Source organism: Salminus brasiliensis, chromosome 5, assembly GCF_030463535.1.
Source record: "Salminus brasiliensis chromosome 5, fSalBra1.hap2, whole genome shotgun sequence".
NCBI classification, from domain to species: domain Eukaryota; kingdom Metazoa; phylum Chordata; class Actinopteri; order Characiformes; family Bryconidae; genus Salminus; species Salminus brasiliensis.
Window position 1 is genome coordinate 24877500 of NC_132882.1, and position 58287 is coordinate 24935786.

Consider the following 58287-nt stretch of genomic DNA (forward strand, 5'->3'; position numbering starts at 1 on the left):
TACCTTTGATTAAATTTACAGACCTCTCATCTTTCTAAGTAGAGAACTTGACTACTTTTTTGCCCCACCATCTCAGAGCACAAGATTTCAGTCTCAACACAACCGATTCAGCTCATTTACAAGCAGGATCAGATGCATTTGGGGCAAGAACACTTCAGCTCCCTGGAACTAGTCAAAGACCTGCTGACCATTTACTGGCCTTATTTAAACAGTCCTACAACATTACACAACCAGTAGCGGAATCCCAGCCTAAAAACAGATGATTTGATCAGTTCAGAGGCAAGGCCCCAACAACCTTGTGACCCACTAATCATTTAGGACAGACCAATAAAACAAATCTGAAAAAGTAAAGCCTTAAAATGCAGGCCATCAACTAAAAAACCCCACAAACACCAACATCTGTCTGGAATAAACCAATTTTATTGAAAAATCTAGAAGGGATTAGACAGAACCCTCTTGACACTGGTTAAGTTCAATCCTCCTCTTCATCATCACCTCCACCAGCACCACCCTGGCCCTTCTTGGCATTCTTTCTCTTCACACGGCCTGGACGGCCACCTCCATATGGTGAGCGCAGGGAGAAGTCGATGTGCTTCTGGCTGTCCAGCCTCACCACAAATGAAGGGATGTTCACCACCTGCTTACGCACACTGCAGAACAAACGACAAAGCTTTAGAGAACATAACAGACCTGGGGGACACCCACCTGTAGATGGGTTCTGATCATTTACTGCTTTCTCTCTCAAGGCCTCATTCACGAGGAATTCGTGACATCACAGACAATCTGACATGTTTCACTTAATCATTGGCCATGAAAGAAAGCATTAAGACCATTGAAGCATGTGCCCAAACTTTACCTTTCGACCACAGTGTCGTGTGCAAATCGCGCCGTCCATGGCCAGCTTTGGGCTCTGGGCACTTTTATGGAGCAAAGGTATACGGCTTAACTGCCGAATTGACCTTGCAGAAATTTCATACACACTCCTCAGAGAAGCTAATACAGCAAACGCTAACGAAAGAGGAAGCACAACCTCAATGCAGGAAAAGTAAATCAGGTACCTACTTATGGCCATGCATTCCCTTAAGTCAGGGATCTAACTAGCCTAATTTCACCATTCCTTACCGGATGTGCCTCTGGCGGATGAGAACACGGGCATGGTGGATACTCTTGGCCAACCCAAGCTTGAACACCTGAGTCTGCAGCCTTCTTTCCAAGAAGTCTTCTACCTTCAGGCCCAAAATGTAATCAAGCTTCATCTTGCTCTCATCCAGCACACCAATACGCACCAATCGTCTCAGCAGAGCATTACCTACACAGAAACACTCATTACATTTAGTCACGCAATACAAAGTCCATACAGTAAGCCTGCAATGTACTAACCGGCCTCATTCACGAGGAATTCGTGACAACACAGACAATCAGAATATTAATTTAAATCATAGGCCACAAGACATACAATATCTTTGAAAATACCACTTAGTAGAACAGTAACATACCCTCAAAGAGACGCTTGGGGTCCTTCTCATCCAGGGTGAGCAGCTCTCGGGCAGCCTTGCGGATTTTGGCCAGAGTGAACTTGACCCTCCACACCTCACGCTTGTTTCTCAGCCCATACTCGCCTGTCAAGAGCATAACAGTCATCAATCCACCTAGATTTCTTTTTTTAAGTGACTCAAGCCCTGCATACTAAATAGCACCATTTCTTACCAATGAGTTTCAACTCCTGGTCGAGACGGGACTTCTCAAAGGGACGGCGAGGGGTCACATATGTCTTGCGACACACCCAGCTCTTGGCAACGGGCATGATGAGTTACTTGCGCCTGTAAAGGAGCACCAGAGATGGTGAAATGACGGGTCATGAAAGTTATATTAAAACACAGGACAATGGCCAGCAACTTATACTAGTGTAACAGTCATTTTATATATAAATAAGAAACAGCAGACCTGCACATTACAAAAAATTCAGACATTAAGCACATGCACACCCATTACACCTGAACCTATATTACAGGGGGTTGTCCTACAATGAAGTGCTAGGCACTCGAGAGAGAGAGAGGCGCATAACAGTAATGACTACAGTAAAAACTGAACCCAATAACAGGAAATTATACATCTGCAAAAATAACAGATTAAGAAAATAGCCTCAAAGTAACTCATCGTATCAGCTAGTTACTGAAGCTATTTAGAAAAAACGGACAGTCCAGCAGCTAGCCCATAAACCGAGAGGTCGAACACCTTAATGGATCCACTTAAACTAGAACCACAAATAACTTATCAAAAATTAATATTTGAGATAAAACATGACCAGCTTTAAGAACAAGCTGAACAAGTACATAAACCAACATGTCTGACAATGTTACACGTACAGCAGGCCGACCAGACCACGCTGCCCTACAAATGGCGCCCACATGTTAGCGTTAGCCTGCAGCGGAGAGCTGAAACGCTACATTCACGGGTTTAATAAAGCCTTAAAATCTGTAAAAACGTCACTTTCTAACCATGTTATTATTTATCCACAACAAGGACTGCGCTACATCAATAAGAACTAGCACGCTAGAAAGAGACCAGTCCGTCATTACCTGACTCTATCAGGCTTGGTAAGAAAAGAGGGAGAACGGAAGTGGAGCGGGCTTATAAAGACGCCTGCTGAACTACATTACCCACAAATCGCAGCGAGAGAATGACGCAGCTGAGACGGACTGACTACGATTGAATAGTGCCTCCTACAGGACAATGACACTGCAGGGCTTTTGTGTTGTAAAATGAGACTCACTGTGCACATTATACCTCTCTCACAAGCCCCCCTTGCGAGTCCACATTACAGGGTTAGTGTAGCCTCTATATTATCATGCACATTTGTTCACCACTCACTCATCATTGGTCAGTTTCTGACCATAGGGTCACTGTTAATGTTATTTGGGTGATGAACCATTCTCAACACAGCAGTGACTCTGACATGGTGTCAGAGGATCAGGCCCACCGGTGTTCCTAGGGTGGCTACTCACATCAGTGTCACTGCTAGTTTGAGAGAGAGAGAGAGAGAGAGAGAGAGAGAGAGAGAGAGAGAGACTATTTATATAACAGTGTAACAAGATTCTGGACATGTGTTTCTGTCTATCAAGCTTGGTCACTGACATACAGGGGCACACACACACACACACACACACACACAGCAGTGAACACATGCCACCCCCCAAAGATTTTCTCAGTGCTGGCTTTCTGTCGGTCGAGTGAGACGGACACACTGCAGTCTCTTTCTTTTTAGATTTTCATCAAAGCTAAGACTCCACGTTTTCCTACTTTCCATCTTTTCCTTCTCATTTTCAAGGACCACTTTTGGTCCCTCACAGGTTTTTGGACATTAACCTCTCCTGACCTTTCAGCTTGTTCTTCAGAGATATCTTTTTTTTTTTCGTCCCTACTTTTCTCTCCCTTGTTCCTCTTTTCCTCCTCAACCTCTCGGCCTTTGCTTCTGCTGGTCTCTTGTCTCTGGCTATGCACCATGCTGTCCTCTCCTACTGTCATTCTACAGCCTTACGGACTGCCTGTGTACCCGCAAACTGCCTCCTGCTACCCCAGCTTAGTGCAGGTAAACCCCTCTCTTACCCCTGTTTTTCTCATCTGTCTGTCTGTCTCTCTTGTCATAATGAAACTTCTTGCAGTAGGCCTTGCTCAGTTCATCTGCACAAGATGTAACAATAACAAAGCAACAAGAATATTAACAGCAATAATAATAATAATTTATTCATTCCACATTTGTAAATAAATATCATATTTCCTCATTTTTAAATTATACATTGACGCAAGGCTTCATCATTAGCTAATATAATAACCCTGCAGTAAGGGTGATTGTATGTACGACAGGCTTATTGAGGCAGAATTGAACTGCAGAAGTATTTTCATAATTTTATTTGAACATAACTATGTACAAGATGCTTTACGATAGTTAAATAGCAAACATACTCAATAATATCAGACTTTAACATAAAGCTCACTCAGAACAAAACTAGCACGGTAGCTGGTGTGAAATCAAAAGGAGTCACATGCTGTCTTGGCCGTGATAGTTGGGCAGTAGATCCTAATGATGAAAACATGACTCAAAATAATAGATGCCACGTCATCAGCTGAGGCCTTTATCTTCCTACTAACAACATGGTTCCTATTGGGGTTTGGTGAGATTATCAGTTTGTAATGAACTTTAACTGCTTACGACTATTTATTACACCCTCAGGTTTATTCCATGCAAACCAGTGCAAACTGGCAGAGGTGGCCCTAAATTATACCTTGGGGGGGGGGGGGGGGGGGTAGTAGTTCTAAGAAGTTAGGGGGTTATGGCTTATACATATTTATAATGAATCATGTCAGCTGTTTCCTTTTTAAAGCAAGGACACACTGCCCTGCCGTACCCTGCGTATGTGTGTCCCTATGTGAGTGCATGTGCCTGTGTGTGTATCACCCTGTTAGTGAAAATCAGAGTAGTTGATAAATGTTGTGTATCTGCACTCTCTCTCTCTCTCTCTCTCTCTCTCTCTCTCTCTCTCTCTCTCTCTGTATTTTTAGCCTGTTCCACTCACTCTGAAGATTAACACTGATAGAGAAATACATACACACACACACACACACACACACACACACCAGAAACACTTTGGTGTGGTATTTCAGGAGTGATGGTTAATGAGGCTAGATTAGTCATTACACGAAATCTGTCAGATCATTAAATATCTGTGGTCTGCAGTCATGACATCATAACACCGTTCACAGAGTGGTGCATGTAAATGAATTTTGAAAGTATTTAAGCCACAGTTCGTTGTGTTTGTATCTGTGTATGAAGCAGTTGACGATTGTGGATTGTGTTTTGCTTAGGATGCAAAGGTTGAGGTTAGCCTACAGCAATATACAAAATTTGTCGCTGTCACACTAAATCTCCAAAACGACGACTTTACAAGAGGAGGAAGAAACCTTCTGAACTTTTGGTGGAAGGCAATGGAAAAAGTCATTATTACAAGTCATTTTGGCATGTTTCTATTGGTCCATTCCTCATTACATTTTGTCACAACTACCAGATGCAGATTATTTACAGCAAAAATGGAGAATGTGAGTGAGTGTGTACGTGTGAGTGAGTGAGCGTGTGTGTGTGTATGTGTGTGTGATCTCAGCTGTCTCTGAAGGCACCTGGCATCCTGCCGCTGACCTGTAACCCCAACACTGACAGCTGAAGAGGGGGGTTGGGGTACAAATAGTAGTGAAGGTGTATGTGAGTGTGTGTGTGTGTGTGTGTGTGTGTGTGAGTGCGTGAACATAACATGTCTTCATCTAATGTCAATAAGCTGCATTAGAGAAGAGAGAAAAAACAGCTGAGCCAATTACAGTCCGATCTCTAGAAGCCTCTATCTCTGGAGTAACTATTGGGAATGCATTTGTGGGGTAGATAAGGAGAAAATTATCTGTGTGTGTATGTGTGTGTGTGTGTGTGTGAGTGTGCCTTGTAGCAGGACATACTATACTATGTTTAAACGCCTCATGTTTCCACTCCTCTTTGGTCATGTCAATCACACTCGTGAATGCAGTACTGTTGCCATTATTTCCAAACACATTTGCAATACAAATATTAAAAGTAATACACTTGTATATATTTAGCTGTAATATTTATTTTGACGTTCACTATAATTTATAGTGTTGCCTTCTGTATTTCATGTGAGGCAGGTAAACAGGTTTTTCACAGGTCAAATAAATCCTTTGATTCAAATGAAGCGAAGCAAAAGCAACAAGTTCTGATGAACTATTCAAATCTCACAAGTCCTTTAAATAAAATGTCATTTTTACATGTATGTACAGGGAAGGAAAGGGTTAAATCTGTGATTTAACACTAAATTAAAAGTCTAAATATAAGTGTGATTATGGTGTGACATGCACTGCCGGAGCGAAGTGCAAATTAGAAGAAATTAGAGTAAAGAAGTGGTATCTGAGAAAAGTCACGTTCTCCAAAAACAGAACCGCACAGCTTAACACAACTCCATAACTAAAGTGAGAAGCTGAGTAAAATAGTAATTTAACTAATTTTCTCATGTACACAATTCTTTCTTACTCCCAAAGTTAGGGGTCAGCTCTAACTTTGTAACCTTAAATAGACATGCCAATGTATTTTCTGCACGTGTGTTTCATACGGGTTCTCTTAAAATGGACATAAATATGTTGTATAGCTAAAGCCAGCAGTAGCAGCCATCTTTAAGCCTGAATTTGATCTGTACTTTTGTCAGATAGATGGATAACAGACAGCCACACAGCCCCAGAAACCATATAAGCAAAATCATTCAGGTTTAAAGTTAGCAACTCAAATAAGTGTGCAATGATTTAGACTGGCATGATGCATAGTGTGGATTATTTCATTACTTGTTGGCCATCACATTAGCCAGGTAGCTCATGTTTGTTTTGTTTTTTGGCTGATCGAGCTTTAACTGAAAGGGATGTTTGATTTTTTCACCCCTCATTTTCTCACCATCTTCCTCTGAGAAATGTTGAGACTATTGTGGTTATATTTGGCCCGCGCTATCTTCTGGCCACCAGGCTCCCGGGCCCCTTATCACAGCAGACTCTGTTCAGTGTCCGTTTAGCTGACGGACAGGTGGGGGGATGACTGACAGGGACAAACGAGTGCAGCTGGCATGGGGCAGCCCGAGAGCCTGGATTTGGCACGTTAGGATTGGTGGATGTGGGGGATTTATGGTGGGCTGGGCAGGCTGGAGGCAGGCATTAAAGCATGCAGCAGCTGGTGGTGGTGGTAGGGCAGAACGTGAGATGCACAGAAGGGGTAAGACGAGATATTTGCTCTTTACTTTCTCTTCCCATTTTTTTATGTGTTGAATGTTGTCTGAGCTGAACCTCAGTATGTTCACTTTTGATAGGTTTGTTACACTAAGGTTTAGGAGATGGGCATGTGAAGGCATGCACATTGAGGACTTTTTAGAAACCAGAGCCATTGAAACTGGCACGTGGGATTTGTAAACAATGCCTCAATGATGCTTGCAGTGGTCCCTAACAAGTCTGCATAGAAGCTTTAATGTACAAATATAGATGTAGGTTTTTTTTTAAATAACAGTATACTAATGTAATGTAAATTATAAACACTAACCATAATTTATTATTTAAATTATTTAGAATTCTTTACAGTTATTCCTGTGTTGGTTTGCATACAGAAAATACTGCTTAATGCCATGTTAATAAAATAAGACCCCAACTGGGCACGCATATGTTCAATAATTAGTATCAATTTCAGTATAATCACTTTATTTCTCTTTCTTCCCATAGGGTGCCCCTGCCCAGGAGGCAGGGCCAGGCACTGGTGACCCTGCCCTTCCTCAGGTATATGCCCCACCCCCTTCATATCCACCGCCTGGACAGGCCCCACCCACACCTGCCGGCAGGCTCCCACCCCTTGATTTCAGCTCAGCCCACCCAAGCTCAGAATACCAGGACCATCACCAGTTGAGAGTCTACCAGGGCACTCAGCATGAGGGGGCGGAGCCTTTAACTGCCACTAACACGGTAAGAAAGAGCCCATTGGCCACAAGACTGACAGATAAGATTAAGGTAGGGAGAATATGAAGTTGGACTAGTTTAGCTTAACAAGTGGGAAATGATAAGATAATGTATGTTTATTCAGAAGATGTTTATGTATAGTATATTTAGAGGTGGGTACAGTAGACACTCCTACTAAAAATGTATACTATAAGTAGTGATACTAAAAACCCTTAAACAGACAAAATTAGCAGAGCAATAAAACTATGTGCAACTTACAGAACTGCAGAGGAACGTCTTCTATCAGTGACTCTATTCTCCATTTTTGATGCACTCCTATTCCTAAAATTAGGAATTGAAAATACTGAGGAAAGTACAAATATTTTTACTTGAGTACATGTAACTAACTTAATTACTCTTGGATCATTTAAAAGCTCCAGCCATGCTTTACATAGTGTGACAAACTTCAGAAAGTAAATCATAAAAAATGGTCAAAATATGGAATAAAAAAAGTTGTCATGAACTTATATTAAAAGTTAAGCGTTTATAATGTAAAAAGTTATTGTTTTGGAGACACAATGTTTTGATCTGTACTGTGCTTTCAGTTATATACTGGTACTACATTTGTTAGATTATATTCTTCTTTTTGGGGATTTATTTGGTCTGTTAAATAAAATCAAATATATATAAGTATATATATTATTATATAATACAATATATAAATAGAAATGCTAAAGCTCCAGAGTAGGAGGTGAGAGCAACAACAAAGTGGTACAGGGGCTGACACAATACAACAGAATAAAACTCACCTATGAATAGAATTAGAGACTAAATGTGGAGGACATCATCAGAACTGGAGAGAAGTAGATTACGTTTCCTCAGAGTAGAAGTAAAAAACTTATTATTATTTGAAAATACTTCTTAAGAAGTATAACTTCATCCAAAACTGTACTTAAGGATAAAAAAGTGTAAACTTTCTAATGTGTTTCTTCTGTAACACCAGCATCCACATTTTCTGTGGTATTGGTCTGAACCTCTGTTTAAAAAGTTCCTATCCGGACAGGTACACATTCTGCCTGCATTAGAGTGCATAGAAAAAAACGCCAACAAAAAAAAAAACACTGCAGCAGGAAAATCTGAGCAGGGTGGATGAGGCTATGTGATGACACATAAGATGTTGTCTGGGCTCATGGGCATCTCCTGTCCTGCTATACATATCCTACCCACACTTAGCGCAACGATCTCTAACCATGTAAGGCAATCCAGCTGGCACACACAGTAAGGGTCAGGGGGGTATGAGGGGGATTGTTTATGAAACCTCTCTCTCTCCCTACCAGTCACACATTTGGACACACCTGACTGTTCTTCACAATGTTAAAGACAGGAAGGTCCATAGGCTAAAATAATAATAATAATAATAATAATAATAATAATAATAACTTCTGAAACCACAACTGTGCCAATGCCTGCTTATGAATGTCCTAATTAAGAAACCACTATCATTATTGGTATTGCTATGCATGTCATGGTAAAATGAATTGGTGGTATGTGTGTCCTCATTTATATATTTAAGCCAATCAGATATGTTGAAGTCTAGAGTATGTTCAACTGTTGGTAACAGTAATAATATTTTCATGTTTAGCAATCCAAAAGCAGTTTAAATAGTATTTTAATATCTTTTATAATATCGAAAGATATACAAGTATACTTTTGATAATAATTTACAATACACATAAAACACCCCAAAACAAAACCATTTTCTTTACCCTTTGAAGCCTCTGTTGTCACTCCAGAGTTAAATAGACTGGAACAGTATGTGTATAATATAAACACATATAAACACATAAACACATTAAATTAGTATTTTTTTCATTTACACGCTCATTACACTAATTAATCCCAGCAGAAAAGGTTTCATGCACCAAAAATGATTCAAACTAATTTTCCTCTTCAATTTTAAAACGGGTCAATTTGACCCGCAACATAACAGGAGAGTTATATGGTGGCAGAAGGCCAGAACATCAAAAGGTAGGCTACATTTCATGGTTTGGATATGTTTGCAATGATTCTAAAAATGGAAAATGAAGGAAACACGAAAAAACAAAAACAAAAAAATACACAACAGCATCATGGCTGGCGTGTCCAAATGTTAGAATGGGGCTTTACATACATGCAGGCCAACTGAGACCAGTTATGTCCTTTACATGAAGTAATAATATAAAAACCGAAGGGTAAATACTAGGGATGTGTGCAAGCTTCTGCTGTATAAAATATGTGTGCTCACTTTAGGATGTATATACTGTCGCTGTCATGCAAAAACCTTGTATCTCCATTTCTGCCATTTTTGACTATTTGACACAATTTAAATTGGACAGTTGTTCTTCACATTGTATCAGAATTCCATGACCAGTTTTCAGTCTAAATATGACCAGTGGGATAAACAGTGGAATAAAATATTTTTTACATTCACTTCCAATGAAAAAAATGGGGGAAAAGTTTTTGTCTGACAGCAATGATACACTGTATGGAATGTGTGCACAATGTCCTCGCGTTAAAGCAAAAACTTCAGTCCTGGAGGGCCTGATTGTGCTTTTCCTGCTTTAGCACTGGTTTAGTCAGTGTGTTCAACAGGGAAATCAGCAAACTGCGCAGGACTCCGGCCCTCTGTTCCTCACCCCTGCTTAAAAGGCTAATAGTGTAAGTGGTCTGTCATTCACAGCTACATTATTAGCCTGAGCATTTCAGTATCAGGTGTTAAATGATCTTTAAGAGAGTTGAAAGAAGTTGCTCAGCCAAATATGCTAACATGGCTAACTATAATTTAAAGCTAATTATAAGTATAATGCTCACTTGTAACTTGCATTGATGCATCACGTTCAACGGATGCCAGTTTAGAGGTGAATTAGTAAGAATTACTTGGAAATATTGTTAATTCTTAAATAAAAAAAGAAACCGTATATACACAATAGTTCATATTAGCATGTTATATCTGTATTAGCATGCTAATAAATGTGTCAGATCATTTGCTCTCTGTGGCTCAGCCTGAACACGGGTTATAGTGTATAATGAACAAAGTGGTGTTAGCCTCTCTCTGCAGAAACATCTCCTCACTGAAGGCCACATTACATATCCCACCACTAGAGAGCGCCAGTGTTACATGCTCCAGATATTTGGATATTCGGCCGTCGCCCATGATGGGGGGGGTCAAGGGGGGCAGGCAGACCGGATGACCCCTCCTCCGTCCCTGCAGTTTCGTCCAGGTTCAGTCAGATAAACACTTTGCATCGTGAAATGATAGCACCAACCCCACCCCATCCCATCCCCAACCCCAGCGCTACCAGTGTACCCCCGCTCCACACCCCTGCTGTGTCTGTGTGCAACGTGTGAGGGTGATGATGATGATAATGATGATGATGATAACGATAACAATGATAATGATGATAGTGATGACGATGACAGTGTTTCACCAGTGCTACCACAGCTACAACTCTGGTGCACCCAGAGTTAACTGTAACCCAGTGATTGTGTACATGTGTGTCGCTCTGGTTCTGGTCTGTGTCTGTGCGTACCTGTCCAATTATTTTCCTCCCCTGTTCCCCTCCTATTAATTTCTGCCCTTTTCCCTGGAATCTTGCATAATGAAGTTTAACCTCGTCAGCAGAAGCACAGCACCGTGGCTGGCCTGTCACACACCTTGGGAGTCCCCAAACCACCCGGCTTTGTGCTGAATATCTTCCCTTGCTGCTTACACTTCTTGTCTCTCACCTTGCTGAGCTCTCCTCTCTCGCTCTCTGTTTCTCACTCTATTTCACTCTTTCCCTCAACCTCCCCCTACTCCCCACACCTATTACTTTCTTTCCCCTTTTGTCTCACTCTTTTCACCCCACCCCTTTCACTCTCGCTCAAAGTGTGACTCTCTCTCTCTCTCTCTTCTCTCTTTCTTTCTCTCTCACCTACAGTTCAGTTCACACTTTCACTTTCTCAGACATTTGTTTCTCCCTGTATTTCTTGCCTTTTCCTCTTTTCACATGATCATTGTGTGGCCAAAGCAGTGTTTATGTATGCTGTCCCTAGTGAAAAAAACAATTCCCTAGACCCTAGTATGCTAAACTTCATTATACTACAGTGCACTGACCTGAAAGAGTGCTAAAATAGGGCAACTATTTTCGTAACTATACTTTAACTGTACAAAAATAGTACAGAAGCATTACTTTACTTGTGTTAAGTGTACTTAACTGTGTTAAAAGTAAGTACATAATATATATATATATATATATATATATATATATATATATATATATATATATATGTATATGTGTGTATTTTCATTCATATTTCACATAAACTTAAAGTGGACTTAAAACATTTAATTACAACTGCATTATTATTATACACAGAGTTAATTATATATGTAGTAAAAATATACATGACATCAATTTTCATTAAGACAGTCAATCCAGTTTCCAGTCCTGGATTTTGTTCCTGCTTGAAGTTAAGGACACAGTTAATGTAAGTGAATGGCCACACAGTATCACACTTATCAAATATTATAAGGTCCAGATTCGAAAACCTCTGTAGAACCTGACGCAGAGTGGTCACTATAGCATTTAGCCAACATGAAGCCACACTCAGCAGCAGATAAAATGGTAACTTGCTCTTACAGCTTCCAACATTAAGGTCAGGCAGCTACAACACTGTATCAATTACAAGTGCAGGGGAAGTTAGCCTGGGGGGAAATACTAGACACTGATGAGTAAAAATGAGCAAAGTCATGCCCAGTATGCAAATAGTTGATGCCAGGAGCTGATGGGAAAGTTGTGACTTTTTATGCAAATAGGTTGTACCCCCCAAACAAACCCACTGTTTATTATTGACCCAGCACAGCTGAACATCAATATAAACATCAATATGGGAGAAATGATTAAATACAACATCAGTGCAGTAGATTTTTAGTGTGTGCCGTTGTATAGGTTGATTCAACTCAAATATTTGTAAAAGGTCCACAAATATTTATGGAACTCAAAACAGTTGAATAATATGTGGGATACATAAATAAAGTATATTTTAACACAAGTATTTAAGAAGTATATTAAATTAAATGTACACATTTAGGTACATAAGTACATAAATCCAGTAGTGTATTTTTTATAGATTCACATGAAGTTTTTTTAAAGAATATAAGTAGGATATAATAAAGCATCTCTGTCTCTTTCTTTCTCTCCCTCTCTCTTTGTTTTTCTCTGTTTTCACCCCCCCCACCCCCCCACACACACTTTTGGCCACAGCTGCAGCTAATTCCTTTTACCATCTGCATAGTAGACGTGTATCTCTGACTGCTTTACTTTTCATCTCACTTGGCCAACACTGCGCTCAGTTTTGTATTCTTCACCATTTTTTATCACTTCTTACTGCCATTTTTTTCTTTTTTGCCTGAAATTCTTTTCTGCTTTTACATTTCCCTCCATTTTTTCCCTAATTCTTTTCTCATTCTGCTTTTTTGCATTTTTTTTTCTTCTTAATCTTTTTTGTTTTTGCAATGGTTGTAACAAACCTTTTAATCAACTGTACATTTTAATGATTATAACATTTTTGTGGCATTTGGTGAGGCTGATAAAGACACACACACACACATACACTGGCATCGTGATGCATTGTGGGGTGGTGGATGTTTTGGATTTGACGCACAGTTCCTTGTAGTATTGATCTGCATGGGGGCATTATATGCACAAGTGCCAGTAAAACAAAATCTGTAATCTTGGCAAAATAATGTGACACATAATCATGCATCAAGAAGCACTGTAATATTTTACCATGTTTATACACACTACTTGAGCCACAGCCCCTGGATTGTTTTTTCCTTAAGGGGCTTAAAAAATGTAATCACTGAGGTAAAGGTATGTGAAAGTATGTCAAGTTGATGGTCCATTATCAACATGCAGAACGTGTTCCTCTGATCTGTTTCTAACGGGCATGGATTTAGAAAGCTCACTAAAATGGATACTTGGTCACGGCTCCTCACATTTGCTTGAGAAGAGTCACTGGATGGAGAATGCTCATGTGCTTTTTGTGGTCACTTAGTAGAAATGGTTTCCCTCCCCAGTGGAAATGTGATGCTTTGTAATAAGTAGTTATTGCAAGGTGTTTTTGAAATGAAAGTATGATATGAGCAACTTGTGTAACTGTAAAGGCACACTAAGCAAAACACTGCATATTACTATATGACTCACTGTTAGTCACTCCACTTGTTCCAGAACTCAGTAAACTGACCACATGTAAAGACAGCCACACCCTGCTTAGTGTACCTTTACGCTTACTTTTTTGCCTAAATACTTCCTCTTACCCTCTTCTGTGTTTTTCTCCTTACACTTTCTGCTACATTGTTTTTTTTTATTTATCTCCCCCGTGTCTATCATGTCTGGCCTCTCAGGACGACGCACTTGCCCCCGTGACCTCTGACCCCCAGCCTCTGAGTGCCTCTGTGGCGAGTGGTGGATCAGGAAGTGGGGGTGAGGAGGAGGGGTCGGGTAAAGCCCAGCCCAAAAGGCTCCACGTGTCCAACATACCCTTCCGATTCCGCGACCCGGACCTAAGGCAGATGTTTGGGGTAAAAAAAAAAAACACACCATGTCAATATCTCAGGAGACAAGAATGATCACTTAGAGGCCTAAAGTTATTATTGCTGTTTTGCTATACATTGAATTTTTATTACTTATGGGCTCTGAGTGGTCCAGCAGGCTAAGATGCTGCCACTATGATCTGAGGTTTGTTGGTTCAAATCCTGGGTCATGCTGCCTGCAATCAGCAGCCGGAGCCTAAGAGAGAGCACAATTGACTTTGCTGTCTCTGGTTGGGTAGATGGCTCTTGCTCTCTTGCTACATCAGTTCAGTGTGTTGCTGAACAGCATGAATTCATTGTCAGGTAGACAAATGCAAATGCAATTTTTTATGTACATTAACATGCTAATATGAACAATGGTGTAAATGACATGGTCTTTTGTCTTCCAGCAATTTGGCAAGATTTTGGATGTGGAGATCATCTTCAACGAGAGAGGGTCAAAGGTTGGTAAATATCATATTATAGACTCATTCAGCATTCCCATCTCTTGCTCTGACCCATTGACTGAGGTCATGTTTCTGCTCAGGGTTTTGGCTTTGTGACGTTTGAGAATGCAGTGGAAGCAGATCGGGCCCGAGAGAAACTCAACGGCACAATCGTGGAAGGCAGGAAGATTGAGGTACAGGATGTGATTGGGTTTTACACAATTGACTTTGTCCATTGTCCATTTATCCCATGTGTAGTTTGGTGTTTTAGTTTTGCAGTAGAGGTCCAAACATGATTAAGCTGAGATTAATCAAATTTTATATCTCACCAACTAGCTCTTTGAAAACTGCATGCCTAAGTTATCACAAATAGGCTTCAATATTTGCTGATTTGTTATGAAATGTCATCTGTTTTACACTTGATGTCATAGGTAAATTCCCCTTGTCAGTACCTACACTGTCTGGTTTCTTTTTGCGTGGTAACTCTGTGGTTTACTCAGCAGTAAATCTAGTGCAATTGTAAAATGTAAAAATGTTAATGTCTCCTCGCTACAGGTCAACAATGCCACAGCCAGAGTGGTGACCAAGAAGCCTCAAACTCCACTTGTGAATGGTGAGCTCCCAATTACTTTTATTCAAATACAAAATGACTGATATTTCCACATAATCCGTATATATAATACTCTGTCATTTTAAAACATTCAATGCTCTCTAGGGATTTTAGAATATTATTTTTTTTGCTTCAAACTGTCATTACTAATAAAATCCTGTTTTTCTTTCTCTAGCCACAGGGTGGAAGATAAATCCAGTAATGGGAGCCATGTATGCCCCTGAACTTTATACTGGTATGTTATCAGTTTTTTACTCCTTCGTTCTTTGCTCTTTATGACATGCTGAAAGACTACAGATATTTGGAACAACAATTAGTGGTATGTTTTGCTGGTTCTTAAAGCTGTAGTTTGCTGTATTAGGTTTACTGTGGGTTATGATATAGATATGTTGTAAAGTTTTGGTCCCAGTGAACTCAATAGATAAGAATTCTAGGAAGGGAGGGTTGGGGCCAATAGCATACGCTTGTTAGATAAGCCATTAACATTTTCTGCTGTGTCTCTTTGATTGACTGCTTTTCTTTTCCTCTACGTCAGTCGCCAGCTTTCCCTACCCTGTTCCCACACCAACCTTGGCATATAGAGGCTCTGCCCTCCGGGGGCGTGGTCGCGCTGTATACAACACAATTCGCTCTGCAGCTACAGCAGCTGCACCTGCTACTGTTCCGGCCTATCCTGGGTCAGTATTGTTCTCTCTGCACTCCCTCACTCAAGAACTTCTTCAGGCTGGTGATTAATCTGCTGCTGTTAATCAGCATCAGTCAATTCCTGACCACATAAGTGTAGTTATGAACCATTTTAATAAAGGAGACGTGTGAAGAATAGGTTAAAGAAGTGAATGTAAAGATCCTTTGCAATTTAAAGGTTTTTCATACTTACATCTAAAGAGTGTTTTTTTAATAGCATCGCACAAAGAACCCTTAGTATAGTAAACTAGACTATATTATACAGTCCAGATTAGTGAGCATCCAGTATGTAGAAGTACAGTCTACTAAAATGAATGGGGAGTGTATATCCTCTCAGATTCTCTGAGTGCTTGATGGTATGTTCTCTTTACTTTTCACAGGGTGGTCTATCAAGATGGACTCTATGGGGCAGAAGTCTATGTGAGTTTCCTAGTCGCATTATACCTTATTTTCTACAACTATATAATTGCTTTTCCATCTAAATAGTACTGAACATTAAGTTGATTTGACTCTCTTTCTTTAGGGAGGATATCCTGCCGCATACCGGGTCGCTCAGTCACCCTCAGCTGCAGCCACAGCCGCTTACAGTGATGGGTGAGATATGCCTCATTTTGTTACCTCTTTTCACACCAAGTGTTTGAACTTGCCCACCCCTTCACTGGCCACCATGCACTCATATCTCCTTGACTGCTTTTGCCAGCTTTAACGTAAACATCTCTGTCGCTGCAGGTATGGGCGAGTGTATGCCACTGCAACCGACCCTTACCATCACTCTGTCGGGCCGACCACCACCTATGGAGTTGGTACTATGGTGAGGCATTCAGCAGTATTCTTCCTTTTACGCAACACCCTTCCTTACCCAGAATAAGAAATAATCCTTTTAGCAAATCAACAGAAGAAGCTTTTTTGCTTCCACAAAGAACCATGTTTGTAACAATGACTGTGAGTGACAAGAACTAACTTTCTAAAGTCTAAAGTCTTTGGTACATACACAAGTTTTAAATTCATAGCAGAATAACTAGGGACCATACACTACATGACCTCAACTTGAATCGAACCAAACACGGCCCAACACTGGAGTTCAGTGGCGTCCTATAGAAAACACTCAGATTAAACATGAGAGTACATGAATGTGTCACTGTTTGAGCCACCATTTGCGCTGACTCAAAATGTAAGTAATGCGAAAAACACCTTTGGGTGAGGTTGAGGGTGTGAAGAGAGGGCCTGTGCAAAAATTTGAATCCTTCACACACTACTCGATTCTCTCTCCAACTGTTCACTCCAAACAAAACAAAAAAAAAGCTTGCAGACTAGAGCCAACCAGCACAGACTGAGAATCAGGGCTAAAAACAGGGTTAAGTACCTTCACTTGATGTAAAGGTTCGTTAGCAAATTTAAAACATGTGCAAACATGGGGCCTCAATCTTTAACAGTTCTTAAGTAAGAATTTCTTACTTGCCCATTTTTCACAAAGATTCTGACACTGACCAACGCTTTCTTATTTGGGATTTGTATATTTTAACAAAACAATGATGGGCTCCATGGTTGTCAGATCATAGCTATGAACAATTCTGTGGTATAAAAACACATCACGGATATGATGTTTGGACTTTTCTTAAGAACAACTTTAAGAAAAATCTAAATGAGGCCCATGGCTCTTCAGTCAGCATTGCTGGAATAATCATTTGCAGCATCTTTATTTTTTAGTAGCGTAGATTAAGATGCTCTTTTTTTGAACATGTTTTAATTTCATTAGGACTATTTCCGTATTCATCATACACACATTCATTATTCGCGGCTGCTATATATTATTAATCATTACTCTGTCATTATGATCAATATTAGCATGCTGATGCATTCATTTGTTACAGTTTGATAAGTTAACAGCCTTGCTGTGCAAAAAGCTGCACAGTCTGTGTGAAACAATTAGGCACATCTGCAGTGTGTCTGACTCACTGCATTTTTACTCACACATTATTTAACACAAAGTGTAAATACATCTGAAATAATAACATCTTCCTCTTTTTTTGACTGCAGGCAAGTTTGTATCGTGGAGGCTACAATCGCTTTACCCCTTACTGAACCCAGCCCCTCTGCCACACCTCTGTCTCCCCATGGGACTCAGGGGTCACTTCCATCACAGCTCAGGATGGCAGCTGACCTCGAAAAGTGCCTTAGGAAGTTATTGTGTCTGCACGGTGTAAACCGAGACCTGATTGGCCTTCTGCGACCGAACTGAACGTATTTATTTAAGTCTGAAAGTGCTGAAAGTATTTATCAAAGCTTAGGAACTGTGCCAACACTAAAGTTCAGAGTCTGAGAAGATCCGAGCCATTGGAATTTATGTGATTTTTTTCAATGTGGTGCTCAAAACATAGGCATAAACACTGTTTAATATTCGCCAGGGGAACATTTTTTCAAACCCAGTACTGCCTATTAAGTCAGGGAGAACGGTTTGAGATAGTGGCCTTATCTACATTACATTTAATGACTAGCAAGACCCCATGTGAGATTCACATATACTGATATAGGCCCACATTTCCAAAAGCATCTCAGTGTAAAGATCATTTTAACTGGAAAAGGGAGTGTTCAGTGTGATGCTCGCTCCATCATTTAAGAATCATCTTTGTGCTTAGAAGCTTTTGGGAAATCTAGTCCCGATGAATGAAATGGCTATTGCAGCCAAAGCTAAACCATGGTCTCTTGATTTTGTCTGAACGCTTTAGCTGTGTGCTCACTGAGAAGTTCAAGTGTGTTCATGGCTTTCAGAAAAAACGTTCTTCAGACGGACTTTTACTACCCAGCTTTGTCCAGAGTCTGGGGTCTTTGTTTTCAAAGATTACACTGTATAACAAGGTGACACCTTCAAGCTGATTTTGAGTGCAGTATGTCACTTGCTTAGCTATGTATGTGTGTGTGTGTGGGTGTGTATGTGTGGTTGTGATTTTATAATGGTCAAATGTGAAACAGTGAGGTACAGTGATGGCGCTGGTGGAGATGACACGTTTTTCAAACATTCATCATCGTCATATTCACACGTTCTCTATGATCTACCTCTCATCTACCTGTTTTTGCTCTGTTTGCTCTGTTTGCTTCATCTTTAACAAACTGTCTGTGTTTGAATCTACAGTCCAGCTCTACCGCTGTCTTCAGCATGCTGCTTTATTCCCATTTATTTTTCTGAAACAATCTCTAAAGGTGCCTTTTCCCATTATTTCACCTGTTGCTTAACCCCTTAAATTCTTGAAAACCTGTAAGTAGGCCCGTATTTCATTGCTATTATCATTGACATCACTTTTATAGATCCTAGCAGTGAACTCTGAGAAATGTCGCTGTAGGGTTGTACGTGGATCCTTAAATCAGCCGATTTAAGACTTGCACATATCACACCTTGCAGTGCATCTCACGTCACTCTCTACAGGACTGCACTGATTTCTCACTTTTACGCTACAGCTGACGTGTTGACGGTAACCCCACACTGCTGGTTTTAGGTTAGAACACTGCTGTGTATTTTTTAGTTCAATTAATTTTAGTTCAATTAGAGATGCATTTTATGACCCTGAGCACCTACCCTTCATTTCCGCTTCTCCTTTTGTATCTTTCTTTGAAGTTTCTCACACATCTGCTGTAAATAAACCACCTCTTACTATGTTCATCTTTCTGCTGCTGTACTTTCTTCTGTTCTCTCCTCGCTTCTGTTTGGCTGTTTCCTTCCTGTTCTTTTTATTTTTCTTTGTACTGTTATTAAGTGTTGCTTTCATGTAAGGACTATTAGAGAGTGTGCAAAATAATCCACCCCTCTAATATTTCAGTGCCACTGTACTCTAAAAATGTATATTTAGTAGCTTTTGGTGTTTATTTATTTACTAGTTAAATGTTAGCATTAACATCATGACAAAAATAAAAAATATTTAAATATATTATTTAAGTAAAATAAATTTTTTAAGAAATGCAATTTTTAAATCTTTAAATATATTTTGTACAGCAAAATATAAAAAAAACTTATTTTTAATAACAGGCAAAATAACCTACAGATGTTATATATTTTGTAATCAAAATAACCTGTGACATAATATATAATATATACAAAAGGTCTTGGTGTTTAAAAATTATGCAAATTCTAATTTTTAAGTAATAATATGAATTTGAATATGTTTTATAATATGAAGAATTTTGTAGTTGGCCTTCCAGCATGGGCTGCATGTTGGTCTCCTGCGCTGCTGTATAAACAGTTCAAGAGATATCAATATTAGAAAATGATCGATAAAAAGTGAAAACATTAATATTAAAGGCACACAGTATTCATACAGTCTTTGTTAATATACTGGTAGAAATGTTAAAGGGGGGTGAAAAGGTTGAATAATCACATCTGTGGTGACTTTGCTCTTTGCTCCATCCTCTTTCACTTCCCTTTTGTGTGTTCACTCACCCACTTACCATGTTTAGCACTGCCCAACTGAGCGTGAGACTCTGATTACCAACTGAACTAATGTTCATGTTCATCTCGGTGGTCTCTTGCTATGTCAGTGCTGTCTGTTTCTTACTCTTCTATCTTCACTTCCTTTCATATTCAGGCTCTGCTGTAATCTGGGTTTCTATGTATGAACACCCACACTGTTCACTGAATACCGCACTGTCTGAGTAGTACTGAACTGTGTGTGTGTGTGTGTGTGTGTGTGTGCACTGTAGCTTTTCTTGCTGTAAGGGGAAGAGTTTGATCCTGTTACAGCATTTACTTTCTCTCTAATCCTTCTCTTTTTTTATGCATTTTCTTTCACGCTTGCTTTTGTTGTTTCTTTTTATTTTCTCTCTCCTGCTTTACTCGTGCACCTCTTACTTCTTTCTGTCTACTTATGTCTTCTGTTTCTGCATTCTAGATATCTATTTCTATTCTCTCATTCTTTCTTCCTGCTTTTACTTATTTTCTCTCTCTCTTTCCTCCCTTCCAGCTTTCACTCATTTGCTTTCTTACTTACCACACTTCCTGCTTTCATTCATTATTTTCTTACTTTGCTCACTTCATGCTCTTGCTCATTTCCTTTCCAACCTCCTGATCTCATTCATTTTCTTTCTTACTTTCTTCCCTTCCTGTTTTTTGGTCCTGCTTTCAATTACTTTCCTTCCTACTTCCTTCTCTCACTCATTTTCTTTCATACTTTCCTCCCTTCCTGCTTTCATTCATTTTCTTTTTCTTTTCTACTCATTTTCTTTTTCTTTCTTTCTTTCTTACTCTCCTCTCTTCCTGCTTTCGCTCATTTTATTTCTTACTCCCTGCTTTCACTCATTTTTTCTCTTTCCTCCATTATTGCTTTCACTAGTTTCCTTCCTACTTCCTGCTTTCAGTTTTTTACTTATTTTTTTATTTTCCTTATTTTGCTTGTTTTTTTTCTCTTTTTTGTTCTTTCTCTTTTTTTCTACTTCCCCCCTTTCCTGCTTTATTTATTTATGTATTTATTTATTTTTCTTTCAGCTTTGACTAATTTCCTTTCTTACTTTCCTCACTTCCTGCTCTTGCTTATTTCCTTTCCTATCTCCTGCTTTCACTGATTTTCTTTCTTACTTTTCCCTTTACTGCTTTCATTCATTTTCTTTTTTTCTTTCTTTCTTACTCTCCTCTCTTCCTGCTTTTGCTAATTTTCTTTCTTACTTTCCTCTCTTCCTGCCTTCGCTCATTTTCTGTCTTACTTCCCGCTTTGACTCGTTTTCTTTCTCTTTCCTCCCTTCCTGCTTTCGCTCAGTTTCTTACTTTCCTCCCTGCTTTTGCTCATTTTCTTTCTAACTTTTCTCCCTTCCTGCTTTCATTCATTATTTTCTTACTTTCCTCACTGCCTGCTCTTGCTCATTTCCTTTCATACCTCCTGCTTTCGCTCATTTTGTTTCTTACTTCCTGCTTTGACTCGTTTTCTTTCTCTTTCCTCCCTTCTTGCTTTCACTTGTTTTCCTTCATACTTCCTGCTTTCATTCATTTTCTTTCTTAATTTTTTCATTTGCTGCTTTTGCTCGTTTTTTTCTCTTTTCTTCCAGCTTTGACTCATTTCCTTTCTTACTTTCCTCACTGCCTGCTCTTGCTTATTTCCTTTCCTACTTCCTGCTTTCACTGATTTTCTTTCTTACTTTCCTCTTTTACTGCTTTCATTCATTTTCTTTTTCTTTTCTACTCATTTTCTTTTTTTCTTTCTTTCTTACTTTCCTCTCTTCCTGCTTTCGCTCATTTTATTTCTTATTTCCTGCTTTTGCTCAGTTTCTTTCTCTTTCCTACCTTCCTGCTTTCACTTGTTTTCTCTGTTCTTTCCCTCTTTTCCTGCTTTCGCTCATTTTCTTTCTTACTTCCTGCTCTCACTCATTTGGACTCTTTCTTCCCTTCTTGCTTTTTTACTAAGTTTCCTTCCTACTTCCTGCTTTCACTTAGTTTGTTTGTTTTTTCTCTTTCCTCCCTTCTTGCTTTTGCTCATTTCCTTTCTTACTTTCCTGTCTTGCTGCTTTCAATCATTTTCTTTCTCTTTCCTACCTTCCTGGTTTCAATCATTTTCTTTCCCACCTTCCTGCTTTCACTTATTTTCTCTCTTCCTTCCCTCTTTTCCTGCTTTCGCTCGTTTTCTTTCTCTTTCCTCCCTTCCTGCTTTCAATCATGTTATTTTTTACTTTTAATCCAGCTTTGCCTCATTTCCTTTCTGTCTTTCCTCTCTTTCTGCTCATTTTCTTTTTTACTTTCTTCCTATCCTGTTTTCACTCATTTCGCTCATTTTATTTTTTATTTCATGCTTTCACTCATTTTCTTTCTTTCTTCCTGCTATCACTCATGTTCTGTCTCCTTTTCTTCCTATTTTCTTTCCTTTGTTTTCTTTCTTAATTTTCTTTCTTTCTGCTTTTACTCATTTTCTGTCTCTCTTCACCCTTCCTGCTTTCGCTTATCTTCTTTCTTTCTGCTTTCTGTTCTTTCTGGCATTCTTGATTGCTGTTTCGTTTTTGCTTTCTTTCTTTGATTTTCTCTTTCTATCTGTCAGAGGGTCTAGCTCTCTTCTTTCTTGCTTATTAATCTCACTCTGCTCAGTCTGTTTTTTTTTGTCTGTGCTGTCTCTCTCTTCAGTCCTTCCTCTACGCTTCCTCTGCTTTAGGAAACGCTGCTTTAATTGTGTTAATTGTGTTTAATTGTGTCTCTGTGTCCTCTTTCTGTTTCTTTTTCACTTTTCACCTTTTTTTTCTTGGTGTATCCTGTCCTTCCTCCAGTACTCATTTTTTCTGGGCCCCTCAATCCTTCTAGCTCTATCTATCTGTCTGTTCCTCTATCTCACAAACACACAATATGCCCTTCTCTTCTCTATGTCACTGTCTCTCATTCACTTTCTCTCTCTCACACATACATGTCTCACATTCTTCTGCTCACTGTATTTTACTGTTGCTGGTGCCATCACTGTAACCTTCTGGGCCTGTTGTTCCTGGGTGTTGTTCTGCTGTACACACTATATTGAACTAAAGTTTAATAAAACAAACTCTTTGTCCACTATTTATCTGCTTCTGGCCTGACTGAAAGTAGCACACACACACACACAAGTCTTCAGAAACCTCTCAAGAGATAAAAGAACAAGGGAGCCTGATAAGATAAGACTACCTGATGGGGGCAGCACTACACAGCTTGAGCCTAAAGGGGCGGCGCATCTATATTCATAATCAGGAAATGACAGTATACTCCACCAGCTGTGCTGTATCTGAAAATGGGAAGAGTTGTTCACTCACACACTTCAGGAGAGGACACTTTGTAATCTCCATTTATACGCTCCTCTGCAGCCACTGTTACTTCTCTGCAGAATCGGCTACTGGAGGACAATGCCATTGGGTTTACTTTTACAACATCTACTAATTTACTGCTGTAAGTATCATTAATACATGTGAGCTCGGGCTTGGTGTGTGTTATTAGTCATATACGTCTGGTTAGGGATATAAATGTTAATGATGTTAATGAATAATAATGATTTTAAAAGTACAGTTTGTCTGGACAGTGAGTGTCCATTTTTCCGTTCTATTGGTCCATTTCTCTTTTTGACATTTTGACATCATTTTAAAAAATGGCTTGTTCTTTTCATTGTTCACATTTCATGATGAACGGACCAATAGAAATACATCAAAATGACTTGAAATAAGATCTTACATTGACTTCTACTGGCAGGCTTTTTTTTTTTTTTTTTTTTTTTTTACATTTTTCCCTTTCTCTTAAAGTTAGCATTTTGGAGATGGAGAAGGTAGATAATGGATGTATATGATGTTTATGTATATAATGGATCTAGACAAAATCAGAAAACAAGAATAAAAAAAATAAAAAAAACCTCAAACTTGCAAAAATGTAAGTCTTTAAAACTGGGAGGTTCCAGTCTTTGTGAGACAAAGGCTTTGATAAGATCAAGATTATGCTAAATGATGATCATTGTGGTCAACCACCAGGTTCTTCTCATAATGCAAATTACTGCAATGATAACCGTACTAGGTTAATAATTGCCATGAAAATAAACCATCATATTTTTTGGAGTAATCTGTTGGCCTACTTTTTAGCTGATCTGTTGAGTGAGCTGCTGTGACCTCATTTGAACTTGAAGATCTCACCACTATGCCAGGTACCTGCTTGAGGTATCTTGGAAGTTAAAGCGTTTTTTTGCTTACTCCTTATAGCTGTGCTGGCATGTCTGCAATTGAGGGTGGCTGGCTCCGGGGTCACATGCTGTAAGGAGGTTTCCAGCAACAGCTCTGCTGTCTACAGACTCAGCGAGGCACCTAATTCCAACTGCAGCGCAAAATGGGATTTGCATGTGAGTGTTCTTGCTATTTATATGTCGGGCAGGGTGTGGGCCCTCGGTGGACGTTACAAAAAATGAGCTGCTCTTTGTGTACATGCTTCAACTGTCTTTAACTGCTTTTACTCACTGTATAAACAGTGCCACAAATGATCAGCTGTTTCAATCAGAGGTTGCAAAGCCAGCACACACGTTGTTTCCTCATGATAAAAGAGAGTTGCAGTCCATGTCAGCACAGTTTAAGTTCATTTTTTATATGTCTGCAAAATTAACCACATTCCCCCCAAACACTTACTTTAATTTAACCTCAGCATGAAACCTAAAGCTGATTCTAATGTAACCCTTACCTCATGCCTGACAATTAACACCAAGAAACTGACAATCATAGTTTCCGCTGGTTTTCACCACATAGAATTTGAGCCGTAGATAAGCTATAGGAGACCAGCAACATAGTGTGACCCAGGATTTTAATGTTTTTGTTTTTTTTTATACAATGCGAAGAAAGTCTATGTCACCAGTTCTTGTTTTCCAGTAAAATATGCTGGTGGAAGTGAACTTTGCACACTTTTCAAGACTTTTCAATGCTACACCATCACTGATTCACCATAATTCACCCCTATTAGATAAATGCAATGTGTTTTTAATGTATTAAATGGGGGTTTATCATACATCCATATATTTTTGGATTCATTCAAATGATCAATCTTTTTTTTACATTTCTATGACCCCACTCACTTGGCATACAAGTTGCGTCAAATATTTGGACCTTAATAAATGTGTTTTGGTATTGAGATTTGTATTGAAATCAGTTGAAATTAGTTTCTAACATAGCTATAAACAATGCAGTTTGAAATACCTCCACCTGACTTTAAGAGTAGAAAAGCATCTCAGGTTGCTCCTCATTTATATCTTTCAGAGAATGATAAGGAGAGGTGCTGATTTGAAGACTCTGAAATATAAGATGCTTTTGGTAGCTGCATAATTCAGCATGTGGCATAATGATTAGCATTAGCCATGTTTAGATGTTTTCAATGCAGTAAAACAAGATCTTATCAGTGAAAGGTTTCTTTTACCGCTCCTGACATTGTTATCCACCTGCAAAAAAAAAACCCTGAAATAGTGATGAGATCACCGTGGCCTGGTGAAACCGAAAGTACAAAATCCTGTGTGGGTTGGGGTTAAAAAAAAGCTGTTGGCTATAAAGAAATCATACTTGAGGGCACGTTTTCTGTTAAAGCTAGTTAGTAGAACTGCTTGTGAAATGAGCATGAGCACGTAAGGCACACACAGACACTTTCAATGCAGTGTTAAAGTTGCCAACATTTCAGTGGAAATAAATAAACTGAAACCCTGAACTCATTTGAGCATCAGCATTAGTAATTGAGTTTTCCCCATAATAGGTTTTGATGTGGGTTTGAGACATGGGCTGACGACGGGTTCAGTAAGTCTAATATGATTACTAGAAGAAGTGACATGAATTAAACCTAGGTGCACTGGTTGTCATTTCTATAACTGACTCTAATGTTCTTGCATTCATTTGCAGGCGTCAGATAAATATGTTGAAGCAGTTTTCTGTTTTTAAGATCAAGCTCCTTCTGCTGACAGCTTAGACATATACTGTTATTCATATTTATATTATATATACTCTTTTTTATTTACTCATTAAGTTTTTTTTTAAGTGTCACATCTTAAACAGGCCATAGACTGCATGTATTCAGTATTTAAGCTGTTTTTTGATTTATCAATAGTAAGTATGTATGTATTACTGGTCGAGGCAAAAATGCAAAAAATGAAACACGCTGATTTTCATTTTATGGTTTGTTCACTTCCATGTACCAAACTCTCATTATTCAATGATGCCATTATAAATACAGTTCTTCATTCTAAGGCATCTTTTAAGTTTGGAAATGGTTGTCAAGGAGTTTACACCTGGCATGTGATTTGGTAATCGGATCACATTTGCCAAGTGTAAACAGTCTTGTGATTGTATTATGATCAAATCACTCAAACCATTATTAAGTAGATTTACTGTTTAATCCTCACCTTAACTCCAACCCTAAACCTAAGCTTAACCCTCATCCTGGCTCTAATCCTAACCCTCATCCTGGCCCTAATCCTCACCTTAACCCCAACCAAAACCAAATCCTAACCCTCATCATGACCCTAATCCTAACCTTAACTCCAAACCAAAATCTAATCCTAACCTTCATCCTGGCCCTAATCCTCACTATAACCCCAACCAAAACCTAATCCTAACCTTTATCCTGGCCCTAATCCTAACCTTAACTCCAACCCCAAACCTAATCTTAACCCTAATTCTGGCCCTAATCCTAACCTTAACTCCAAACCAAAACCTAATCCTAACCCTCATCCTGACCCTAATCTTAATTGTAACCCCAACCAAAACCTAATCCTAACCCTCAACCTGACCCTAATTCTAATCTTAACTCCAACCCAAAACTTAATTCCAGTCCTTATCCTAACCTTAACTTCAACCAAAACCTAATCCTAACCCTCATCCTGGCCCTTATCCTAACCTTAACCACAATCAAAGCCTAATCCTAACCCTCATCCTGACCCTAATCCTAATCTTAACTCCAACCCAAAACCTAATTCAAACCCTTATCCTAACCTTAACTTCAAGCAAAACCTAATCCTAACCCTCATCCTGGCCCTTATCCTAACCTTAACCCCAACCAGAACCTAATCCTAACCCTCATCCTGGCCCTTATCCTAACCCCAACTTCAACCAACCAGTTAAACTCCAGTTCCAGACTGGCCTCAGCAGCAGGTCTACAATATCTTATCATGGATGTTGTGATGTTGCGGTGTTCTGTATTAGACCTATTAGATGATCAGTGATTATTCAGATAAACATCTACAGATATGAATGTGGATTCTTCAAATAAAGTGAAGAACAGCTGAAGAAAGTCTTCAGTAAAAATGTGTTCAGTGTTCAGATGAGTGTTCAGATGCTGCTTCATCACTGATATGCTGTTGATCTGTTACTGAGAGTCTGATGAGCATTTATTTCATCTAAAAATAACTGCTCCAAATGAAATGTCACCTTAGTTTATATTAAGTCTGACAACAGTACACAGATTAGATACAGTGTTGGGAATTTGGTCACTGAATTTGAAAAAAAATGTTACTTAAATCAAGGTAAGTTGAATAAAATTACGGTTTACCTCAATTATTCAACCAGACTGCATTGTATGTATGTCCAAAAGAGAATAACCTGCAATCTGACACATTCACTGACATTTATTTGCATGTCTACAGAAGAAGGTGATTGTCGATGAGAATGGAGAAGTGGACAAGAGGATTGTCCAGTATTTTGAGCCGAAGAGACTGATCCTAAAGTATGATGCTCCAGATGTTCTTTACCACCTGGAGTGTCCACATAATGGGGTATGATCAGAAGGCCTGTACACTCTATCTATGCACTACACAGATCACTGAGGACAATCTGGTCAATACTGTGTCACTGTAAATGTGTGGATGACACAGCTTTAAAGCAGACTGTAAAGCAGACAACAACGACTGTGACACTGCTGTTCAAGCTGTAGACACTATATGTTCTACTCTCTATGTGCAAAAGTTTTTAGACACCTGCTCATCCATGTATAACATATCCTTTGTATCTTCTGAAATCAAGAGTAATACACAGTAATACAGTAATACAGAGTATGTCCCCCTTACTGTAGTTCTTACTGTAACACTTTACACCAAGGGTCTCAACTTAACTTGGAGGTAAAGTAGTAATTAATGGTTAAGTAATAGTAAGTACTGAATTATTAGCAGTTAAAATGTAAGACCAGCTCTGACCACAGTGAGGCAGTTCAATACTTGATGGTGAAGGAAAGAGGCCATTGAAGCCAGAGGGCCGCATTCCATTCAAGGTTGCCGAATGGAGGAAGAGAATAACCATAAATCAGTAGAGTAATTAACCGATAAGGAAAAGAGGGAAGGAAAGCACACTTTGCGGCCAAGAGGGCCAAATTTGTACAGCCATAATTATTGAGACTAATTCTCATTTTACTTCTTTATATGAGTCAACACACTTGTCAAATCATTGACAGTGTAGAGATTAGTACACGGTTAATGAAGAAATAAGCTGTGAACTAATGATAAACTATCCCGTTAACAGTATACCTTAAGTGTATGTAGGTAACATGTAAAAAGTAATGCTTAATAAATAGTTGACTAACACATATATAAAAGGTGATGCCATTAAAATAGGCAATATTACAGAACATTGCTGTGAGGAGTTAATATTATTCAGCCACAAGTGAATTAAAGAAATGCATCAAATGCAGTTTTACTGTTCTACAGCCCAAAGCTAGAGCGATTCATTTCTCTTTAGTCATTGTGGTAACCTTAGACTCATCAATGGAGCGGCAGTGCTCTTCAATGAAGATTACGCAAGCTGTGTGTGTGCAGCGTAACTCCTGTGTCAGCAGTGTGTGCACCCTAAATGAACTGAACTCACTACTTAGAAAGAGTGTCTGGCTACTTTTGGATTGACTTTGTAATGTTAATGACATTTTGTAATCATGTTACCATGTAAGCATGGTAACATCTCCATCTTTGTTTTCCCAGGTGTCCAAAAATCTTAACTGCACAGGTAAGAAAGTATTTTCTACAAGCAAATCTTGTATTATTTACTAGCAGATTGTTATGTTATTTGCACATGTGTGCATATATTACTAGGGCAGACCTGATATGCCCATAATTGGAAATGTTACATGCTGAAATTGAGCAACAAAAAGGGAGAATGCTGGCTAAGGCCCGTGTAGTTGGAAAGTGAAACTAAAATGCAGAACTTTCCATTCATCACACTTAATTTTAAAAGACACAGTGGCAGTCTAGGTCACATTATTTATGTAATTATGTGTGTGCATGTCACAGCATGGTAACAGACACAACAGTTATTTGGGTTTCTTCAGATAAGACTGATATTACAGGTTTGCTCATGCTATATGAATTTGTGAAATCTTATCTTGACCTCATCTGAGAATTGTGAGAATCATTTCAACTTTGTTTACATCTTATCCACTAAAGTATGTGCTGTTAGTTTAAGGCCTTAATTACTAAAACATATAAACAAATGTACAAATGTCTGTACTTTGTAAATACAGTACCTGGATGTAAAATATGTTTTTTTTATGTTAAATGCATTTTGTACTAATGCATTTATTCTTTTATGAAATTCATATTTTGTATCAAAACACAGACAACACTGTAGCTAAGTGACAAAGGGCTTCCCTTTTCTAAGGCAAGATCTAGACAAAACCTACTTCCCTCCTAGGCCAACACAAAAGGCCTACGGATTTCTGGGAATTAAAAATGCATTCAATAGAATAATGCTTGTTAATTCCTAGGTATGTCACTGACTGTGAATCTGAGCACTTGCCCAAAAATCAGAGCCAATGTGAATATTTACATTAATTAATGTCTGTTACAAGCTTTAAATCAGACATTAAAATGCCTTTCATAAACTTTGTAAAAATGCTTGTGTCTAATTTAGAGCAATAACATGCTACAAGAATACCATAGTAATCATAGAGGCATCTTTCTCATTTAGTTCTGACAACTGAAGACCTGGGGCTAATAGTCACGGCTCAAAAATTTGCCACACCCAGAACCAGTTTCTTGTGCTTGCAGCTAGTTCGGCCCATGGGGATATCGCTCTAAACACCTTGTGATTGCCACTGTTTACTGCCATGTTTCCCTGGAAACCCTTTATCACTCACATCGAATTCAAACTGTACAGTAAGTAGTCCTGTTGGTTTTCATTCCTGCAGATCCTTGCACACCAGAGAACGATGATACCAAAGGTGAGAGATGCTACACACAAGCTCTTTTGTTAACATATTTCAATTCAACGATGACAAAGAACAGTGCAATCACATGCTCTTACGTCTGTGTTTAGACGTAAGAGCATTTCCTGTTTTTACAAGCTGAATGCTATCTCCCTGTATCGGCAGGTCTGTCACATTTGATTATTTTTGCCATCGTCATTACCACATGCATTCCCTTCATCCTAGTCATCGCTTGCGTTTGCTGGAAAAGGCATGTATGACACAAATATTATACACTGTTTCCGTTTGCACATACCCTGTCTACATTCTGCTGGTGGGAAGAGGGGTGTATTGTGTGGGTGCAGGTCACACACACTGCGTGTCATTTTGTCTAGTATAACTGTTAACTGTTCTGTAACTGACTGTCTGTTTCTCTGCATATTTCAGAACAACATGCTGTATGCCTACTGTACTGTGAGAGGGAAGTCCATATGCAGGATTCCACACATATAATCAGCTTGAGCTTTACGTCTGCTGCTTGTGTTGCTAGCCTAAAACATTTCTTTACATAACTTAACTCTGTGAGTGTCAAACCAGAACTAAGAAAAAGGTTTCCCAAAGTGCCTTTCGAGGTTCAGGTCAGCTAATGCTTCAGGCTTTTGTATATTTAGCATCATATGGAGTGTCATGGGCCCATGTGTAATCACAAAGTGATGCTGTGCCTAAACACTTTGTATATTTTTCTACCATATCTCAAAGCTTCTGGCATGCTCTACTTCAAATCAGCACCTGTAATAGCTGTGTAAGATCAGACACACACTGGTGTTTCCATTTAAGACGTAGGCACACGTTGCATGAACAGACTGCTTTTGCTGAGAAAGCACAATATCAGAAAGCACTTTGCCAGTACCAGCAGTGATCTTGGATGTGGTTGCATGAACCTTTTAGATTGAGACTAAATCTGAAAAGAGTTGTGCTTCAAAGCCAGTTGTTCAAAGCCAAGTGTTTGTGCCCTAAGCAGTAGTCAGCAGGCAAAGCAACATCTTCTTCGATTGTCTTAGCTGTATGCTGGTCATTTGCATAAATTAGGTCAACACATGTGCAACAACCTGTCTCACTGAGAGTTCAGTCAAAGTTAAACTTCATGCTAGTAACATAAGCCCAGATGGACTAAATACTTTGAAAAAGTAGTCATGGCTAAATACTGAATACAGTTAGGACAGTTTCTGCAGTATTTATGCGCAAGTCAAGACTACTTTGTTAAAGTATTCTACCCAACCCTGTACCAAGATATATAGGCATGTGCAGGGTTTAGAAACCTACAAAAATAGTAATGATACAGTTTCAGTGGTTGCAGACTTCACTTGTATGAGTCTGTAAGATGTCTGTGTGGGTTTACGTTATTAGCATAGCTGTCCAGTACAGTTTGTAACAAACTAACATATTTAGAACGTGTTCTATATTTAAAATATACTTTAAATAGATTTCAAACACATTCAGAACAGTTTACTTTATCATATCTCAACAACATTTCCAATTATTGATGTGTGTAACATCAAACCACAAAATGTGCCCAGTACAAACGCTATCCCAGCGTTGCTAAACCTATCACAAACATATCAAAACACATCAGCTTAGTGATTTATTAGTCTACTCAGGCTTTAGCAGAGCTCTGTAACGCTGAAGTAAATAACCGATCAGTGTGTTTGCTACACACTGGTTTCTGATTTAAAATGTTTATTTTTTTTAAATAAGCACTTTTTTAAGATATTAGTGATGTTTTTTTAAGTATTTTCTTAACAATGTAAAAAATAACTGTTCTATAAACTGGACTGGATACCTTATTTTGGTATTCCTAATGCATATTACCAATATTATCAATACTATTTTATCAATAAAGAATAAAAAATGAGATACATATTACATATACATAGTTTATATATGCCAATGCTGTCACACAAGAACCTTGTATCTCCATTTTTGGACTTAATAGTTTTAATCTGAATGTCATGATAAATGGACCAGTAGGAAAACATGACTTAGAATAAAATCTTTTTACATTAAAAAGACTTCCATTCAAAATGAAGAAGCTTTCTTCCTAATGCAAAGTTGCTTAAAATATAAAAGGTTTTTGTGTGATTTAAAATACATATTAATGGATAAACTATATATTTACACATATATGGAACATGAACCAAATACATGACCTATGGGTGTATGCATAATAAGAGTTTGGGCACATCTATGCATTTCAAAATGTATCACATATAAACACACAAACAATAGCTTATATAGATGTATTCTATTTTATTGTCATTGTAATGATTGTTATTACTGTTATTCTTGTGTGTAGCATGAATAGCATAATAGCATGATCAGACAATAAACCATTTATAAAGTGTCATTGTAACCTTTAAAGGCAATATAAACAGCTTTAATTCTGGAATGTCACTAGTCCAGTTTGGAAACCAGATAATGGGTTTAGAAAGTATGTGCATGTGTTTCCATGTTCACATACCTTGTTTCAACACTTCCTTTCCCTTTCAATTTAGACAGACAGAAGATACTGGCTTTGGCAGTGTTTTCTATAATGTCAGGTAGTGTCTGAATATACATACAGTGAGTCCAAGAAGTATTTGATCCCTTGCTGATTTTCTTTGTTTGCCCACTAATAAAGACACTATCCTTCTGCACTTTTAATGGTAGATATATTCTAACATGGAGAGACAGAATATCAAGACAAAAATCCAGAATATAATTTTAAAGAATATATTTTAATTAATTTGTATTTCAATGAGGAAAATAAGTATTTGATCCCTCTTGCCAAACACACTCAATACTTAGTGGCAAAGCCTTTGTTTGCAAGCACAGCGGTGAGACGTTTGTTGTAGTTAACCACAAGTTTAGCACACACACCAGGGGGAATTTTGGCCCACTCTTCTTTGCAGATCCTCTCTAAATCATGAAGGTTGGTGGGCTGTCGCTTGGCAACTCTGACCTTCAGCTCCCTCCATAGATTTTCGATCGGATTGAGGTCTGGCGACTGGCTGGGCCACTCCATGACCTTAATGTGATTTTTCTTGAGCCAATCCTTTGTTGCCTTTGCTGTATGTTTAGGGTCGTTATCATGTTGGAAGACCCAACCACGGCCCATTTTCAGATCCCTGGCAGAGGGGAGGAGGTTGTCCCTCAGGATTGTGCGGTACATGGCTCCATCCATCTTCCCAGTGATGCGGTGAAGTAGCCCTGTACCCTTGGCAGAGAAACACCCCCAAAACATTATGCTTCCACCTCCATGCTTGACGGTGGGCACAGTGTTCTTGGGGTCATAGGCAGCATTTTTCTTCCTCCACACATGGCGGGTGGAGTTGAGGCCAAAAAGTTCAATTTTGGTCTCGTCTGACCACAAAACCTTCTCCCAATAACTTGGTTCATCTTTCAAATGATCATTGGCATACTTGAGGCGCGCCTCCACATGTGCTCTCTTCAGCAGGGGTACCTTTCGGGCACTGCAGGATGTGAATCCATTGTTGCGCAAAGTGTTGCCAATTGTTTCCTTGCAAACTGTGGTCCCAGCTGCCTTCAGGTCATTTGCTAACTCCTGCCGAGTGGTTGCAGGACGATTTCTGACTGTTCTCAGCATCATTGCCACCCCACGAGGCGAAATCTTCTTTGGAGCACCGGGCCGAGGTCTGTTGATTGTCATGTTATACTCTTTAAACTTTCTGATAATTGCACCAATAGTTGTTACTTTCACATCCAACACCTTACTAATCTTTTTGTAGCCCATTCCAGCTTTGTGAAGGTCAACAATTCTGACTCTGAGGTCCTGTGACAGCTCTTTGGTTTTACCCATGTTGGAGACTTGAAATCTGTGTGATCTGTCTGATTCTGTGGACAGGTGTTTTTCACACAAGTGATTAGTGAGAACAGGTGGCTTCAGGTCAGGTAACAAGTTGATTGGGAGTGTCTAACTGGTCTGTAAAAGCCAGAACTGCTAATGAATACTAAGGGATCAAATACTTATTTCACTCCATGAAATACAAATCAATTAATATATATTCCTTAGATTTATTTTCTGGATTTTCTTTTTAATATTCTGTCTCTCCATGTAAGAATACATCTACCATTAAAAGTATAGAATGATCATGTCTTTATTAGTGGGCCAACGAAGAAAATCAGCAAGGGATCAAATACTTCTTGGACTCACTGTATATACAGATATACATCTTTTTGTACTGACATTTATAATTAAGTGCTGTGTCCTCTAAAGCAGGGGTGGCAAACTCAGAAGAGTTAATAAGCTTCCTGATGAAAGACGACTGGACCGTTAAGTAACACTTTCAGCTTTGGATACAGCTTCTGTCAGTTAAAACATAAAAACAGGCAAATAGACCTGTGTTCAGTGCTTGCTTTGCCTGTGCACTGTTCTGGCAAACATCTCTGCAAACATCAGGTCCTTAGGAAAGCTCATTCTTGCCACTTAAAATAAAAACAAAAAAATCCTTCATAACAAGTGGATTGTTATGTCAAAATTAGGAGATGTTAATTCTAAATAATAATTCTAAAAACATTATTTTGCATAAATGTAAACTACATAGTTTTAAGACTTGACTTTTGACCTGACCAATCCTATTTTCTATCCCCATTCAGAATATTTGTATCCTTATTTTCTGCTTTCATCTGCTTACTTTTTTTCTAATATTTTTTTTTCATTTGGTTGCAAACTGACTGGAAATGAAAATATATTTTTTTTTTATCACGACTGGGTTACACTGGTTTTGCAAACGTTCAAAACTATCATTTTACTTAATCACATTAATCCCATTGCTCCACAAACACATATGTTGTGTCTTAACTAGTGACAACAAACTAATGCACAGTCTATGATGAACATGTCTGTGATGCCATGAAAATACAAATAGCAACCAACACTGATTTCTTGCATTCTATGGAAAAATTATTTACAAAAATGATCCAGCTGAATAAGGTTACTATCACTGTGATCAGATGATAGCTAGCTCTAATTCCGGTCATGCTGCTAGCTATTGGGCAGTCGGGGCCCAGAGACAGCACAATTGCCATTGCTGCCCCTAGGATGGTAGATAGTACTTTCTCCCCACATCACTCCAGTGCAATGCTTGCTGACATTGGCGTCTGCTGGCTGATGCATCAGAGCACTGGGACACTTTTCCCGCGAGCGCATTGGTTGCCCAGTGATGGTGCATCTGCGGCAGTTTGGAAAAAAACCTGTATCGTGTCACCTGATCTGAAATCAAGCTCCAAACAAGACATATTTTGGTTGCCGTCAGTTTTCTCACAACTTACACCTGCTTAGGATTGGTGTAAATATTTAGTTGCTACTATCTCCTCCGTATACACTGGTGTGTATGGTGCAACCCTATTTTAGTAATTTAAACTTAGTAAGCACCTACATTACAACTAGCCTAGGTTTGAACGTATGCACAGCTGGTGTAACTGGGCCCTGTCATTTAGCATTCCTTCAAAACTATTTAAATATTCTCATTTATTCTACTCAATTTACAATGTGCAGTTAAAGTACAAATATTTCTGATTAAAAAAGACCTTCGCACACTGTATTTATTCCTCCACAAAATTCTCCATTCCTCAGTCCAGTGGAAAGTATATGGATGGCAAACCACATGAACATGTTAGCCTTTGTGAAACTTCGGAAAGCATGTGAAGGTCTCAATCAGGAGTCATGGCAAGGACCAGTCCATTATTTTGGATGTTATCCTTGGGCTGTTTGGCTTGGGAACACATAGGGTGTTGTAAATGAATGTTATAAATGAGTTAATTGTATTGTGTGTGTTTGTTTGGGTTTACACTGGAAATGACTGGATATTGTATATGGTTCAGTAAACAACATATGAGAAAATGGGTTTGATGGATTTAGAGGGTAACAAGAATGCTGTGAATATTGTAAATTTGCAAGTGTTTATTCAGTGTTTTTTGTTATGTGTGCATTTGTATTTTGATAGTGCTTTGTGGCAGTTGAGAAGAACTCTGAGCCATCATCTGAGCCAGTAAAGTGTGTAAAGCTGTCACTGGGTGTAACTGGCCTTCTTTGAGTTTATTTTTATTACATGCTTAAAGCTGTTTAGTAGAGCTTCAAAAATTAAGATTACGAATTTATTAATTAAATGTATGTGTGTCTGTGTGTGTGTGTGTTGGTTTTAGTTGTTCACGACTCTTCACCTGATTACATACCTTCATTAGGAGCACTTTTGAGTTTATGAAGACGGCTGTTGCCCTTATAATACTAACCCTGATGCTCTAATCTAAGTGAATGAACCCCCCTCTTAGATTTTTATGTCATGTGCTCTCACACCACAGAACCACAAAAGTCACTTTACACAGATTGACTGGGTTTTGGACTGGTGACTTAAGGTGTGATTGGCTAGGAACTATTCTAGTATCAGTGGGTGGAGTTACAACACAGATCCATGCAATGCATAATATCAGGTCCAAGCAGACTTTTATTTATTTTAAATGAAAAAAACAAAACAAAAATCAAGACATATTTCATGAAGTCTCAATTTGCTTGAGAAACACACTGGTGTCTGTAGAGGGAGCACAGTCTTAGCCATGTTTTTAATGGAAAACGAATTTCATAACACAAATTAAACAAAGTGCAAACATGGCTCCTATAATATCTGAAGTAAGAATACATGCAGGAAAATCATCTAGAAATGCTATAAGAACAGATTTGTTTGTATTGCATACATGGCCACTGACCAGGCTTGGCTCAGTGATGGGACCAGCATGCTAAGCATGATGCCTGTCTGGGTTGTATACTGCAGATAGGGCCTAGATGGGACCCATGTGAGATTAAGGTGAGCTGTAAGGATTTGGGAAGCCCCACTCAGATCCCCACTCAGAGCCCATGCCCACCTCAAACCCACCTAGTCCATGTTCCACCCCTGTGAGCATATATATATATATATATATATATATATATATATATATATATACATACACATATATATATATATATATGTATATATGATTAGCCTAAACTATAACATAAATGCTTGTTGCATGCACCTTGTGCAGGTTTTTCTCTCTGAGTGATGAGCACAGATGAGAGTTGCAAGTGGGGGATGCACAGTTACACTCTCGTCTCAAACTAACTTATGTGTCCAACAAACAGCAGATGATCTCAGCAGTTTTTACATTTAAAACAGATGTTTCATGTGAAACTGAAAATGACAGAAACTGTAATGCTTATGGATATGATGATCTATATGCTCCCACAAAACCTTAATTTTCAAAGGAAGTCAATGTAAAAAAAAAGGCCCTTTTATTACAGCCCACCTTTATCTCACACATTTCCCAGCAGTGTACAACCCAGATGTGGACCTCATACTGGGGTAAAGATTTACCTTTCACCATGACAACAACCCGAGGCACACAGCTAAGAGAACAAAGGACTGGCTTCAGAGGAATTCTGTAAATGTCCTTGAGTGGCATCCAGTTGAATATCTGTGGAAGGAGCTTAATAATGGCTGTGTACTGAACTTGCAAAGATATAACTAGAGAAATGAGCAAAAAAGCTACAGATACAAGTGTGTCACGCTCATAGCTCCCTTCCCAAGATGCCTTGAAACTGTAATTGCTGCCAAAGGTGCATTGAACAAGTATTAGGCCAAGGATGTGCACAGATATGTAACCCTTAAATAAATGATTCTCAATAAAATTAAATTACATATAGCTAAAGCTATATAGACAGAAAAATAATGAATGACTCAAGCCTGTCCAGATAACTAACTGTAACTCCTAAAGAGGAACAGCTCTTTGAAATAAGAGGTGCAGCTGGTGAGACCTGATGATTTGCAAACATATTTTCAAGATGCATCAGTGACACGAGAAGGCACAGTGACTGTTGCTGAAAAGGGTCTTGAGTCATCTGATATTTCTTTTTCTGAAAACAGGGTTGCTGGGAAATTAGGAGCAAGGGTAACTATTAGCATAATTTACATGCTTTACGGAAAGGATGTGGGTTGCTTAAAGTAAAGCAGAAGAGACATTGATGTTTGATGTTAACATGTAAGATGTTTCTCAAAATCATTATAATTAAGGAAGGAAGAGCCCATGTTTGGGGTATGACCACCCCTGCAGAGTCTATGTTATACAGATTTAAATGGCAGCTAGCAAGCATTATGCACCAGAGTTTCTAACTGCCTCCTATTTGTGGAGGTTGCATGGGTTTCCAGGAAGGCTGAGGCTCCCACTCACTTTTTAAGGGTCAGCCTTACTGACAGGGGTGGGGGTGGAACAATGGGGGCTTGGGTTATGAGGTGTCCACTGCATTTTTATGCAACTAGTCAGTGAATAATTTTTCAGTGAATTAGCTGCAGTGAATCAAAGCCTTTCTACTCAGCTTTACAATAAAGAGCTCCTTATTTCCCAAGCAAGATTCTTCCTTCTCTTATTTTCTTTCTAATAATCTGAAGCATTGAAATGGTTACTGTTACTAATGGGAGGATAACACCAATAATAGAACAAGCACGCGCACACGCACACACACATACCACAAGTGGTCAAACCACAGCAGGAACAGGGAAACCCCAAAGAACTGTCGAATCATGTAGTTACGATCAGAAAGGAAAATTGCCACATATACTTTTTTTAACAATTGTAAGGAAAGATGTAGAGGGTGTTTCGTTGGTGGACTTGTGGTCTTTTTTATGTATTCACTGTGTTTAACACCTCCATCAGTGAGGACGTCCTGAAGAAATGCTATCAACGTCAAGCTTGCAGCATTCGTAAGAACTCCTCTCACCCTGCTTATGGTCTTTTGCCACTTTGCCCTCTGGCAGGTGCTTCAGTCTCTGGACCAGGACAAGCAGAATAAGAAAGCTTTTTTCTGTATATACATTTAATATACACATACCCAGTCCTCCCACTGTAATTTATTCCATCTGTATATCATGCTAATAGTACCTTCCGGTCAATCTGTATATCATATTTATAATACCTAAGATATATGTATGTATATGTGTATATATCACATGTATATTTTACAATAGTTTACAACACCTCTATAACATATTCATGTGTAAATTTGTCCAAATCTCTGCCTGTATTCTGTATATATTGTATTTATTGTACGCTCTGCACTTGTTGCTTATTGCACTCCTGGTTAGACTACATTTCTTTGTGTTGTACTTGTACATGTGTAATGACAAAAAAAGTGAAATCTAAAATGCCTAAAACGCACTGCCAGAGTTACTGTTGCGTTAACAAAAAAGTGCAAAAGTGTCACAGTAATGCGCTTGCACGTTCATAAACAAAGAATTCCCACAGTTTTACTGGAGCTTTTCCCATTACTGTGACATCTGACACTATGACTCATTTGTGGATGTGTGGATTTATCGATGGTAAACGCCCTAGTGTTTCAAATGGATTGTATTGTCTTGGAACATATTTAGTCTTGCTGCATGCCACCACTCTCTGCTGATTAGCCCATACGTTATAAATGTCTGTGTTTGCCAATAGAAACTGTTGGACGTCAGCCTAGAATTCTTAAGCTTCTTCAGGGTAGTCCCAGTCCCAGTACTTGTTGTATAAAGTAATTCAAACTAATGTGTTTGTCATGTGCAGTTTCACAAGCTTCAAAAAATCTGAAGGAACAGAGGAAAAAGGATACTTCAGATGTGCCCAGAACAATGAACAGATATGTAGATGATTCCAAACTGAGAAACCTGTACAACATTAAGAATACACTTAGGGGCTTACACTTGAGGCAAAAATATTACAGAGGCTAAAGGAAAATCTATGCAGTAAAATATTTTACACAGATACTATTGGACACCATCCAGACTTATAGAATGAGCATAGTTGATAATGATTTGTGTTAGATGTGTAAATGGCTACTTTATACATTTAAATAATTGTATATATGTGATGTGACGTACCTGTTGTACATCATTAATAAAAAGTTTGATTTACAAAAAGAATACACTGCTGCTTTTATATCCTGCACAGTTGTATTTCAGAGCACCAGGAACTATGATACATTAAGTGGAAAAACACCTTTCATCATCACATTGACATCATCCTCACTTGACTATGAAATGTCAGCTTTATGAAACTGTACTCTTGTACACAGTGGGTTCTGTACTTTTCACACTTTTCACACTTTCCACATTAACACAGTTGTTCCTTGAGTAAATCTGTGTATGAAAATTTCAAAAAACAAAGGTACAAAAACTGTATTAGAAGAAGAAGATGAAGAAGAAGAAGATGATGATGATGAAGAAGAAGAACCATACCAGCATGTGTTGTTGAGGTGGGGAGGGGGAGAGTCAGAAAAAGACAAAGGTCCAATAAGATCCCATAAAATACTACAAATAGTACATATATGACTAATGTGTACCCAACATGTCATACATGTATTACTGTTTTTCAACTGCTCACAAGCATTTACAGTAATGTAAGAATGTTTTTTTTTTTTTTTTTTACTTTAAACACAGGAACACACCTACATCACACTATTTTCCAAACAGTTCATTTCCTGCTCATAATTTTCACATTTTGTTCACTAAATACTAAATCAGAGTTTCAAAATGCTCTATACAAAAGGAAAATACAGTCAAAAAGTGTTATTACAGTAGTGACTTAAAATTGCTGGTAGTAATCAACAGAATTTCAGTATACTTGGCCTTTGGGTCCATATGTGTAAAAATAACTTGCAAATACAGTGAAAAGAAATATTTAGAAACATGTTAATTGACGGCATATTGTGAGAAGACAACGTGATTTGGTGAAGTTCACAGATAGATGTGGTGTTAATTGCGTGGATTTTAAAAAAGTGACTATAGATTGGCCAAAATGATCAAAGCGATGGTAAAAAAAAAAAAACTATTAGATTTACTAGGTGCTCCCATCCACTGATGGCTGTTCTGCCAAATACACACAACCCAGCATGTCAAGAAGAATTGAGAAAACAGCACCACCACAGTAGTTTCCTCTAATCAGTGCTTATGGTTATGGTAAGGCTAAGGGTTCAGTAAAGTATAGGTTAGGGTTATTGTCAGGGCTTGGGTTTGGTTAAATTTGGGTTAGGGTTAAGGTAATGGTTAGGTTATGTTTAGGTTAAAAGTAATGTCAGAGGGTTAGGTTAAATTTAGATTAGGATTAGGGTTAAGGTAATGGTTAGGTTCAATTTAGATTAGGATTAGGGTTAAGGTAAGGGTTAGGTTCAATTTAGATTAGGATTAGGGTTAAGGTAAGGGTTAGGTTCAATTTAGATTAGGATTAGGGTTAAGGTAAAGGTTAGGTTAAATTTAGATTATAAATCATTTCAGGGATAGAGTAAGGTTAAGTATAGGTTAGGGTTAGGTTAAGTTTAGGTTAGGGTTAGGTTGGAGTTATGTTACGTTAAGGTTATGGTCAGGGGAAATGTTAAGTTAGAGAATTTGTTTTAGGTCTCGTAGGTTAAGTTTAAATTAGAGTTAGAGATAGGTGAAGTTTAGTTTATAGTTATGATTATGGTTAGGTTATGTTTAGGTTAGGGTTATGGTAATGTTAAATTTAGGATTAGGTGTGGGTTAGGTTAGGGTGAGTTTAGGTTATATTTAGATTAGGCTAATAAAAGTCAAGATGATTTTAGGTTAGATTAGGGTTGGAATTTGGTTTAGGTATAGGAGATTAAGTTTAGTTTAGGTTTAGGTTAGAATTAGGTTTAGGTTAGCATTAGGTTTAGGTATAGTAGATTAAGTTTAGGTTTAGGTGTAGGAGATTAAGTTTAGGTTAGGGTTAGGTTAGAATTAGGCATAGGTGTAGTAGGTTAAGTTTAGGCTTAGGTGTAGTAGGTAGAGGTTACGTTTAAGTTAGCATTAGGTTTAGGTGTAGTAGATTAAGTTTATGTTTAGCTGTAGGTTCAGGTAATAAATTACACTGGTTGCTTTGTAACATTCTCAGTTCAAATCATGTAGTTTTTGCATGTCTGGGTTGCGTTAGTAATTTGTGCAGATGTACGAGGGTGGAACTATATTTAGAACACATTGTCTGAATCCTGACATGGCCTTTTAGTCACTTGTGTACGATTTCCTCTTGAGGCCAGGCTGGTGAATGGTTACAGAATATCTTGAAATCTGAATTGAAGACAAAGTGTTGCATGGCTTAGTCTACATATGTCACACAAGTGTGTGGCTTTACAAAACCAATAGTTTTTTTAAACACTTGTTCAACATTAGTATGACTCAAATCAATATACCTAAGATTCTACTTTCCATTTAAAGGCCAGCTTGCCTAAATACCACTGACATGACTCATTTCTGTACACGAAACAGGGGATTATCAGTTGTTTTTGCTGCTGATGATTATTTTGCAGCATTAATAGATCACTGTTACTCATGACAACTCTGGATGCAGCGGCCACCATTTATAGTAACTGTATACTGTCTACTGCAGTCTATTGTCTAATGGAAAACATTGTATGGTCCTAAGCCATATAAAAATAGGAATCGTAGGTATGTGCAGGTATTTTGGGAACACTCCTGCTTACTCAAGTTTCCAAATGAGCAAATTATTGTTAATAAAGTAATAATAATTAAATTGATAATAAATTATAATAAATTGAATTTAATAAATGTAATAAACCCATGGCATCATTGCAGTTTATGTGTTCAGTACTAACCAACCCCCTGTTCCATTTGTCTGCAGATGTTTTTACACAAACTGTCACTGGTGTAAATAAAGTAAGTGTGTTAGTAAGTGATTTTTTTGTTGAAATTGGCATGCTGAAATAAAACTTGATTTTTCAGTTTACTACTTCAAATGAAGTAGGCCTAAACATTTGGATAATGTCAACTTAGTTTGATGGAAGCTGAAACAAGTCCTTTGAAATGACAGACTAGTCATTGGATTATGTCACTCATTTCAATTTCAGTTTATGAATTACTCTGCTGCCACACAATTGTCTGAATAGATATTTGTATAAAATAAGTAGATGTACAGATCACCTTAATGGATTACTGTGTATATTTGACAGTTAATAACTGGTGGATGTTTATTTGATTGATCACAGCAATTTCAGATTGCAGCTGGTATAATAGAATTCTCTGATAGTTTACGACTGTTGGTGAGTCTACGTTTGATGATTAATGCATTTGAGAATGACACAGCTCAGTGGAAAAACTGCTACACTCTGATCACCAATGATTACTCAACCACTGTTAGCCAACTGAAGACAATTGCAAATACAGATCAAATGAGCTGCTGATGTGGAGGCTTATGAACAACTTTTCAACAGATGGTTTCATTTGAAGTTTGCACGTTAAAAACTGTAATGATTTAGTGAGAACTGTGGTCACTGAAAAAACACCTTCAGGACAGCCTGACGGTATTCTTTAGCAGTTGGACAGTAACCCCTTAGACAATAAAAAGTAGTCATTTCATTTTGGTGACACTGCTTAACATTTCTGCAGATGAAATGAATCAGACATAAAGTAGTTTTGTCACCCACCACAACTACACTGAAGAAAGAAGCAAGGATATACGCTACTCTGTAGGTGCCGCCCCATTTGACTGACCCATTTTAATCCACACAATTCTAAATATATATGGTCATGTGAGCCTGAGCTATGAGAAATCCTATCTAATACCGTTTATGTAAACTTCGGTCAGTTAACATTAAACACATTTAACACCACTTCTGTCATGTTCAGATCTGTTTTATTAGACTTACCACCAGCCTCACCAAGTATATTGATTTATGTGTACTTTATTGCATTACTGCACTCCCCCTCTCTCTCTGACCGCTGTTGGGCGCATTTGCATGGGTATTTAAACATCAGAGTAACTGTTTACCTCAGATATTATCCTTCTACTACTACCTTTAGTTGGTGTAGTAGTATTATCTGCAAATGGATGGACAGTTACCACATATTCTCACTTCAAACAAGCAGAAGCATGCATCAACTATCTTGTACGCATCAACAAGAACACTGATACCAACTGGTTAGACCGGTGGAATCAGGTGTGCACAGGATACAGTACAATAATAAGCAATAATGTATGACGTGATATGCTGTTTCTGTTTTTGGATGGTCTGTTTAACAGGTGACTTTTTGTTTAATCTGTGTCCTGAACCATACAGCCTTTCATAACAACTACACACACATTCACATTTATTGTGAATTGTATTGCATGTACTGCAGTTCAGGTTACTGGAAGCTCACACACAGCTCTCGTTGCACAAGCACAGTCCACCTTTGAGAACACACATGACTCATACCTATTAGCTTTGCCTTAGGGGTGTTTGGGTCATTTGGGTGTTTGGAAAGACAGGTCAAGAGGTGGATACAGGTCCAAGAATCATTCCTATATAAAAATGAATCACCCTCCAATCCTGACAATACTGTTCCAGTTAAACTGTGTATCAGCACATTCGATATTGTCTACCTAAATTATTCCAAAACTAGTCAACAGAATCTAACATATGAATCTTTATCCTCTATGATAATAGAGGTTAAATAAGATAATAATGTAATCAAAACATTAGTTGGCTAGAACATGGCCTGTGCTGGGGTGTTGGGCTTGCTAATGTTTTGCTTGCTAATTTAGCCAAACTAACAAAGCTAAACTAAGTGACCCTTGCAGAACAAAGAATACATTTAAAACATTCATTTTATTATAGAAACCTAAGTTAACTTCAAGAATTTTTCCAAGTGTGCTCTATGTAGTAAGTATACTAATATCAGAGTATGCATAGTATACTTGCAAGTGTATTATTTTAATACTTCTTTAATACATCTCATTATTCGCTTCTTATTAGGGAATTTAGCATGGCCAATTCACCTACCATATGCATTTTTGGGGAGAACACACAACCCAAACACTACCTGCGGCAGAACCATGCCGCCCCAACTAGATTACATCCGAGTTTTATTTTGTGCTGCAACTGTAGTAAAAGTGAACTTGTAGGTATGCTGTTTGTTCACTAGCTCTATATTTCTATCCCACTTTTTTAGTTTATTACTTTTAAGTGTATCCCTGTAAACTACTGGGTAATAAATAATAATGACAATAATCTAATAATGCTTATACTGGAAAACCTGACATAATATGTTTTTTGCTTTGGTACACTTAGTATCTGTGGTATAGTGGACTACACAAAAAATCATTAGACTCAGGATTAGGAACATATTTATTTTCTTTATAGAATTCCAAACAAACAGTTTTTAATGCCCGACTATAGAAACAACTTAAATAGTCACTGAAGTTTAAAACAAAACACTATAAATACATCCTCCTTTTTAGGGAAAGCTGATATTGGAATTTACAAGTACACTAAAACTTTACAGTGGTTTGCATCTTGACAGACACTGACATTGATACACGTACCTCAGTGAAAGTGCACTTGACTTCATATTGTAAAGGGGGTTTTCTTTACCAAGGAAAGAGTTCTGTGCTCTTTCACTTTAGTAGTCTTCCGGGGTTTTTCAGACCTTTTGGTATCACTGATCTCTCATTCTGCCACTCCTAAACTTTCATCTCTCTGATTGGTTTGTTTAGTTTTTCAGCCAAACAATATTCTCCTTCATTGGCATCGTCACCCACATGTTCTTAAACCCCATGAAACCCCCATAAATTCTGCCAGTCTACACTTCAATCAAATCTTGATTACTTCATTTCAAATTCATTGAAGTGACAATTTATGTATGTTGCCACCAACTAAATGTACTGTATATTCATAAAGAATGTTATATCCACTGTAGTCCTCTATAATCAGTAGTGCATATTACATTCCTTATGTTATGGAGCGCACCACTGTCCCATATGGCATGTGACATGTGGTCAGTAGTGAATTAATACATTTTTTCCTGACAGAGGGAACTAGTCTACAGCGTTAGCCACAAGCTGTATGTAAGAGTACTCAGGTAAATACAGCAAGCTGTTTTGGTCTCACTGGATTGTTATTTGGAGCAAACTTTCTCCATGCTTCTGCCCTGTCTTTGCCCATTTTGCAAAGTTGCAAATGCGAACTGTGACGCTGAACAATAGCTGACTATGCTAACCCACCAACTAGCACTACTGCATGCCTCAATTGATTATGCAAATAAATTTACAGTTTATTATATGTATCTGGTTGCTACCGTAACTACACGTCTCAGGTTGAACTGAGTTTTCTGCTCCAGTAGTTACATTCCAGTGCCATCCTTTTAAGGCAGAGTGGCAATTTTGAATAAAAAGACAGAATTATTATTGTACTACAGGTACAGGAACTCATTTTATGTGAATAGATAATGGGGCAGAGAGGCAGGAGATGGGATTACTTGACATTTGAACAGGCATGGGGGAATGACATTAATGGTTATAAGCACTGGGTACCAGGGATTTTGGGCCTCATGAAAGGACATTACACTGGGCCACACTACTCTAACAATTCATCCGAAACACTGAATTAATACACTTTTTGGGCCCCTTTAACATTTGTTACTGTTGTTACAGGGAGCCTTACTCAGTTGGGTGAGGCTCAGTTGGGCGAAGCTCAGTTGGGCTTCCCAAATGGGCCCTCTCGTTACCGACCACCTTAATCTAACATTGGTCCCATCTCGGCACAATGTGCAGTGTACATCTCAGATGGGCTCCATGTTTAATCTCTACCCGGTCCCATCACTGACCCTGGTGGGCATTCATATGTGAGGCCAAGATGGAACCTAAGGACAAAACCTTCTGGTTCACAGTTAGGCTTCCCATACAGGCCACATGGACTAATTGGCATGAGAAAAAAATCTCAACAATCTCTATTTATAACAAATAAGATCTAAGGACTAACAAGTATAATTTTGGAACTGTAAAAATCTATTCTTTCAGTAATTTATAGATTAGGCACAAAGTGTTTCAAAGAAATGCTTCAGTACAGAAATTAACTAACATTTAGGTTATAAGTATGTTTTCGTTTCTTGGAACTACCACAATGACATTAGCTTGTAGCTTGGCCACGTGCTTGTTCATGATGTTTCTGTGAAAGAAGCGGTGCAAAGAATCTTGTCACACAGTTTCTTGCCAACGGTTAATTATAATAATCTCAAAGGAACCACCCACAGCACTTAGTCATTACTGTAATACCATTGTAAAAACAGGTCAGCACATAAAAAAGCAATTAGGTGCTAAACTACTGCGGAAAGGAATTTTCGGACTGTGGTTTTCTAATACCTCTGACTGTCAGACACCTGTAACACAGGTGACAGATAAGATAAGAAAAGATAAGATAATCCTTTATTAGTCCCGCAGTGGGGAAAATCTCAACAATTATCTGGACGTTGTTGATGATGGTTCCATGTCTAACACTCTTGATAATTGTGACTATAAAAATAATGCCTACCTAACATGACTCACTGGAAAATGGACATTTCTCCACAAAGTTGTGCACATCTGAAAACCTGAGGTCAGCTAGTTCATAAGAAAGGCGGTTTTCTTTCTGTTGTACGTGAGCTCAGAAGTGACTTGATGTGAAGTATTTGATGATTAAGTGAGGGCAAGGCTTGCAGGGTCCATTTCTGTATAATATTATGTATAGATGTTGCCTCCTATAATAGGCCTGTCACTCTATTATGTAAAGCAAAGGTTTAAGAGTCTAAGGTGTCTGAATGACTACATTTAAAAAGGCCAACAATGTATCAAATAATTCATGGATTTTGAATAACTCTGGACATATGTTGCATGTGAGTACAGTTTGAAAACCAGTTCTGATGCCAGGATCAGTAGTCCTCATTCATTTCTGTCTGTATTTCCCTAATCTGTTTTCCTGCTGTTTGCAAGAACTGAGCTGCCACTTGCAGTTTCTACCACATGAGTTACAGAGTCATGCTCAACCACAATCCGAGGCGTGATTCTGCTACGCTGCACAGCACACACCGTTGCTCTTGTTGTCTATGGCTTAAAAGAAATGTCATGAAGAAACACTTGCATTGTTGAAGAGTTCTTGCTACTAATACTAATTTGAAGATGGCACCCGTTCAAACCTATCAAATACTGGCAAGGCTTGGCTGCATTTTAGGTTGATGTTAACCTGAAGATTGGTCCAGGCTATTCGGCACAGGTCGGCTATATATGAGTATAATGAGTAAGTCCTGACTTCATATTTTCAAATTATGTCAAGAAAGGAGTAAAACAAGATCACCTTTCATACCTATCATAGGGATCTGGCCACAGTGCTATACTAAATGTTAACTGCCTCTGCTACACTATATACTACAGATGCAAGCACATTCTGGACTACTGACAAAATTCCTGTATGTGTTAGTCACCAGCACAACAGCCACTTCCAGTTAAACTTCATTCTGTCTTATCATCCTTACAAAGCAAAACGCAGCTGTAATTACATCACTCTCAATTATGTGCAAGAGCCTGCCACCATCACCAACCCAGTCTTGAACTTAAACCATGTAGAAAAAAAAAAGTAAATCCCTCTTTTATTTTTTGTCAGCCCAACAGGAGCACTAACAGCTCACAAAGTTGTTAGTGTCAAAGGGGTGTTTTCACACTTGTCCTGGATACACCCAGTCTGCACCTAGGACTGATTCTGGGCTCATTTGAGGAAGGGGATCATTATCACTGGTTTGCTTTCAAGCCATACGAACCACAATTTCCAATGTCACTTTTCTGTGCACATTTTTGCAAAAAGGTAGGGCCAAGGTTCATCCAATTATTGCTTTTCCTTCTTTTTCTTGGATTCAAACACTCAAGTGGAAGAGAACCATGCTTTCTGGAGTCATGGCATTTCAGGAACACCTGCAAACAAGGAGTTGTTCTCACAGGAGAGGATTTCTAGCCATAAAGGTGAGAAAGCAGTCATGTCAAAGCAGTCATGTGACAAAATGAACCAAACAACCTCACACACGGTAGCAGTTTGAACATCAAACCACCAATATCAGGAGGACCAGAGATGCCCCCGGACTGTCCCCGGGCTCGAAAAACAGCTTTAACTGAACCTGCAGAGAAAACGGCCCTGGGTCCAGTAAAAAAAAAAAGGTGTGAAGACGACCTTGAAACCAGAAAAGAATCAACAGTTTGTGGAATTAATGGGAAGATTAAAACGGACATAAAGAGCACTGAGCGAACGCTAGGCAAACTCCCAAACAAATGCCCATACATGTGCGCTCAAAACCCAGGAAGTCAGTGATGTTGAAAGAGGATAGTTTTATGTCTGCTGGTTAGAGTTTTAAACTGATATGTCTTCATAAAATACATATTATGCATTATTCTGGACTATTGACCAATTCCTGCACATGTTAGTCACCAGCACAACAGCCACTTCCAGTTAAACTTTATTCTGTATTATCATCCATACAAGGCAAAACCTGCTGCCTCCAGGTTGCTTACAGTGTAAGGAATGAGTGAACACTGCTGCTAAACCCATTTAACACCAGAGGCAGTCAACACAGCACTTAATTCTATAAACTTTACACACTTTATTTTTACACATTCTAGTTGTTTCCATGCATACAGAATGCAGTCAGTTATGTATGCAGTATTCTTACTAAATGTACAATCTACACTCATAAATTGTATTCATTTATTTATATTACACAAATAAGCAAATAAACACAAATATTACAACAATAAGCTGATTACCAACTGAAATATTAAACAAAAGAGTGAGCTAACAAAATCAGAAAAGGCTAGATAGATGTATGATGTTTCAAAACTTCTGAATTATAGGCACAATTGTGTAGTACATTTTGTAATACAGCAGTAATATAGCTCTTAGGCAGAGCAACTTGCAAAGCATGCCAACAGTGAAGGCCAAAGCAATACAGAGTACTGCAATACTGCAAGATAACCTAAAAGATAAGGGCTACACCATATCTACACAGGTAAAGTGAAGTGAAGTGGTTTGAAGGTACAGAAACAATTAAAAAGGTAAATGCAGATAATTTAATAGGACGTTAACTTAGTTATTAACTTTTTAATGGTTTTGCCTGAAGCGGTCGCACAGACCACAGAGGAAGGAAGTGACTGTGTGATGCGGAGTTCATAGGAAGAAAGAGACTAAAGCAGAGACCCAGGCTTATAGGCAGGTTAAGATTTTAAAGAAGGACTAAAGAAGAGATTAAAGAAATGTAAAAATACAAGATTTATTCTTCATTCTTAAACGAAAGACGCTCAAAACACTTAACATAAATACACAGGTGCACCACATAGAATATAAAGCATGGTAGTAAATCAAAGTTTACCACAAGAAGCTGGGCTTCAAACTATAAACTGGTCACAAGTTACCAAGAACCCGTTGTAGATGTGAATCAGGTTTGCTTTGACTTTCGTAGTATGTGTAACTGATGGCATGTTGTTGACCGTGAAGCTTGTGGTTAGGTTTTCAGCTTTTGTTGTAAAATGTAGTGTGATCAGAGATGTTCAATTCCTGTAGCATTAAGCGTTCATGAAAAGTCAGGTGCTTTTTCCTTACGAAAAGCAGAAGTGTGAAAAAGAGTTGCACAGACTCCCACAGCGAAAGAAATGAATATGGTCCTCGTTCTACAACTATTACACATAATGACTCACAAGTGCACACGAGGATTTCTTATATTATGTTAAAGCTGTCTGTATTTTCAGTTAAACAGAGCAGGAAGGTCATGTCTTTAGCAGTTTTACTATGAAGTTAGTACTATGAAAAATCTGTTGAAATTCTGTGGCCAGTTTAGTTCAGAATGAGCAATAACTGATTTGCTAGAATTGGTGTGTCAGAAGTATAAGGAACAAATCTGCAGGCCAAGCCACTTTTAGAAATGCTTAATTAGTGCAAAGCACGTGAGTGACCAGTGGAATGATGGAAAATTACTCATAGTTGCATTTCAAATGTTGGTGAGTTATTTTAATCAACCTTCAGGGCGTGGCAGACTTCTGCAGGCAGGGGAATATATCAGGAAAAACCCTCCAGGGACACTCCTCAGACTGCAGGTTTATGCAGAGCAGAAGTCACCACTAGAATGAACCCTCTCTCCGATCAACTTTGGGATGCGCATTAAGTTATGGGACTTTCTGACTTTGAGCCCATTGTGGACACCAGGTGTCACTACTGTTTTTCTTAATTGCATTTCAGGAATCATTTTGCATTCCTTGTTTCTCAAAACTAAACATGTTTTATGAATTCTTATAAATTGTCAGGCCTATTAGGGGTCCATGAACATTCCCTCAAACCACGATGTGGGACACGTATCACTAAAAGTACAGCCTAGACCAATATTTTTAATGTAGAGATATTTTTCTGAAAAATCTGTAAGGTGTTTCTGCAGAATCTGTGAACTAGATATGTTCATTCTGGAGGATCTTTAAGCTAGATGTGTTTTTTTTTTTTGGAGAATGTTTACTTTCTGAATCTTCAAGCTTGCAGCAGAACTCTTAACAGAAAATTCTTCAAGAGTTCTTTAGTAAAGGCATTGGTCCTTCAAAAAACATGTTAAGTGGTTCTTTGTCCGGTTAAATGGTTCATTAAATGCCAAAAAAGCCTTTTTCAATATAATACAAATCCCTTTTTGCTAATATGTAATCCTGGTTGAAGGGGATTGCTGCACTTGCTGGCAAGACTAAAGTTGTCACTTCTATCTTGGTGGACTGCAGGCCTTCATATTTATTGCTGCAGATAAACTTAACTTAGTTAAGCAGCACTGCACCACAAAACACTCTCATGACACCTCCACAATGGCACAGTGCTCTCACTTCACCTACTTTTCTTAAACAAAGATGTGAAAAAATGTGGATATAATTGTTATGAAAGTAACGATCCGAATAATACATTGTTGATTACTGACTGCATATTAAAAAGTTTGAAGCCACTGCGGCGGAAATTCACAAACAAACAAGGTTTCTGCTTTGTGGCTAAGCAGAACTACATGCTGTTTAGGTGGTGCTTTCCTAGACCAATTTCTTAGAAAGCAGACTGTGCTATACTGGGTAAATGTACTGGATCTCAGAAATGAAGGCCTGTTATTTCCTGTTATTTACAACATGTATGAGTGAACTGTCAGTCTCAAAGGGGTAAGTCAGAGATATCAGAAAGAGTCTAAAAAAGGGGGAAGATGTCCAGTTTAGTAAACAGATTGTGGAATTAATGGGAGGATTAAAATGTGCATTAAGAGCATCGAGTGAAACTCTTTGCCCATACATGTGTAATCAAAACCCTGGTAGCCTGTAATGGTGAAAGAGGATAGTTTAATTTATGACTTCATGTAATTTTTCAACTGCAGCTTGACATTTGCATCTGTTGTCTAGGATTAGAAGATGTTTCACATGCACACAAGCCAGCGGTTTCAGTGTGTGAGTTATTCCTTAGCTGTCTGCCGGTTAGAGTTTGAAACTGATATGTCTTCATAGAATCCATATTGTGCAGGAACACTAGCAAGACCAATAAGTGGCTTGAAGACCATCAACATGACATTAACCAAGTTTTACGAATAATATGTGTTTAGAATACTGACATAACAAAATATTATTCAGTGTAGAAGTATTGCATACAAACAGTACAGTACGACCCTGTACTGTCACTCACTGTCCACCTTATAGGGTCCTCTATACACACGTGGACAAAATTGTTGGTACCCCTCGGTTAAGGAAAGAAAAACCCACAATGGTCACAGAAATAACTTGAATCTGACAAAAGTAATAATAAAAATTCTATGAAAATTAACCAATAAAAATCAGACATTGCTTTTCAACCATGCTTCAACAGAATTATAAAAAAAGTCATAAGTCAGGCCTGGACAGAAATGATGGTACCCTTAACTTAATATTTTGTCGCACAACCTTTTGAGGCAATCACTGCAAACAAACAATTCCTGTAACTGTCAATAAGACTTCTGCACCTCTCAGCAGGTATTTTGGCCCACCCAAGCCATTCTTGGATGTTTTTAGCTGTGTGTTTTGGGTCATTATCCTGTTGCAAGACCCATGACCTGCGACTGAGACCAAGCTTTCTGACACTGGGCAGCACAATTCTCTTTAGAATCCCTTGACAGTCTTGATATTTCATTGTACCCTGCACAGATTTAAGACACCCTGTGCCAGATGCAGCAAAGCAGCCCCAGAACATAAGAGAGCCTCCTCCATGTTTCACAGAAGGGACAGTGTTCTTTTCTTGATATGATTAATTTTTCCATCTGTGAACATAGAGCTGATGTGCCTTGGCAAAAAGTTCAATTTGTGTCTCATCTGTCCATAGGACATTCTCCCAGAAGCTTTGGGGATTGTCAACATGTAGTTTGGCAAATTCCAGTCTGGCTTTTTTATGATTAGTTTTTTTTTTTAACAATGGTGTCCTCCTTGGTTGTCTCCCATGAAGTCCACTTTGGCTCAAACAACAACGGATGGTGCAATCTGACACTGATGTTCCTTAAGCTTGAATTTTACCTTTAATCTCTTTAGAAGCTTTTCTGGGCTCTTTTGTTACCATTCGTATTATCCATCTCTTTGATTTGTCATCAATTTTCTTCCTGCGGCCACATCCAGGGAGGTTGGCCACTTAATCTTAAATTTCTGAATATGTGCAACTATAGTCACAGGAACATCAAGCTGCTTGGAGATGGTCTTACCTTACATACCTAACATACTTGTCCATAATTTTCTTTCTAAACTCCTGAGACAACGCTTTCCTTCGCTTCCTCTGGTCCATGTTGAGTGTGGTACACACCATGTCACTAAACAACACAGTGACTACCTGCAGCCCTATATATAGGCCCACTGACTGATTACAAGATTGCAGACACCTATGATGCTAATTAGAGGACACACCTTGATTTAACATGTTCCTTTGGTCACATTATTTTCAGGGGTACCATCATTTTTGTCCAGGCCTGTTTAATGAGTTCACTTTTTAAAATAATTCTGTTGAAGCATGGTTCAAAATCAATGTCGATTTTCATTTGTTCATTTTCATAGAATTTTTATTTATTATTACTTTTGTCAGATTTAAGTTATTTCTGTGACCATTGTAGGTTTTCCTTTCATTAACTGAAGGGTACCAACAATTTTGTCCATGTGTACAATTTTTTCAGATGTTGTGTACAGTGTATTTAAACTTTTTAGATCTGTTGTTATGAACAATTTGTCAATGGCCCTGCACCTGATCATTTGTCAATGACCAGGTTCTGGTCACAGGACCACCATATCAACAAGTAAAAATGGTATAGTACACTGCTGGATTATCGGAAAGCTTGTGCAAAAGGTCTGTTTTAGAATTAAACACTGAGAATATTTGAAAGATTTTTCTTTTTACACACACACACATACACGTATGCACACACATCCTTTTACAAAAATGTTCTTAATGGAAGCATCAATGGTTTTTCTGTGGCATCTCTGAAAGATCTCTTTGTCACACCTTTATTTTTCAGAGTGTATGCTGCTCTTTATGACTGTTCAGCAGTGGTGAACCGTAAGTATAAGAACTAGGCCTTCAACTCAAGCCACAAATCTCACACAAATACAACAAACACAGCTGTACAATGCAACAATGGAAAGCCCTACTATTGCATTCTGGTAGTATGTCAGCACAAAGCAATGCAGTCAAATGTCAATGCAGTTAAGCCTTATTTTTAAGCACAATCTATTTTGCAGCAGAGATTACCATGCATTCTACTTGTCAGTGTTTTGGATGTGGATGAGAGTAAGCTATCAGCTATCAGGTTTTAGACAGCTGTGGTCATGTGTTGCTGCTGAAAATCAAAAATTCAAACACTTTTAAAGAACCCTTTGACACACCCGCAACTAAGAATACCGGGGCTGATTCAAAAAAACAAAAGAGGGAGTTTCCCACTCGAAGATATGACTTACTACTGGTATTCATATACACTTATCTTAAAAACATGCTGTTTCAATACGAAGCGAAGGCAGGAATAGAGTGAAATAAGAACATGAATGGTTTGGTTCCTCTGTCAGTTCCCAATACTACTTCATTTCTACCATTGAAGTCCACTCCCTCACAGGAACCACAGGAAGAACTATCTTTCTTTTTAGGGAGCTTGATATTAATTTTTTACTTTTTTTATTGTGATTAATGTCAAATGCAGATTGGACAATTTACCATTTTAGCGTTGAAAAATGAAACTTGTCAAAACTTATAATAATGGTGTAGAGGGCTCAGCGAGCACTGCACAAAGTAGAAAGCACCTTCGCGAGCTTACTGGTCACATACTTTCTGCGGAATTCACCCACCTGTCATGTGCGCGACACGGCGAGCGAAGCCTCTGTGTGGAATCTGCACTTGTTCATTCATTTTGCCAATTACGTCACATTGTTTGTTACTTTTGTTTGTTAACTTTTTATGCTGTGTGCTGCTTTTGGTTCCTTACCTATATACAGTCATATGAGTCATATAAGTACACCTCTTTGAATTCTATGGTTTTACGTATCAGGACATCATAAAAAAGATCAAAAAACAAACCTCAAAAAAACAAAAACAAAAACAAAACAATCTCATTATTCATGGAACAAAAAAAATTGAGGCCAAAATACAGAAGCAGTGTGTTATGAATAGGGTATAAAGAGGGAATTAAGTGGTTGAGTAGCAGCCAGGTGCCGCTAATCAAATGACCTTGGTTAATTGATGTCAGGAAGTGTGGCCACCTTTATAACAGCAGTTTGCTGGTCTGGAGGAGTTTAAATGGCAATAAAACCCCAAGAGCTACATGTCAGACTCTACAAGCCTCAGTGAGCTAAATGTTAAATCTTCACGTTCATGACAACAATTAGAAAAATACTGAACAAATATGGCCTGTTTGGAAAGGTTGCCAAAAGAACATGGCAGCATGGCCTAAGTTTGCAAAGTTGCATCTGAACAAACCACAAGACATCAAAAACAATGTTCTTTGAACAGACGAGACCACAGTGGAGATGTTTGAGCCATACTGCACAGTGCCGCATTTGGCAAAAACCAAACACAGCATATCAGCACGAACACCTCATACCAACTGTAGAGCACGGTGGTGGAGGGGTGATGATTCTTGCTTGTCAAGAATGCCTGCCAGTTATTTAGTCAACCATGAACTCCTCTAAATATCAATGTGAGGCCATCTATCCAATAGCTGAAGCTTGGCTGAAACTGGGTCATGCAACAAGACAGTAATCCCAAGCACAACAGCAAATCTACAGATAGAATCTAACAGAATAGAAATGAATGAAAGAATCAAGGTGTTGTAGTGACCCAGTCAAAGGCCAGATCTCAACCCAATTGAAATGCTATGACAGGACCTTAAAAGCTCACAAGAGTAACTGAAGCAACATTGTAAAGAAGAGAGGGCACAAATATGTGAGAATGCAGAATGATGTGAGAGACTGATAAAATCATAAGGAAAACCATTACTTCAAGTTATTAAGCTAAAGGTGGTCCTCAAGCTGTTGATTCATTGTGTGTACTTAATGACCTCTGAGGTTGTTTTTTACCTATTTTAAGGCCTCACCTGGGATTGTCTGGGATTTGACCTTATGTGGTGATGCTATGTTAGTGTGGAGTAGACGTTCAGAGATTTGTGTGGTGGCCATTGCAATGGTTTCTGTTTTGCAGGTGTTCCTTGGGTGCTAGTGTTGAACAGTTGGATGACTGTATTGAAGGATTAGCTCTTAGATATTGCATCACACTTTCATTTGCAGATATCAAGTCGGTTAAGGAGGAAAGAAATTAACAGTAAAGTGCATAGTAGCTTGCTTTAGTTGGGGGTTTTGCAGTCTGTTCACCCTGTTTGAGAGAGTGTGGTGAGAGTACTACCAGTTCACTTTTGGTAAAGCCTGTGGTCAGTCTGTAGCAGATGCTGGGGTACATTTACCTCGGTTTGTTCCGTTTTCACCATCATCTCCCATTTCTGGGAACTGCAAAAATGAAAGTGCGTATGGCAAGGTTGTAGTTAGAGGAGCAAGAAGAGACACTAGCTTGTCAGTCAGTCCTCGAGCCACCTGGAGAGTGTAGCTTTGTCATCTAGAGCTGGACGCACAGAAGAATATGCCAAGTATGTTGGCTGTGCCAAGTCACTTCTGAGGCTAGTGCACTAGCTTTGCCCACTGCCACTTCCCAACCTATATGTAATCGTCCTGCACTTTCTGTAAGTACTCAACCCCCCATGGTGTTTGATGTAAGCGAGCAGATTTCTCTTGTGCCGCCTTTTAGGGAGTCAGAAGTAGATACATATTTTGCAGCATTTGAGTGCATTGCTATGACTTTGAATTGGGATGTCTGAACACTTTTATGTCAATGTAAAGTGTCTAGTAAAGCCCAGGAAGTGTGTTCTGCTTTGTCTGGAGAAGACTGTAAAGTCAGCAGTTCTTTGTGCCTACAAAACGGTGCCAGAAGCACAAAGGTATATAATGTAAATTTTTTAAAGACACTAATCAACCATAGAAAATATATGCAAAATAAAGTAACAGCAACAATAATTAACATAGTTTATATCCCACAGGGTGACTGAGTGTATTGTTGGTTAATTACTGTATACAATTGATATACAGTCCTGTGTCTCAGGCAGGCAAAAAAACAATCATATCAATGAGTGTACTTTAACTGAAAAAAACACAGTTCGGTTCGGTTCAGCTGTATTTATGTTTTATTGTGGTTCTAATATTAGAATATTAGTGTTTTTACAGGTAACGTACACTTACTGATGTGATTGTTTTTTGCCTGTCTGAGATTGTGTATAAAGTTATAAAGAGTTCATGTTGCCACTCTTTAGGCATCACAGATATTACAACACTGCCATCTAGAGGTAAACTGGGTCTGGCAAACGTGTTAATCGCAATAAGTTCTGCTTTGTTTTTTTCCACACATCAGTTCAACACAGCTCAGATTTCACTGTCATCATCATCATGATCACCATCACCATCATCATCAGCAGCA

At 38.5% G+C, this 58287-nt stretch overlaps 2 protein-coding genes across 2 annotated transcripts; one reads left to right on the forward strand and one right to left on the reverse strand.

Moving 5' to 3' along the window:
* Window positions 1–400: 400 nt before the first annotated feature.
* Window positions 401–2631, reverse strand: rps9 (ribosomal protein S9). The gene is made up of 5 exons (XM_072679911.1): window positions 2580–2631; window positions 1708–1820; window positions 1497–1619; window positions 1123–1309; window positions 401–650 (listed from the first exon to the last, which is right to left on the reverse strand). Exons 2-5 carry the CDS (start codon window positions 1802–1804, stop codon window positions 473–475), a joined length of 585 nt encoding a protein of 194 aa, XP_072536012.1. The 5' UTR covers window positions 1805–1820; window positions 2580–2631; the 3' UTR covers window positions 401–472.
* Window positions 2632–3502: 871 nt separating this feature from the next.
* Window positions 3503–17932, forward strand: rbfox1l (RNA binding fox-1 homolog 1, like). Its single transcript, XM_072678877.1, has 12 exons — window positions 3503–3589; window positions 7306–7542; window positions 13943–14119; window positions 14521–14574; window positions 14658–14750; window positions 15112–15169; window positions 15342–15401; window positions 15702–15843; window positions 16231–16270; window positions 16374–16444; window positions 16580–16661; window positions 17888–17932. Exons 1-12 carry the CDS (start codon window positions 3503–3505, stop codon window positions 17930–17932), a joined length of 1146 nt encoding a protein of 381 aa, XP_072534978.1.
* The last annotated feature ends 40355 nt before the right edge of the window (window positions 17933–58287 follow it).

Coding starts and splice junctions, on each gene's coding strand:
- rps9 (XM_072679911.1), bottom strand. CDS start 1,804: ATGCCCGTTGCCAAGAGCTGGGTGTGTCGCAAGACATATGTGACCCCT. Junction 1,620..1,707: donor CCAGGAGTTGAAACTCATTG/GTAAGAAATGGT, acceptor TGCTCTTGACAG/GCGAGTATGGGCTGAGAAAC. Junction 1,310..1,496: donor CCCCAAGCGTCTCTTTGAGG/GTATGTTACTGT, acceptor GTTTCTGTGTAG/GTAATGCTCTGCTGAGACGA.
- rbfox1l (XM_072678877.1), top strand. CDS start 3,503: ATGCTGTCCTCTCCTACTGTCATTCTACAGCCTTACGGACTGCCTGTG. Junction 15,402..15,701: donor TGCCCCTGAACTTTATACTG/GTATGTTATCAG, acceptor CCTCTACGTCAG/TCGCCAGCTTTCCCTACCCT. Junction 16,662..17,887: donor CCTATGGAGTTGGTACTATG/GTGAGGCATTCA, acceptor TTTTGACTGCAG/GCAAGTTTGTATCGTGGAGG.